Source organism: Mixophyes fleayi, chromosome 1 (assembly GCF_038048845.1).
Source record: "Mixophyes fleayi isolate aMixFle1 chromosome 1, aMixFle1.hap1, whole genome shotgun sequence".
NCBI classification, from domain to species: Eukaryota; Metazoa; Chordata; class Amphibia; order Anura; family Limnodynastidae; genus Mixophyes; species Mixophyes fleayi.
This window is the reverse complement of record NC_134402.1, coordinates 49,120,496-49,192,584: the sequence shown is the minus strand read 5'-3', so window position 1 is coordinate 49,192,584 and position 72,089 is coordinate 49,120,496.

Below are 72,089 nucleotides of genomic sequence, written 5' to 3'. Positions count from 1 at the left end.
TGATGTTACCCAAAGAGCCGCTTACCATTGTTTGGTCCCAAAACCAAACGCTGCTACGTTCTTTATGGTGTAAATGGAGTTTTACTGTATTTACTTATAATAATTTTTCATTTATTCAAAAATTGTATAAACACAGCTGTTCCTACAATGAGACCAAGAGAGGACATCATATCAGGTGGCAAATTCTAAGACCAGCAGAGTCAAAGCTCTTCCATCCAAGCTATCCTCCCTCCCCAGTACTTATGTGCAGGTGTGGAATGCAGAGGAGGATGGGGCGGAGGTAGAGCAAAAACGGTCTCAGGCGTCATAAGACCATGGATCGTCTCTCTGTATAGGAAACAGGAGGTGTTTAGCTGGATAGTATGCAATAGAGGTGAGTTAAGTGGGCTATGAAATCTCGCCAAGTTTCTGCATTTCAATCTTTAAGGTCTGTTAAATCTGCATTTTGCGTTTTCAGAAAGCAGGGGGGGAGGGGGGGGTAAAAACAGGGTCAATCATTATCATCATCATTTAATTATTTTTGCTCTGTGTTTGGATAAGTCTGTCAATTATGCGCGGCACAAGAAGCCAGGCATTCCGTGCGGAACACTTAGGACCAAACTGCACTGGAAAAAAATACAAAATTGCAGTCTAGTGTGGAATAAGCCAAATTTTCTGCAGAACAATTTTGCTTATCTTTAGCATTAAACTTTTTAGCTTTGGCTCTCCCTGCATTTTTTCATTGTATCTGTTAAAAAAAAAGAAGAATCATTCCAACATCTCTGCCAAGCGATTCAAGGCTAGAGTACAGCAAAAGACACATATACTCCTGTCTTTTAATAAGAAAACAAGAACACCCCAAGGCTTTATTATTTATATCTAACAGAAAGGTTTAAATAGTGGCCTGGAGATAAATCCACTCAAATTTTATGGCTTGCTTTGTGTAAACATAAAGAAGGAAACAAGAAAAATAAACATTTATATAGACTATAGGCCTCTAATATATTTTCCTCCAGTTACTACATAATTCTTTTTAATGTTACATGGTTTTAAAGTTGTTTGTAGAGTTTTTATCAGGTTATATGAGTTGTTTTAGCCACATTGATACGCTTATTGTTTGTTCATTCAAGAACAACGTCACCAAATTACTTTATGCTTTTATTCTGCAAGCAGCCGTAAAGCATTTAAGCATATACAGTATATTGTTGTTTATGTGACTTTTAAGGTATTGATGTTTTGGTTCTAGGTTTGGCTTTCCGATTTAATAATATATCACATCATGTTATTCTTATCCTTTATTTATAATGCACTAATATATTATGTTTTGCTGTTGAGAGGATCAAGATACAATTAAATTACATAACGTGACATGACACACAAGGTAAAGATGGCCCACGAACAAATGAGCTTACAATCTAATAGGTGTGGGGAACAATGGATACATACGGTAGCAATGTATTGTACACAATGTATTGCAGCTGTTTGTCGGGAAATTGTGTGTGGCTATCATCATCATCACCATTTATTTATATAGTGCCACTGATTCCGCAGCGCTGTACAGAGAACTCACTCACATCAGTCCCTGCCCTATTGGGGCTTACAGTCTAAATTCCCTCACAGACACAGACACAGACACAGACACAGACACAGACACAGACTAGGGTCAATTTTGTTAGCAGCTAATTAACCTACCAGTATGTTTTTGGAGTGTGGGAGGAAACCGGAGCACCTGGAGGAAACACACACAAACATGGGGAGAACATACAAACTCCTCACAGATAAGACCATGGCCGGGAATTGAACTCATGACCCCACTGCTGTGAGGCAGAAGTGATAACCACTTAGCCACCGTGCTGCCCATGTTCTTTAATGTTCATATTCAGTTGACTTTGAGCACTACTGTACTTCCAGCAGGTAGTCCAGGAGCAGCATTGTTTGGTACTACATATGTGTTGGAATACTGGACCTTTATTATTGCTTCCAATGCAGTGAGTGAACAGGCTTTATTTCTTCTCCTGAGACAGATGACAGCAAAGTATATAGAGTAGAGTACAGGCTTACAGGGCAATCTAAAACTGGTATGTTCATGTCTTCATTCTCTTTTTCTATAGCTCTTAACTTGAACTAGAAACTCCTTTTATATTTCTACAGTTTCAATATCATTGAACCTAACACAGAATGCTAATTCATCCATCTTAATGGTATAACATACAGTAAACCTGACACATAGTTTCTTATTAAAATAAATGGCAAAATCAGCATATATATGGAACCAGCACATTCCTTAAAATAATTTAATAATTTTCTTTTTCACATAGGTTTTCAATAGATATTACCAAGTGTGTGTCTACAAATCTACTCAGTAACTAGTAGCTGTACATCAAATTAGACGATTTGTCCAATTACACATTTGTGGTCACAGTGTTGGACTGAACAGTAGGGGCTGGTGAAATACTGTCTGCTGATGAGTATGACCAGCCACCAGAGGGCATGTAGCCAGTGCCTAGAAAGGGCAGAAGGAAAGAAGATTACCAATTACCTCACCTGGGTGATTCTTATGTTCTTCTTATCACCCTTCGGTGATCAGGGCAGTCATTTTTCTGGCCTGGTAGGCATTGAGGGGTGGAGCTGAAATTGGGAAGAGGCAAACATAGGACTTTTTGAGGGGTGTTACCACGCCGCCAGAGTGGGCATGACCATTATGCAAGGGGAGTGGCTATCATTTTAGTCATAGCGTGGCCGCTCTCCAACCCCTTCCCATGTATTTCAAACACACAAGCAATGCTGCACTACCCTTAGGTCATGTAGCTACCCCTTCATGAGCAGAGCAGTGTGAAGTGGGATATACCTCCCAACTGTCCTTACAGTAGAGGCAAAGTCCTGACTGATTGGGGCAGTCACCCAAAATCGAGACTGTTGGCATACTATCCCTCTTTCTCCTACCTGTTCTTTCAGCTTTCACTACCTGCGGCTGCTGCCAATGACTTGTCTGGATTTCCTGTTTGGAAAAAGGATAAGTACATGAAATATAAGTCTAGCAATGAGTGAACCACTTAGGGCTCCCTGGAACAAACCAACCCAACTTTAATAAATAGCCCCACATGTAATAAATAGGATTCTCTAACTTTGACCAGCTCCAGCAATAAAGTAATTTCATTCATATTTAATGTTCCAAACAATCCAGACATTACCAGACATTAAATAATTAGTATTTCCATTTCATAAATATGCCTACTTCTCCACAAAGTCTGCCCCACATTCAAGCATTTGTCCCCAAACCACACCAGCATTAATTAGTTTATTCATCCACCTAAACTAATAAGCACTACTATGAGCCCCCCCCCCCCCCAACAAATCAACTGTCCTCACCATCACCACACCAGCAATTACAATTGTTTTAAAAAAAATATATAGGAGAAAATTATCTATAAAACAAAGTTTATATACATTACAAAAAATATGTTTTATTCTTGTGTCTGATGTGGGCTGCCACAACATTTGCCCAATAATTAGACTGCGGTCTCCACTCCAGAGGTGTCTGGTAACAACAGCCCCCTGGGCCCCGTGGGAAACTGGTTTCCATATGTTGGTGCCTAAATAATATGTTTCTTAATACATTTTAACTGAGGATGACCAGGGTATCTTGATTCAGTTGTGTTCTTATACTGTACTTTGAACTGCATGTATCTTAAGATATGTGCAACTCAAACATACAAAAGAGTAAAACGCAATTTTTACTTTCAGGCAGCAAAATTGCATTCTACTCTAAATGAGTCCCAAAAATGTAATGAGTGAGAAATCTGCTATGACTTGCCTAAAGAATGGCAAGAATGTCTATTTTGGATGCAAGGTAGTCCCACTGGCTATGAATAAAGCCCATCAATTTGTTCCCCTTCACCACAGTCTGTAGATTTGTCACTTGTTTGGCTGAACTGCTAATAGATGAACAGCCCCATACCAGGAAAGCAGTTGTTTATGAAAGTCTCAGGTTCCAAAATTGTGGCCAGGAAGTGGTATTGAAAGTATCAAGCATAGTCCTTAAACTGAATGTTGCGTACAGATTTATATGGAAGCTTGCACTTCCTCATTGGTAAGAGCAAAAACAAACTGATGCCATAATTAGATGTGAAGAAAATCTGGCAGGGGAGATCTTCTGCACTTGTAGACGTAGTATAACCTGTATTTAACAGTGGCTGATATGTGGCAAATGGAAGCCAGTAGCTAGACAGGACTATGCCAAATCCCATAAAACTTGTGGGGTGCAGAGAGCCCTGCAATAAAATGTAGACATTTCCCATCAAATTCTGCACATTGTAGGCTGAGTACAGACAGACAAACGTGTTCACACTCAAACTCACAGATAGACATTTTCCATTTCCCTTTTAGTCATAAATAACCTTTAATTAGTTAGTTTTACTAAATATAAGCAGGAGAAGCCTGAGTGATATGTTGGGGTGGAGAGGAGTAAAGATTAGCAAATATTTTAACACAATAAAATAATATGTTTCCAGGCTTTACGTCTTTTCTTACGATCAGGGATTTGGTATATAAAGTAAGAGAATTTTGTTTTCTTGGGGGCAGTTAGTGACCTAATAAAATCCGGTATACCTACATAAATTAATTTAATTCTTGTTTAGACTGTCATGGAGGAAAGAGAACTAATCTAGAAGTCACTTTTCAGCAACCACTTTCTTATATGTTCTGTCAATGGAAATATTTACTTTTCTGAGTGTTTCAAAATGATGGTTCACGTACCAGCAAGTTTTATGTCAGTTAGTGCCCTATTAATAGTGTTTTCTTAGTAAATCTATGTCTATTCATTATCCATCACCCTTGCTTACTCTATTATTGTTTAAGACCAAAAATATAGGTCAAAATGGTGCAGCGTATCTACTGGCTAAAATGCTGTCTAAAATGTACTCAAAAGTTAAAGCTCTAATAGAGCCCAATTATAAATAAATACTAATAAGGTATTAGCGACATCCAACTCTTGATCTGAAATGCAGCTGTCTAGGGTTGTGTAACCCTACTGATAAAGGCAAACAAGATATAGAAATAAAGACAGTACTGGATCTGATCAAGAAAAAAGACACACAATGCTGAAAAGTAAGATACAAATATAACAATTTATTTAATGCACACACTATAGATATTTCAGTGTAGATTCTTCAAACAGTTATGGCTCATGACAATAAAAATGGAAAACTAGGTCTTATAAAATAAAATAAAATCAGAATAAAATACCATGTGCCTTAATCAGATAGTTGTTAATATATCAACCAAATCAGCTATTATCAATAATATTAAGAGCTCATAAGAAAGTGACTGCACAGAATAGATGGTAACAGAATCCAAAAGAAAACAGCACCGTTGTGCCAAAAGTCCATATGCCGGGTTCTGGAGCATAAGATGATAATCATATAATTGGAACAAACTTACAGTTCTTGATGTAAAGGAAACAGCTATGGTCACATATTGATCTGACACTGAGGGATTAACCCGTTGAACTGTTGATGGATTTAGTAACCTCCGTTGTGACTGAAGCTCCTCCTGCGGAAACTTGACCAGCAGCTCCGTGCTGGGACACCGTAGTATATGGGGGGATCCAATCCAGAGATATACCGTAGTCTGTCCACTAGCGTAGGTCACTATGTGAACATTTGCCACTGATGTTCCTCATCATCATCATCATCATCAACATTTATTTATATAGTGCCAGCAAATTCCGTAGCGCTTTACAATTGGGAACAAACATTAAAAATACAATACTGGGTAATACATACAGACAGAGAGGTAAGAGAACCCTGCTCGAAAGCTTACAATCTATAGGACAATGGGAGTTAGAAACACAAGGGCATGTGCTACATCATATTGCGCAATGGACCAGCCAGACTGCAAAGGTAAAAGTACTGAGTGGGCTGTGTGTGCGGCAATGTTGGTCAGAAGGTTGTTGTCTTGTGTTAGCTGTGTAGAGGATGGTAATAGGGTAATCTAGGGAAATTAAGATGGTGGTTGAGGAATATCATAACCTTGTCTGAAGAGGTGGGTTTTCAGTGAACGCTTGAAGGTTTGAAGACTAGAGGAAAGTCTTACTGTGCGTGGGAGGGAATTCCACAAAGTAGGTGCAGCCAGGAAAAAATCCTGTAACCGAGAATGGGAGGATGTGATGAGAGTGGAGGAGAGACGTAGATCTTACGCAGAATGGAGGTGTCGAGTAGGGAGATATTTTGAGACAAGTGAAGAAATGTATGTCGGTGCAATTTTGTTGATGGCCTTGTATGTTAGTAGAAGAATTTTATATTGGATTTGTTGAAATACAGGCAGCCAATGTAGAGATTGACAGAGTGGCTCAGCAGAGGAATAACGGTTTGTAAGGAAAATCAGTCTAGCCGCTGCGTGCAAAATAGATTGTAGGGGTTCAAGTCTGACTTTGGGAAGACCAGTAAGGAGGGAATTGCAATAGTCGATGCGGGAGATGATGAGTGCATGAATTAATGTTTTTGCGGTGTCTTGTGTCAGATATGTGCGCAATCTGTTATAGCTCTATTACCAGTCTCCAAAATCTGTTCCAAAAGTCCACCACTTGTTAGGGCTTCATCAAATGAATCCAAGCAGTGAGATAATGTGCATGCTGGTACTTGTAGTCCTAACGCGTTTCTTTGCCGTTACAGCAATTTCTTCAGAGGAAATCTATATCATAAATCATATATCAAATAGCCATATAGTTCTTGATAATGTGAAAAACCCCCAGGGAGAGTCCTTTTATACTAAAGGCTGATTACAAGCAAGTACAGCTGTGTGCATGACATTGCATATGAGAAAATAGGAAAACTTTCAATGAACAAACTTGCTATCAACATTTAAAAGACTTTTAAAAAACTTAGTTTAATTTAAGATATAAGTTTAAGTTATATACACAATGCTGAAAAGTTTTTTTAAACGGTATATCTCTGGATTGGATCCCCCTCATATACTACGGTGTCCCAGCACGGAGCTGCTGGTCAAGTTTCCGCAGGAGGAGCTTCAGTCACAACGGAGGTTACTAAATCCATCAACAGTTTAACGGGTTAATCCCTCAGTGTCAGATCAATATGTGACCATAGCTGTTTCCTTTACATCAAGAACTATAAGTTTGTTCCAATTATATGATTATCATCTTATGCTCCAGAACCCGGTATATGGACTTTTGGCACAACGGTGCTGTTTTCTTTTGGATTCTGTTACCATCTATTCTGTGCAGTCACTTTCTTATGAGCTCTTAATATTATTGATAATAGCTGATTTGGTAGATATATTAACAACTATCTGATTAAGGCACATGGTATTTTGTGCTGACTTTATTTTATTTTATAAGACCTAGTTTTGCATTTTTATTTTCACGAGACATAACTGTTAGAAGAATTTACACTAAAATATTTATATTGTGTGCATGAAATAAATTGTTATATTTGTATTTTACTTTTCAGCATTGTGAGTGTTTTTTCTTGATTAGATCCAACGCAGTCCTTATTTCTATTATTGTTTAGTCCTAGTATTTCTGCTGAATGGTGTATTCTTCTACAACCCCCCCCCCCCCCTGTGGTTTTCTACATTGTGAGTGAACCTCCCCTTACATTAGTTTAATTAGTCTACTAACTATAGGGCTCCTCATGTCTTCTTCCTTGGTTGTCTCTTCCCGACTCCACGGGCAGCATTATGCAGGTGACCTGATAACCTCACAGCTTGGCTAGGTTTAGCTTTCAGAATGCAGGGGGCAGTACAGGGTCTGAGCCCTCTCCTCTAGGGTAGGGGGTGGGATCCCAGACAGTGGGGCCCACTGAGGATTTCCCAGAACCCCAGTGGGCCAGTCTGATCCTGTGTGGTCCGTTGACCAACCTAGTTTGCTAAAAAGTAGCTTCACTCAATATCTCATTGAAATGTCATGGCGTACGACTTATACAAATAGTATATTTGATATTACATTTTAAATGCATTACATTTCTTAATACACTGCCATAATAATCATTGATCATTATCTATGATTTCCCCCTCGTTTACTGTAACTCACCTATTTCACTATTACTAAAACCATTATTATTATTATGACTAAAAGTAATCTTTTCATTAGTTTCTCACAATCTATTTGAAGGCTCATGCCTTGATAACATCATTTGAAACCTTATAACACACTTTTCCCAATCAAATGAAAACATACATAACAAAATACAATCTTTAGTAAATATTCACTGAGTAATTTGAACATCAATAGATCCTAACAAGAAACCTAAACTAAACCAATTACTTTTAATTTATATATTTTGCGTTAAAGATTTGTACAACATACTTGTCCTATGACACATACAACATACACTTTTTATTGACTAATAAACAATCTAGAACCATTCTATTTTGCAATAAAAAAAAATTAATAGCACTAACGTCTGTCAATTTACCTAAAGCTGAATTAGGGCAGCCATTTAAAACTATATTAAACATTAACATTTATATCCAATTAAATTATGTTTACTTCAGATATTTAACTGTCACTGTTACTATTTAACAACTATATTATCTAAAATATTGGACAAATCATTTGCTCGCTATACGTCATAAGCAGGAAATAATATCCAAATACTCCTTTTGATTTTCCTACCATACTTCTTTCCCTGTAATATCTAGTCATTCTTTGAGATAAAGTAGGAGAATATCACCTTTTCTACATAATAAATGTAGGGAGTATTTTACATATAGTCCTAATCAAGTAGCATGCATACAGCATAGATAATAATAGTAATGTTACCTGTTGAAGATTCTAAGGGATTTTCAAATAATTTGATATATCAGAGGTAGGTTTCTTACATGAGACACTGTTAAGAATACACTTAGCAATATTATACCGGCATCTTATAGTGATACTACATTTACTACTTCTTATATCTATTAACCCTTTACTTGCAAAGACAGGTGAGTGTCAAACCTATGCAAAGAACTGGAAATGACAACTATGGAGCCTAGAATATGTTGAAAGCATAAATATTTATTGAGCAGATGTGATCGAGAAGGTGCAGAAAATGGTACAAACCGAGTATTGCAGACACAGAACAATGGATCTCTGGATGGGGCTGAAAACAGGTAAAAACAAGGGATACAGCTGATGCCGGTGAATTGGCTGAGTGTAAAGAAACCAGGTACAGAGATGTCGGCAAGCAGCTTGTAGTAGTCCTAGAGAACAAGAGGTATAACAGGAGAAACAAATGAGCACTGAGTATTAGGAACAGCAACATAAATGACCAGAAAATGTAACTGGGAGAGGTAGGTATAAATAATGAGACAACAGGTGCAAATGATTAGCTAGTGCAGCAGGTTAACCCCTGCTAGTGAAAGAGACAAGGATTAGTAGCAACACTTCTGGTGAAACAGGGGTACTGCAAGGCACATACAATAATATAAAGTCCAATATAGTTCCAGAGGCATGAGCTGCCGATACAAAGCAGCATGCTGATGCAATGTTGCAGTAGAAACAGACAGATCCTGACATTACTCCCCCCCCCCCCCCCCACCTTAGGGCGGATTCCAGGCGCCCGAATCACCAAAAGGGGTTAAAAAAGTCGGAATCATAGCCCAGTATTGGGGGCGTGACAGAGAAGTAGTTCAAGGCCGGAAAGGAGAAAAAAATCATGCCAGAGGAGAGTTGAGGCACAACAGACCTTCCTCTCTTCTTTTGACTTTTTTTTTTGCAACATTTCCTCTAAATGAGAGCCTGGAACATCTGGATGGATCACTGTGATCTTTCCTGGTGAACTGGGGAGATAGATGATATTGACAGATGCACAGATGACCAGCAAGTTGTCTCTGAGAGAGATGACGCAAACTTGCCGATTATATCAATATTAAGTGGCATTTTTCAAAAGTGAATTATATTTGTTTAAATACAATATTGCAGGTCATGGTCACAAAGCTCATGTCCCTTTGTGTGAGAATCCTGCTGGGAATGTTTTCCTCCTGTCTGTCCCACATATCTTTAGGTGTCAAAAAACCTCTCCTATGTCAGAATGCAACTCACACCAGGAGGTCTTTGAAGCTGCTCAGCTTCCCCTAAAGGTGACGCTGGTGATGCTGGTATCTTATAGACACAGAGGTTGGCAGAGCCACCATGTAAACACACACCAGAAGCTCTGGCTTCACATTTTGCACCTTAGTAACCCAAATTATCAATGGATTCATTTCATATTCAATATTTACACTGTAGTTGTGATTAGGCCTTATTTCCCACAATTATGTTATTTGTTAATCCTTATAATTGTAAGTCCCCTATACTCCCTACACCAGTTCTTACTGTTAATGTTGCCTTTCACTTTTTCTGTTTCAGGGAATTACTAAATCGCTATCATAGTAAGCCCCATGGTAAATATTTATCTATACAGACACATATCCAACAATTTGCCAAATTAGAAAACTGAATAGCCTTCATATACCAAATATTGTCATACCTATAGAGCAAAAATAATAGGAAAGAGCATAAAAACAAAAGTATAATCATTATAATCCCCAACATTAACTTTCCTCTTCTTTCATATTTTTTGGAGACACAAGTTTATATCTTTCGACACAAATAAATCCTGACTTGTGACCATATCATCTTGAACAAGTAAAATAGAGTCATCAGTAAAGGATTATTATTATTATTATTATTAATAATTATTTTTTTATAAGGCGCCACAGATTCTGTAGTGCTGTATACAGAAGCAGGTAACAAATAGATGAGGTAATACACGTAAGTAGCACAGATGTGTGTGAGTCAAGCTATGGGTACTACCAGGACGTATGAGGGAGTCAGACAGTAGACAGCCATGGGACAATAGGTTGAGAGGACCCTGTCCGTGAGAGCTTACATTCTTTAGGGAGGGGTGGTGAGAGACAGTGGGATGAGGATGGCTAATGTCTTGTTCAGTCTAAGGGCTAGATTTACTAAGCTGCAGGTTTGAAAAAGTGGGGATGTAGCCTATAGCAACCAATCTGATTCTAGCTTTCATTTATTTAGTACTTTCTACAAAATGACAGCTAGAATCTGATTGGTTGCTATAGGCAACATCCCCACTTTTTCAAACCCGCAGCTTAGTAAATCTAGCCCTAAGTGTTAGTATAGAAGACAATTCTACAAAAAGATGAATACCTGGAGGTGAATAGTCTGTGATGCATTTCTTGTTGAATAGTTCACAAGTATACATAATTCACCTTCTCATGGAAAATGTCAAGCCCATACTGTAAACGAAACAGCCATATCAATTCTTGTCGTACATTTCAAGTGCATAATTTTATCAGGATTATTTCATTTGTGACCTATTCTTTGAATATAACAGTCTAACCAATCATTAAGAATGACTAAGGATCCTTCCTGAATTTCTAAACCATAACATGATTTACTAAGGAAAACACCACTCAATATTTTTTTATATTTCTCTAGTGAGATCTAGAAGTGTTCATGTCATATTCCTAGCACAAAATCCTGCAAAAGTTTTAACTGCTCTTGTAACTATGCTCTTTAGTACTTCTAATGTGTACCGTACAACTCATTGTACCATAATCAGTTTCTATTGAACCCACAAATTTAAAAACAAACAAAACATTTTAAGTTCATCTTATACCTGTTCCCTATCTAGGGATGCCATTTGTTTTGTGTCATGACTTTCCCTGTGACTAATATCACACATGTGTACCACTAGAATTAATTAAACATAGGGGGCCTAATTCATTAAGGAATGTAAAGCAAAATTAATGAGTAACTTTTAACCTTGGCAAAACCATGTTGCATTGGAGGGGAGAGCTAAATTTAAAATGTGGGGACAGATTTATATTTGGGATAAGGCATGTCCTAGATCAACTTTAAATTTCATTGTAAAAATAAAATTAACTATTTAACATATGTGCAAAATAATAAACTAAGATGCACCCCTTGCATTGTAACATGGTTTTGTCCAGGAGAAAATGTACTCATATTTTTGCTTTACTTTCCTTAATGAATCAGGCCCAGGATCTTTGTCACGGTAAGGAACAGAATATAACAATACAACCATAACACCCATCCGTCCTAACATATCAATCAATCAATTGTCATGGCATTTTCACAATTAACCCGTAACATGCAGCGTACACTTTTTTCCTTCTTTCAGCTGCCTGTCTATCCTAATAATTTGCCAATAATAGAAGCAAAAGATGATGCACCTCCCTCTGACCCTTTGGCTGGTACCTCCGTGGGTCATTGGTGGACATGACCCTGGGTTATGCTCTGTCCTTTCCCACTCTGATTCATTGCAATCCAGTATTACCAGAAGTAAAACAAATACTTTCTTTAGTATTTTCTACTTCTGAATGAAATACATGTCTACTATTAATTATTTACTCTAAAGCTTGTTCTGCAACTGGAGCTACAATTCATTTCATCAAATTATCTAAGCCAGATCTTTAGCACAAATTATTCAAAGAAATTGTGTCTTCTTTGGTCAATGCTCAATCCCAGATTAGATATCATTTGAGAAAAAGAAGGTGTCCATGTAATATTCATTCAAACAATATTATTTTGTAATCAAATATGCATTCTTCTGTTTCATGAGGATTTGTCTATTGAGGGTCCATGTTGTTTTGAATAAGTTTACTGGTCATTTAATATATACAGTATCATCATCATCAGCTATTTATATAGCGCCACCAATTCTGCAGCGCTGTATAGAGAACTCACTCATCTCAGTCCTTCCCCAATGGAGCTTACAGTCTAAATTCCCTAATACACAGACAGACAGAGAGAGAGAGAGAGAGAGAGAGAGAGACTAGGGTCAATTTGATAGCAGCCAATTAACCTACTAGTATGTTATTGGTGTGTGGGGAGGAAACCGGAGCACCCGGAGGAAACCCACGCAAACACGGGGAGAACATACAATCTCCACATAGATAAGGCCAAAGTCGGGAATCAAACTCATGACCCCAGTGCTGTAAAGTAGAAGTGCTAACCACTAATCCATCGTACTGCCCAGTATGTATGTTTTGGCTTGCTTATTTATCGCTCTCACACACACGAATATGTGTGTGAATGAGCGAAGTGTATGTATAAAATGTATGAACATTCTATAACTTTATAGATGACATGTTTGTTTCAGAACTCTCTTAGGTGTGAGGATTCTAGGAATGAACAGATGTTTCATGCATCACTAATTAAAAACTCATTTCAACAGGACATTCTTCTGCTCGTACATTACTGTCATATTTTATTGTCAGTGTAAGTGTATTACTTTACAAGTATTTGTGGAAAAACATCTGTACTTAGCGATTAATTTATTATTGCCATTCTGGGAGTGCACAATAGTCAACATAAGCGTATATGAAAAGGAGCCTAAGAATACCTTTGTTTACTACATAATATGATAAGATGTATGTGATAGCTGGTTTTACATTATCTTTATGTATATTAATAAACATTATTTTACTGAAAAGCATTACACTGATATAATGCAAAGAGAGACAAAAGGGATATATCCTGTTTTTAGTTCAGCGTGTCTTCTTGAGTGGATAATAAGGACACTTGAAGCTCATAAAACTGAATATAACAGGGATACATTATTCATTATGATGAAAGATATTTTATGTTGTGCCGAGGTTGACATGCATGACCTAAAGAAAACAGAAAAACAAAGAAATACAGTCCTTGTCTATCACAGGCATAGAGTGTTACGTATCAGTTTCTTTTTATTTGTCTATAATTAGTATCATGGACAAATTAAGGTGGGGATTTGAGGTATGTTTGGAATACCCGAAGGTGCTTGGGAAATTGGAAATTAAAGGGAAGAGAATACAGCAGCTGCAGTACCACTTGTTACCAACAGAGGACAATCTTTCTTCCAGGATTTATTACACCCTTGCAGACACTTGTGATAAGTTCCAAACTATTTTAGGGCAAGATAAATATAGAATGGAAAGAGTAAAGTAAGAATAAGAGACTTTGGGGGCATTATTGATATGCTTTGGCATCCAATTAATGATCGGAAGTATATTCAATTTTTCTCCTAGAACATAGGTTAAGAAGAAGCTCTAAGAAATGTTAGTTTTCTAATGTACATATAAATATTTAATAACATTTATTTATATAGTTCTACTATACTATATAATATAACATAGCACTTTACAGAGAATTTTTAATTATCCACATCAGTCCTTGTCGCAGTGGAGCTTACAATCTATATTCCCTACCACACACTTGGGTTCATTTGGTCAGAAGCCATGGCAAGTCTTGTTATATAGTGTGAGTAAAAGCCCACGTAAACACAGGAGGAACATACAAAGTCCACACAGACAGGACCCTGGTCGGAATCTAATCCACGGGCCAAGAGTTCTAACGAAAACAAAGCTAATCTCTGTGCCCTGGTGCTATCCGCGTATATAGTATACACATTGGGACTTTTTGGCAAATAAAATGTGAGATATAAGATTATATTGTTTAGTCTTCGGTTCCCTAAAATGTAATAGGTAAGATTAGGCATTGGTTAACCGATAGTTTTGCTCATATGCTCAGCGGCAAGCAATCAGTGAATGTGTGGCAACAAAATGATGGGCTATACGGCTCAACTTATTCTCAGGATGAACAGATGCCAATTGGGAATGTCAAAAACATGGTTGCACATGACCTTGTCCTAATAGTGCTCATTTGTCGAATGCACTAATGAAAACCCTTAAGATCCGGCAGGAGCTTTCCATATTGGTTGCACACGTGTGTCTAAACTGGATGTAAACTTGTTTTCTTGGGGTTTAAGGTGATTGGTCAACTGTGTCTGTACAGCGTTAGATATAACTATTCTTAAATTAATCTTCTGTTATTGACTGCATTTTGGGAAAACACTGTTGCATTTTGGTTAGCATTGCTCCCTCATAGTGCTGAGGTCATGGGTACGGTTCTGACCAGGTCCTTATCTGGGTAGTGTTTGTATATTCTCCCCGTGTTTGAGTGGGTTTACTGTGGGTGCTCCAGTTTCCTCCCACACTCCAAAGATATTGGCATATGTTAATAGGCTTTTAACAAGACTAACCCTAGTTTGTATGTGTGTGTGTTAGGGAATATAGATTGTATGCTCCCCTGGAGCAGGGAATGATTAAGTATTCTATGTAAAGCACATTGTGATATGTAGGCACTGCATAAATAACTGTTACTATTAAATAAATAAATATTTTTGGATAGAATCTCCTGTTTTTGTAGCGATGATCTTATTGTGATGTATAGAGAGTCGTTTAACCCATAGAAGTGCACAATAACATCATAAACCTTACACTAACTTTATGATATGCTATGAAATGATAACATGATGTTAGCAGCATATGAATAAAACAGCCAAAAATCTACAAAACCTGCACATATAACCTTGCTATGTATGCCTGTATGTCTGGACTTCATCTCTTATAAGAGCCGCGTTTCCAACTACTCTTTGTTTGCCTGCAAAAGTGCATGCAAACAATTGTCGTGTGACATTAAAACCAAGACATTCACATTAGGTCAACACATTAGTCAACATAATCTAAATCCCCCTGCTTTACTCCCTGTTGTTTTATGATCCAATAAATTTAGAAACTAAGAGAGCAACACTGGTAAACAGATCTTATATAAAAATTATATGGACTTTTTAAAGCCGTGGAATACTAAACACGGGATTGCACATTGAAGTGCCCTGTTTGGGCAGGTAAATATTACAGTTTATGGTAAATACTGCGCAGATTAAACACCAGAAACTGGCAGGTGTCTTTTTGAACAACAATGGTCCAAATTACAAGTCCAGATACACTATATTAAATTTATTATGAAATCCTTAAAGTAAATGTCCACCTTTGCAGACTTTTTTATTTGAACCCAAAAAATTGTTAATAGACCCTAAGGGACATTTCTTAGAATTAAACCACCAGGCCGTCTTCTTTTGTTTGATAGAGATTGTATTGAACAGTAATTGCTCTGTAAAAATCCTAGGTCTTCCAAGGGCAGGTCACATGCAGTCCTCTGCCTGTGGCATGGCCCCAGTGCCGTGTCATTTGCACAAAGTAAATGGATTTGAAATCTGCAGCACAAATAGCTATCTTGCTGTGTATTTCGAACCCACTGATGTCTATTTTTTTAAACAGCAGGTTCAGTCGAGTTTCTGGTCAGAAAGTCAGAAAAGGGCTTTTCATCGTTCATCACGCGAATGTTGAGAAGAACATTTCCTAAAGAGAGAAAGTCTAAGGTGGACAAAGTAAACAAAGGACAGAGATGGATCCCTCTCAAAGCCATGAATGGCTAAAGATGTTTAAAGATGGCTACCTGTCCTAAATTAGCTAACCATTTTCTATAGCATATTAGTAAGAGATCTACACAGATGTTCCTACCAAGAAATTAAATGCATGTCCACCTGCTCCTGTCCCCCCTTTTAAACCATCTCGAGTTGGAGCATATGACTATTAAAATTAGAGATGGGCGGGTCCGGTTCCCCGAGAACCGAACCCACCCGAACTTTGGGTATCCGAGTACCGAACTGACCGAGCTAAGTAGCTCGGTACTCTCCCGCCCCTTCCGACTCCAAATCGAGGCCGAACGTCATTGTGACGTCGTCGGATCTCAGGGCTCGGTTCTCGCGATATTTCAAGATTATAAAAACACGCCTCCACAGCAATCCATCGCCATTTGACAGAGGGAGAGAGCAGGGTGTAGTCACAGGCTGATTAGAGCAGGGACAGAGAATCCAATATTCTTATTCCAATTGTTGTAACAAAAATCGCTAGAGAAGAGAGGAGGATAGAGGTTTTTTTCTTTTCAATATTTGGCACTCCCCAGTTCTTTTGGGGTGTCCCCCCTAATTGTGCATAAATATTTCTGGCTGTCAAAATTACTATCTGTCAGCAGTATCTACCAACTAATTTTTAGCACTCCCCAGTGCTTTTGGGGTGAGAATGGATTCAAAGCAGTCCACATATGAGCAGAATGAGCAACCAGGTTCTGTCACCAGTCCCGATGTTAGTGTTCCCAGTACGTCATCTGGGCAAGGCGATGTCAAACTACAGAGTGTTTCGAAATCAGTCCAAAAACAAAAAAAAAAAAATGTTTTACTGTGTTGAAGCGAAAAAGAAGTGTTACTGAGCAAAAGTTAAGTGCCGATAAAAAAAAATTGCCAACATGCCATTCTACACACGCAGTGGCAAAGAGAGAATGAGGCCTTCACCTTTGGCTATTAGTGGCAGATCCCAAAAAGTTACCGAGCCTACAATTGGTGCACAACTACTGTTACGCGTCAAAGCCGAGCTGCAAGATAACAGTAACGCATTAGAGGATAATGTTTGCTCTGATTCACAAATGACACCAATCCCTGTGGAGAGTCCATCCAACAGTGGGATATCTAATCGTGAGCATTCTGCTGATGTGTGCCTTAATAGCCCGAGTGTAGCCAGTGATACACAAATTGAGGATACCACTTTGGAATTAGAAGAGGATGAGGGGGAGATTTGTGTAGGGCGCTAATGAGGATGTTGAGGAGGATGAGGTTGTTTGTGTAAGTCCTGCACCAGTGGCAGCAGTTCTGGCATGTGACAAGATAAAGGCCATTGTCATGCCTGGGCATAAAACAAAAAAATCCATTTCTTATGTGTGGAATTATTTCTACCCAAATCCAGACAACAATTGTATAGCCATTTGTAGTGTATGTCAAGCCACAGTCAGTCGAGGGAGGCACCTTAACCATCTTGGAACCTCGTCTATGTTACGCCATTTAACGAGAGTTCATGGCAAAGTGTTGGGAAAAACTGAAAGTTCTTCCCAAAAAATTACAAGCACTCCATCATCAGCTAAGACCCTCCGGTCACCGACATCCCGGCGGCTACAAAATACACCCACCACACCATCCTCAACAATATCCTCAGTAGCGCTCGGAGTTAGCCTGGCATCCCACTTAGGGCTGGATGACTCCTGCACTATTATTGATTCCTCTGTAGAAAGCGTTAGTCCCACTGCTGCTGCTGTTGCTACTGCTGGGGGTGAATCGTCATCCCAGAGGCAGGTCAAGAAAATGAGCAGTCCTACATTTCAGCAATTAACTGTGAAACAATCATTTGCGAGGGGAAGCAAATATGACAGCAGTCACCCAGTCACCAAGCGAATCACAGACGCCATGGCTGCAATGTTAGTGTTAGATCTGCGCCCAATCTCCACAATAAACGCAGCTGGTTTTTCACAGTTAATTGAGGTTTTGTGTCCGCGTTACAGAATTCCATCTCGACACCATTTCTCCCCTAAAGCAATTCCACAACTATACCAAAAAGTGTGTAAAAATGTAGAGATTGCGCTGAAAAATGCCATTCTGCCCACTGTCCACTTAACCACAGATATGTGGACAAGTGGAAGTGGCCAAACCAAAGACTATATGACTGTGACAGCCCACTGGGTTGGTCATTCACCTTCACCAGCAGGAACAGCAGCAGCATGTACACCACTACGTAACATTTGTCACAGGCAGGCCACTCTTTGTATCACCGGCTTCACTAACAGGCATACAACTGACAATTTGTTACGCAAACTGAGAGATGTGATTGATACATGGCTTATACCACTTGGACTCTCCCCAGGGTATGTCATTTCTGATATCGCCAACAATATAGTGCGAGCATTACAGCTGGGTGATTTCCAACACATTCCCTGTTTTGCTCACACCATCAACTTGGTGGTGCAGAGCTTCCTACGAAATAACCGTGAGGTGCAGGAGATGCTTTCGGTGGCCTTTAAAATTTCAGGCCATTTCAGGCATTCAGCCACAGCATGTAGGAGATTACAGCAGCTCCAAGAGCAGTTTAACTTGCCCTGCCACCAACTTAAGCAAGAGGTGATAACTAGGTGGAATTCCACCCTGTACATGCTTCAGAGGATGGAGGAACAGCGCAAAGCCATCCAAGCATATTGCACAAGCCATGACATTGGGAAAGGAGGGGGGATGTATTTCACTCTTGCACAGTGGGGAATCCTTTCAGTGCTGTGCAAGGTGCTGGAACCATTTGAAGTTGTGACGTGGGAGGTGAGTGCAGACTCTGCTAGTTTGAGCCAAGTCATTCCTTTAATTAGACTATTGGAAAAGCAGCTTGAGAAAATGAAGGAGAAGCTGAAAGCAAGCAATTCAGCAAAGTATGTTGGCCTTGTCGATCGAGTACTTAATTCGCTTCACAATGATCCTCGAGTTATTAAGAGCTTGAACTCGGATCAGTACGTTTTGGCCACTGTGCTTGATCCAAGGTTTAAAACCTACATTGAGTCTTTACTTGTAAATGAGCGAGATGTGAACTTTTGCAAGGAGCTATTGCTCTGCAAGTTGGCCGCTGAACTGGGCCTCAGCTTGACAAAATGTCCTCCTACACTTTCTCAAGCTGCTGCTGCCTGTAAAAGATTAAATTTCCCAAAAAGAAGCAGGGAAGACGCAGGGGGCAGACCAGAACAATTTAACATCTGGGCTGGTTTGAAGGATTTTTCAAAAAAATGTGTCCCTTTGCCCATAACTCCATCCAATACGAGTATAAACATGCAAAGGATGGTGGAGGATTACTTTCAAGGGGTAGTTGATATGGAAATGTCAGACAGTCCCTTTCCTTACAGGCCATTTGGAAACCCATGTACAAACTTGCTTTGCAATACTTAAGCTACCCACCCTCCAGTGTGTACTCTGAACGAGTGTTCAGCACAGCAGGGAACTTAGTCAGTGATCGCCGTAGAAGGTTACTTCCAAAAAATGTGGAGAAAATGATGTTTATAAAAATGAACTTCATCTTCCACGAGGAAGGCCTTCACCATCCAAGACATCCAAGCACTGACTGTTCTCTAATGGCGGATTCAAGCGGCGATAAATTGATAGTCTGTGATGATGACGTACACACTGATGAGGGTGAGGATGAAGCTGAAGATGATGACGATAACATCTTTTTAAAACTTTCTATGTAAGGGTAGGGTGCAATCTACCCCCAAAGAGGAAAGGGACTTGTGGCATTTCCATATCACATACTGTCTTGAAAGGCTGCTGTTTGGGCAATTTCTCCTTAAGGGTAGGGTGTCATAGACAGAGTGACCCTAAACTGGCTTTGTCCATTTCTCTTAATATTGTACAGTCTATAACGGCTGATTTTTTTTGTATTTTCGACAAGTGGAGGGGGGCCTAGAGAGACCGAAACCAAACTGGCTTTGTCCATTTCAATTAATATTGTACAGTCTATAACGGCTGAATTTTTTAGTATTTTCTACAAGTGGAGGGGGGCCTATAGAGCCAGAAACCAAACTGGCTTTGTCCATTTCAATTAATATTGTACAGTCTATAACGGCTGAATTTTTGGTTTTTTAAACAAGTGGAGAGGGGCCTATAGAGACAGAAAGCAAACTGCCTTTATCCATTTCTTTACATATTTAACTATAAGTGTAGGGTGTAATATACATCCAAAGACGATGGCTGCATTGCCAATATGCATAGATGGAGAGGAAGACAATCTGTTTTGTGTGTAGAATAAATGAAGGCTTACCTACCAGGAATTAAACTGTTTTTTGGATGATTTATTACCTCTACAATTAGATTTCTTATCTATGAAAAAGTTGGAGCACTAAATTGGGTTATTTTAGGCCCAAAAACATTGATTTTCCAACAAAATAGCAAAACAAAACCAACCAAAACCAAAACACGCAATGGCGGTTTTGCAAAACCAAAACACGATGGTAACCTAGATCCAAAACCAAAACACGGGGGTCAGTGACCATCTCTAATTAAAATCAATTAATAAAAAAAAATATGGAAATCCAGATCTTCCTGTCAGTACTTTCAGGCACACCAGTCTTTCTGGCTAATGCTAGCATTGCCAAATTGGCAGACCAGGCCTGCCCTGCTTTATTTACTGGTCCACAGTCATGAGTCTGCTTTGTATACGAGCAGCCTGACTTGAGTTTTCTTTCAATTCTGGTCACCAGAATTTGTATATTAGCCATCAGAGTGGACTGTTTTGTATACTTGTCACCAGAAAGTGCTTTGTCTGTGAGTGATTTCCTGTATATTATGCAGTAAATGATTACTGGACATGGTTTGCGAGTTATATGCTGGGCCTCCAAGAGCAATCTCAGGCCCTGATGTGGCCCCTTCCTGGACACCCCATGGCTGCACACTCCAGCTAAGGGGGTGTGATCACACTCCCTCCCTCTCTCAGAATGCATACACAGCTTTGGCAAATGCGGTTGCTATGCATGCTGCCTATGAGGATTGTGACCGTGTGACCAATAGACCTATTGGTAAGTACAGTCACTTTCCCCAGCCTATAATCCAACACAGTTAGGGTCAGAATCCCATCCAACCCCACCCCAGCCATGTTCACCACCACCAAGCCCAAAGGAAGTCCCAGGTACTTTTTACCCACCTCTCCCCTGGGCACGATATGCTGGCCATTTGCTGATTATTCTGTGCGCTAAATAGACATCCAGAGGCAAACACAGGATTACTAAATAGGAATTTCCTGTAAGTCCAGTATGCCTTACACAGACACTTTGTTATACTCAGGATGATGTATAATGGTGGAGTACCAGGAGAAGGGCATAAATTATGGAGGTGATGGAGAGGGAAATACAAGAAAAGGTTGGTAGTGTGATGATAATAAGGAAGATTGGGAGTCTTCCCTATCTGTTGCAATTCATGGAGGTGATGGTAGTGTTCTCCATAGGGCAGCCTCACATGCTAGACTACCCTGCCTTTTCAGCCTTGCCATTTGCTAGACTCAGTCATCTGAGCTAATAACTTTCGATGCAGATTTTTATCTTCTATCTGACATGTGAAGCTCACGTGACTGAGCTCAGTGAATGACAATGCTCTTTGGGATGTTGAGAAGCCTGCTAAGAAAGTGGGAGTACCAGGGAGCATGGTGACACATCTTGATTGGAAGAAGTGGCAGTGACACTAATGTCACTTGTTAATCAATATCCTATCACTTTTCTCTAATAGTTTTCCCTCCAATGGAGAGGCATTACCAATGGGGAGTTTCTGGATAACGGAGGCACCCCACCCCAAATGCTTGCCTGACATTTATATAAGAAAATACAGAAAGGTAAATATTTTTTACTTTTCATAACCATGCCCACCCTTAAATTATACATAACGAGATATATGCATCTCTTTATCATGTGCACAAAAAACATTCTTTGCTAGTTTTTAGATTTTTGCTCAGCAATAAATATACTGTTCAGATATTCCAAAAAATTGGGTCGTTGGCAGTCAGCCCTTTCCGCTGCTTGGATGACCATGTGTTTTGTAGCTGGTAAGAAGTTATTATTTTTTCCCCGGTTAAGCTATAGAAATTGTTACCCCAAGCAGGAAAACACCTTTCGCTTTGATAGTCAATGACTGCGTTCCCATAAAACATAAAGTACATAAAGGCTCTACCCTTCTAAGTAAAATTTCGTATTGGTTATCTGCTAAATGAAGCTTTCTTTAATAACAGCAAAAAGGCAATATACATAAAAACCACATAATAGACAAGTCAAAGCCATAAGACAAATCAAACCTGAAAATGCATTCTTACTTCTCTTTTATGCTTTCTCAATATCACTCAATTATTATACTAAAGTATCTGTGTCATTAGTCCAACGGGGCCTCGCAATTCCATTAAGCAATACCTGCTTTTGTAATGAGCTTTTTCTAGTAAGGCATTACATATTAATATTATACTGTGTAAGCATCAGTGTGCAATTCAATAGAGGCAAACCGCTCCATTTTAAAGTCTCTGACATTCTTATTGTTTCTACCATACTCCATATATTTCAGAAAGAGAATGTATGTATAATAGAATGAAGCCCGGGATGTGTAATGATATTAAAATGAATAGTACTTTAAGCTGCCTCTACCCCCAGACTCCAGAAATATCTAATGAATTGTCAGATAGAAACTAGAGACTCATGTACCCAATAGATGCACACTCACATTTACCCTGCTGTAAAAATTGTACAAATCATGGGCAGTTGTAGAATTGCATAGTGGAGAATTCCAAGTGTACAAGTTATATTAGAATTCATACATTAATCTTGAACTCTCCAGGAGGGCAAACATAGGATTTTCATACACGGGATTCCACCATTTAATAAAAAAAATGCTTATTGCATTTTTATATTTGCATGGAATATTGTACAAAGGACCAACGCTACCACTAGGTGAGTTAGGCAGCTGCCGAGAGCGCCAAAGTTTCTCCACAGAGACTGACATACAATACTGTGGGGAAACGAAGTATTAATATCACCTCAACCAGTCTGCACCTCGTTTCTCACAAACTGCAGACTATAAAAACATATAATTTTTCTAGCCCTCTAGTTCCCTATATTTGTCAGTCATATTTCAGCTTGTATATATTCTATTTTGAAAGTAGTTAAAATGTCTGCCGGCATGGTTTGTTATCTTGCACACTAGTGCATTGTATCAGCCTAGGAAAAAGGATTATTGTCCACCTGTCCTGTATGAATGTACATCACACCAGGGGGTCTCTTGTCTTTGTATAGCTGTAGGTCTGTGTGTGCTAGCATAGGGAAAGGCCCACAGACAGAGCTCTATGTTTAATTACAGAGGACTGCATTGTGTATTTAAATTAGAGATGGGCGGGCTCGGTTCCCAGAGATCCGAACCCACCCGAACTTCGCCTATCCGAGTACCGAGCCGAGCCCATTCGGTATCGAAATCGAGGCAAAACATCATCGTGACGTATTCGTATTTCAGAGCTTGGTTCTCGCGAGATTTGAAAAGCATAAATACCAGCCTCCACAGCAATCCATCGCCATTTGACAGAGGGAGAGAGCAGGATTAGGTCACAGGCTGTATTAGAGCAGGGACAGAGCAATAATTGTATACCTTATTCTTTGTATTATTATTTCAATTCTAATCTATTCAATTCTATTATTAATTCCAATTCTATTAGCAATTGTTAGAGCAGGAAGAGAGGAGGCTTTTTTTTTTCTTTTCATTTTTTGTGCACTACAAGTGCTTTGGGGTGTCCCATATTCCCCAGTGTTTTACACTAATTTTTCTGGCTGTCAAAAGTCATATTTGTCAGCAGTATCTAATACATAATTTTGCACTACAAGTGCTTTGGGGTGTCCCATATTCCCCAGTGTGAAACACTAATTTTTCTGGCTGTCAAAAGTGATATTTATCAGCAGTATCTAATACAATAGTTTGCATTACAAGTGCTTTGGGGTGTCCCATATTCCCCAGTGTGAAACAATAATTTTTCTGGCTGTCAAAAGTGATTTTTATCAGCAGTATCTATACAATTTCTTGCACTACAAGTGCTTTGGGGTGTCCCATATTCCCCAGTGTGAAACAATAATTTTTCTGTCTGAAATGTCAGACAGTCTCTTTCCTTACTGGGAGGAAAAGCAGGCCATTTGGAAACCCATGTACAAACTTGCTTTGCAATACCTAAGCTGCCCACCCTCCAGTGTGTACTCTGAATGAGTATTCAGCACAGCCGAGAACTTAGTCAGGGATCGCCGTAGAAGGTTACTTCCAAAAAATGTGGAGAAAATGATGTTTTTAAAAATGAACTACATCTTCCTTCACCATCAAAGACATCCAAGAACTGACAGTTCTCTAATGGCGGATTCAAGCAGCGATGAATTGATAGTCTGTGATGATGACGTACACACTGATGAGGGTGAGGATGAAGCTCCAGATGATGACGATAACATCTTTTTAAAACTTTTTATTTAAGTGTAGAGTGCAATCTACCCCCAAAGAGGAAAGGGACTTGGGGCATTTCTATATCATGTACTGTCTTGAAAGGCTGCTGTTTTGGCAATTTCTCAATAAGGGTAGGGTGTCATACACAGACTGACCCCAAACTGGCTTTGTCCATTTCAATTAATATTGTACAGTCTATAACGGCTGAATTTTTTACTCTTTTCTACAAGTGGAGGGGGGCCTAGAGAGACAGAAACCAAACTGCCTTTTTCCATTTCAATTTATATTCTACAGTCTATAATGGCTGAATTTTTTAGTATTTTCTACAAGTGGAGGGGGGCCTGTAGAGACAGAAACCAAACTGCCTTTTTCCATTTCAATTTATATTCTACAGTCTATAATGGCTGAATTTTTTAGTATTTTCTACAAGTGGAGGGGGGCCTAGAGAGACTGAAACCAAACTGCCTTTGTCCATTTCTTTAGATATTTAACTATAAGTGTAGGGTGTAATATATACCCAAAGACGTTGGCTGCATTGCCAATATGCATAGATGGAGAGGAAGACACTCTGGTTTGTGTGTAGAATTAATGACGGCCTACCAGGAATTAAACTGTTTTTTTTCATAATTTATTAGCCTTACAATTACATTAGTAATCCAAGAAACAGGTGGAGCACTAAATTTGGTTATTTTATGCCCAAACACATTGATTTTTAAACAAAATTGCAAATCAAAACCAAACAAAACCAAAACCAAAACACGCAAGGGCGGTTTGGCAAAACCAAAACCAAAACACAACGTTAATCCAGATCCAAAATCAAAACCAAAACCAAAACACGGGGGTCAGTGAGCATCTCTAATGTAATGTAAATGTGTCTGGATTGTGATCTCTCCTGTTTAAACAAAGTCTGCTGTATAGTCACAGAACAATACCTGTCTCTAATTAACTCAGGAGTGACTCATCGGTTATCCCTTTGTCTGTATGTTCACCTGTGAAAAGGTAAACACAGAAAAGGACCAATCAGGCAGGTCCTTAAACTCCTAAGGAGTTAATGTTTGCCTTTAAAAACCAACTGCAGAGAGCAGCAAACTGGCATTCACTATCAAGTGATAGCTGAAGTCAGGCTGGCGTTGAGATATAGATCTCTGCCCTTGTCAGGAAAGGGACAATCGGTCCCTGGAGTACTGCTGTTGCCCTGATCTACCTCTCCAGGTCTTGGGGAGCTGTGTGTCCACCGAAAGCGGAGTGACAGTGACTCAAGGCCGCTACCTGTGCTGGTAGCCTTAAAGGAGAGAGGGGGAGAAGCTTGGATTGATAGACAGCAGTCCCTGAGAGTGACAAGGATACTGGTGAGGTGTTTTCATTATACCCTGTATGTTGTCTGTGCCAGACTGTAGTGTTATTTGCTGCAAGTTATTATTTAAATATGTTTATTGCTGTTTTGTGCTACCATTTTGTTAAATAAACTCATTTGTTTTATTTTGGATCTTTTCCTGGGTAATCTTGAACCTTGGGTAGGTCAGCTGTGCGGCGCAGAAGGTTATGTTAAACCCGTAAGCCTCACAATTACCCTCTGCCTGCCTGCTCTACAAGGTAAGACATGGCAAGTAAGGCAAAGATTGATTTACAGTGAGGGTGTGAATGACAGTGTGGATGGTGAGGGAGGGAGAGTACTGGGGAGGGAAAATTAATTATAGTGGAGGGAGAGGGAGGGGGGAAATGAATTACGTAGAAAGAGGAGTGTGGTGTGAGAAATAATAAACAGAGGGCTGAGGATGGTAAAGTGTAGGGGCAGGGTTGTATGGGAGGAATAAAATACAGAAGTGGATGAAATACTGAAATAGGTGAGTATGGTGCCCATCTCCTCAATAGTCTAGCCCCAAATCTCCTCACATTCATGTATATAAAAAATATATTCTACGTTTAATTAAAGTGATTGTAGACTTATTTTATACTGGTGGACATCAGGGCCAGTGCAGGGTTTTTAAGCACCCTAGGCAAAGTTTCAGCTATTTCCCCCCCCCCCCCATTATTATCCTCCTACGAGGCTCTGACACACTCAGTTCTCTTTTGAAAATGAATGAATAGGAATTCTACACTTATTATTAGTGTAACAGCCTTACCTGGTATCATTCAAATCACCTGCAAGTCACGTCCCTTCTTCAGCAACAATCCCCCACAACCCTTACAGCACACAGACATTATTATGATTGGTGAAGGCCCCATCCCACAGCCAATCAGTGATCACTTTGGTTCAAGGTGGGATGCAGTGCCGTAACTAGACATTTTAGTGCCCTGGGCGAGACAGGGTACCGGCGCCCCCCATCTAAGTGGGAGTGGCATTTCACAAATGGGTGTGACCAACCTAATGTGTGGGTGTGGCTAGCACTTTACTGAAAGAAAAAATAAATAAATAAATTATATATATATATATATATATATATATATACATATATACATACACACACACACAGTGGTGGGATTCCAATAAATTAACAACCGGCTCTCTGCCCTAATGACCATTTAAAGTATGCAAAAAATATATAGCAATAGGTATTCTAATATTTTATGCACTTAATACTCAAATAAAAACAGCAAAACTGTCTGTGTCTGTGTGTTAAGGAATTTAGAGTGTAAGCCCCAATGGGGCAGGGAGTGATGTAAAAAGAGTTCTCTGTACAGCAGTGCAGAAGAAATTCATAAGTTTAGTTGTTTTATGTAGAGGACAAAGTATATATTTATTTTACATAAACTGTACTGGGCATGAATTTAAGGGGGGTTCACATATTCTTAATTTGATTTACTAAATTGTCTGTCTTATTCATTTATTCATATAATGCCTCAATGTAACTCAAATACTGCAGTATGTGTAGGTTGAAGTTACTTTAATATATTGTGACAAAAATTGTCATGTGTTATCCTTGTCTCTGGAGGCAGATGTAGTTGAAATCCTTTAAATATTATGAATTTACTCTACCATGTTAGAAGGGAGGTGCTTCACTTTGTGGGCCAGCAGAGTGTGACTGAGAGGCTTGCAGACTTGCTCTGCAGAAATGCACTGTGGTGATTGGTGAATTATTACAGAGGGGCAGGGATATTGATGTCATGGCAGCTTATCTGATACAATTTTAGCTTTTTTTTCACAAGAATATAAGGTACCTTAAGGAGAGTGTTCTTAAAATGTATGATGTAGGTTTAGCTGTCTGTTATGTAATGGGGAGGAAATATACTCTATTAAACTGTACTTTTTAGCAGAAATGCAGTGGAATATCACTGAACCAAAAGATATTTAACCGTCATTGTTTTATATTTGAAAATTTTTACTTTATCTTGAAGTTTGTGTTCATTACACAGGTACAAAAATGAGAATGAGAGAAAGAGAATGAAAGAAAGAGAATGAGAATGAGAGAAAGATCATTTGGAATGCAAACTTGCGTTCCAAATGCCAACCTTCCTGTCAGCCATTTTCCTTACCTCCCACTGCAGCTATTTTCCTCATCTCCCACCTCTGCAGCCATTTTACTTACCTCCCACCCTGCATCCACCCCACCCCAGACATTTTCCTTACCTCCCACTGCAGCTATTTCTCCCCCCAGTCACATCATAAAGCCCCCAGCCACATATATCAGTCCCCCTCCTCTGCCCTCCTTCAAACATATTAACCTCTCTCCCTCCCTATGGATTTGTATCTCAGTTCCCCCCCTCCCTTCCTGTAGATTTGTATGGCAGCCCTCTCACTTACCTGTAGTTGTGCTGGCCAGTGTCGCTCCTCAGATCAGCAGACAGGAAGTGAAGACAACCTGCCTCCTATGTGCTGCACAGTATTGTGGAAGCCCATACAGCAACAGGCAGCCTAGCGATTGGCTAGCACGGAAATAAGCCTGATATCTTATCTCGGCTGTAATTGCTACTGTATGTTTCCAGGACACCCAGTGTTTGTAAATAAATAGCAGTTCTAGTAGTAAACTATTTATTGCAATAAGTGAATTACCCAGAATTCCAGGACAAAGTATAGGATTCTGGGATTAGATTCTAGCTATCCCAGTAAGTCTTCTGGTTACTATTTTACAGTCAGACTTCTTAACCTCTGAGTTACCTCAATCTCATGATGAATTACCAGTTTAATAAGATCCAACATAAATAATAAACAACTACTTAGACATTGATTTTAAAGCTCCAAGTCATACAAATGAAATATACATTGTTTATGAAATCCAATTATTAGTGTAATACTGGCCAACTCACTTAACATACTTTCCTCTTCCTCTCAAATAACCCCCCTTCAACTCCAACCATGAACAGGTCAATGAAAGTTGACATCATCCAATATAACTTCACTGGCTAGAATCTTGGCAGAGGGTGTAATTCATTTACATGAGAATAGATTACTGATCAGTTATTATCAAAAGAGCAAACCCTACTGTGGCTACTGGAGGATGGGATACGGGAGCAGTCATCCAAGAAAATCTGTGTAATGTATTTTATATTTGACATTTTTCTACATATACGGTGAAATGAAAACACAAAGAGAAATGGCTAAATAGATTTTTTTTCCCCTATCTCAAGAATTCCCATCCTCCCGTGGATGACCACTAAAGTGCTAGAGGTTAATTAGAAATATATATCTTCCATATGTGTCATCTGAGTATTTCTTTCTGAAAGTTTCTGCAGATTGTTGACTTTCCTATTGCAGCTATTTATCTTTTGAAGTATTTGAGATTGGAAAGTAATTTCTCATTACGCACTGATTCTAAATGTTTATGGAGTTGTGAGTGTTCTATAACATACAAGGTTCTATTTCTATTTCTTTTTGGTGTCTCAGGGGTTGAGGAATCTATTTTGCATAATTTGTATGAAGGAGTCAAATTAACATGACATCTCCCTCCTAACACTGAACTATAGGGCACAAATGGAATTAAAATGATGTCCTTTTGTACAGCACATTTCAATTTAATATTAATGTGCTGTAGGGATTCTTTAATGATAAATGACTAACTGAAAGATATGATCTCCAGACCTATGTCTTTAGCACAGTGATATAAATTAATCATTTTCCAAATAAAAGTGACTACGGCAGACAAGTTGAATTATTGAGATATAGTGACGTTTATCTCACAGTTCTAGTAGATTCCCGAGTATAAAATATTATGTTGTCACTTAAAGTCTCTTTATTAAAGAATTCATTAAAAACAAATTCCATTTTGTATTGCATTATTTTTTTGCAATGTCATATTATGTAACGTAACTATGACGGTAATGTTTTGTGTGAATGCTGCATTACGGCATATAACACTTTCATAGTTTAAGCATTCTAGTCCATTGGGGGAAACAGTGTTTCCCAGTGATTGTGGGCCTGAATCATTAAAGAAAGTAACGCAAAAAATGAGTAAGTTTTCTCCTGGACAAAACCATGTTGCAATGCAAGGGGGGTAAATTAGTTTTTAATTTTGCACATAAGGTAAATGCTGTCTGTTTTTTGCATGTAGTACACACATACTTGATACAATATTTATACACTGAAATTTATCGTTGATCTAGGACATGCTCTACCCCAAATATAAATCTGCCATTACATTTTAAATTTACCTCCCCACTCAATGCAACATGGTTTTACCAAGTTGCAAAGTTACTCATCTGTTTTTATTTACTTTCCTTAATGAATCAGGCCCTCTGTCACTGTGGAAACATCTGATGGCTTCAGAGTAATGATTTATTCATTTGAAAATATTGTGTTCAAAAGGTTTGTTGTGATCCCATATTTATAGTTGCATATTGTTTCTAGTTTCCATCGAGAGTCCCAAGTTTTAAATATGTTATTTTTAATTAAATGTGCTATTGTGTTTAACTCAAAATTCTTTTTGCAATGATACATACATGTAATCATCCAACATGTTTTTCCCACTATCCATACTTGTATTAGTCAATAACCTGAATTTTTCAAGATACTTATATTACTATGAAAACAAACTCCAGAAGAAAAATTATCATATATCAAATATTGAGTTAAAGTTAAAGGACCTAAGTCATTAAGGAGAGCAAAGCACAAAAATGGATTAACTTCGCACAATGCAAGGGGTGCAAATGAGTTTAATATTTTGCATATGAGAATACTGGCTGTTTTTTCATGCAGCACACAAATACTTGATAGCTTTATTTTTACACTGAAATTTAAAGTTCATCTAGGACATTCCCTAACTATAAATCTGTCCCCACATTTTAGATTAACCTCCCTCTCCAATGCAAAATGGTTTTGCCCAGGTGCAAAGTTACTCTGTTTTTATGCTTAATGACTCAGGGCCAAATTGTCCAACTAACCAACTTTCTACTGTAGATCTGTATAAAATTATAGTATGAGTGTATATATAGTATTTCCCACTCCAGAATCCAAGACTTTTCCCATGCAGCCCCCCTTCACTGGAACAACCTCCCTCGTTCCATCCGTCTCTCTCCTACTCTGTGCTCCTTCAAACGTGCACTCAAAACTCACCTCTTCCTCAAAGCCTTCCAACCATCTACTTAACCCCCATCTCCTCCCTTTAGCTCGTCCTCCCTTCTCTTCTCTTGCCACAACTGGCTCCTCTTGTGCCTGGTCTGTTTACCCTCCCTTAGGATGTAAGCTCATATGAGCTGGGCCCCCTCCCCTCCTGTCTCCATACCTGTTCTTCCGCTCCGTATTTACTGCATATGACTAGCCGGAGTTTCTGAAGTATTGGTACTTTTTGTTCATTGTTCTGTATGGTTTCACCCTGTTTAGTCTACTGTTAGTACTGTGTGCGGCGCTGCGGATACCTTGTGGCGACTAACAAATAAATTATAATAATAATAATATGAATGGAATATATATTTTCCCTTCATCAGACACAGATATTTTAGCTAAGGAATACACAGCTTTTTTTAATGGTGTACTTGACTGCAGTCTAAACTCCAGCTCTTCAGGGGTGTCCTCAATTTTGAGGCGGGCCCGAATAGAACAACTTGCTGCCAAATAGATTGTCAAGATGCTCACAGCTGCACAGCTTACTTCAGGAGATGAGTGCGCAGATCATATATGACCTCTCTGCGCATTTATTGTGTAAGTGAGATAATGGTCCCACCAACAACAAGATTAGCAGTGTGAGGTTCCTATCAACAGTACGGGGCAGATGTAGTTTCAGATACACGTCAATATGAAACAAGGTGGAACTTCTTTTTTGGAGGCCATTTGGTGCTCTAGGAACTTGCATAGATTCAATTTTTTTCTCTATTTAGCGAGACCTGAACCATGAGCATTTATTGTTACTATAAACAATGTCTATGCACAGTATATATTGCATAGCACTGCTGTAGTCATATCAGTAGCAAGTGAATCAAGTCAGAAAGGTTACCTAATCAGTTGTTTTTGGCTTCCTACATGGTTATTGATTGCATCAGAATGCACAAAGTTATATTTTCAAACAAAGTTTCTTTCTGTATCTGTCAGATCTTTATGACTTATTGATCTGGTTTGATCTATACAAATTAATTTGGCTTTTATAGATTTATCTCTGTGTTAAAATGCAAATGCAAAAATGGATAGAAAAGTTTTATAGAGAACTATGGTTAACAACACAAAACAGAAAAATTATATAAAAAGAATAGGAAAAAAACATTAAATATTATAATTCAATGTTCTGGAGATTGTCGAAGTCATATAATTGGATGAACAAAAGTATACCTAGGTAGATGTATTCAGATTATTATATTTCATCTGTGATCTATAGTAGTGCAGTCCATGTTTTCCATGAGTATGATGCATATTTTATATGGTGATATATGATGGGCTAGTGTACTATCTAGACAAGTAAATATGTAGATGGCTGGAACTTCATATAATATATATTATAGCTGCCACACAATGATTTAAGTACTATAAGGTGGAGAAGTCAATCCACAATCAACCAATCAGAAGAGGATTACTAGAGCTGCTTACGGTCATCATCATTGCATATTGGTGCAGCAGTGTTCAGCACCTGCAAGAGATACTCCTTTTGACAGGTGTCTATGTTCAGGTCTACTTGAGTCACAAATACCTGAACATGCTCTTACCGTACATGGCCTATACTTTTCTACACCTTACTGTCAGGGTTCCCAGTATGAATACTACGGAGGGTTGTGGTAGAGAAAATAAAATGTCTTTATTATAGAACACGGATCACACAGGTAATAAATAGGTTAACAGTTAGCATAGTCCATAGAAGCAGCAAGTACAGACAGCAGGAATGCTAGGTTTAGCTAGGAAACTGCAGATGCTAGATGCACAGTGATTGAAATGAAGATACAGGTATAAGGATAACCAGGTTCGCTTGGAAGCTAGACCAGGAAGCAATGATATTCAGGTGAAGTGAAGGAACAAGGAGTATGGATTACCAGATTTAGCCACAGGAGCAGGAAAGACTGGTATCCAGGTAAAACAGATGAAGTGCAGGAAGAAGGAGGCTTGATTACCAGATTTATCCAGGAGGCATGAGACACTGGATAATCCATGGGAGAATAAGGCAAAAGGAGGGTCAGACAAGCCAGGGATCAGAATTGGGAGATCCACAATATACCAGGGAGTAAGCACGAACAAGGTCAAATGAAGCCACAATCTGGGTTACAAGAGGAGGTGCAAAACGTAGCAACAAAGCAGGAGTCAAATATCAGGAAAAAAGCCAGGATCCAGACAGGAGGTTCACAGAGAGCACAGCAGCAGTAAAGACAATTGATGAACTGGCTCAGATTGCTGGGAAAGGCAGTCTCTTAAAGGTTAGACACAGGTGCTTAGGATCCAGGAGTAATAATAAAGGCTTAATCCCAGGCAGGATCAGATGAAGGCAGTGCAGTATCTAGCGAGGAGATACTGAACTGCAGTCTGAGTCAGATCATGAGACTTACTTCCCCTGTTCCAACTCTCCAAGAACCATAAGTGTAAGATATGCCAAAATATGCATGCGGACATATGCATACGTTTAGTTTGTATGCATGCACATTAGGAATATGCTCCCTCATCTTATGTAGACTCCGATCCCACATGATCAGTTTTGTTTCCAGAAGTTTCATCCTTATGGTTTGTTAGATATACTCTCTAGTAACTAAAGCTTACCTTACATTCAAATTTCTACTCTCTGTTTCCTCCGACAGGCCCCCATTAACTTGGCATCTGCTTTTAAATTCCCACCAGGGTGTCAGTAGATGTCAGTAGATCACAGAGCAGTGGGGCTCAACAATAACAGAGCTTTTAATGGTGATTAGGAGCAGACAGAGTAAGAATCTGAAACTCGGGTAAGCAGTACAGTCTACTAGAGAGAAGATCTAACACACTATAGCATTTAGGCCCTATTAGGTCTACTTTAAAAGGTGAACATATGCTTTACTAAATGAACATGGAGAGTAGCAGCTCTGTGTGTAAGATCATCTATGGCTATATATATTTCTCTGATGAAACCTCTCATTAATACGGTGCCAAAATGCGTAAGGAGGTTCAAAGATCTGAGATCAAAGTGTCAACATTGTCGACCTGTCTACACAATGCAAGTGTCAGTATTTAGCCTGCCGACATTATCATGTAGGCTGGTTAAGTGCCGACATTTACACTATCGGATTAATGACCGCCACCAAAATATATGACCCAGATCTTTCTTGCCATTTCAATAGCAGTGGATTAACTGTGTGATAAAGACTAAGATTGGTCTGAATCTATTAAGAGCAGACTAATACACTATTGCCACGCAAAGAGGAATATTGATTTAATATAGGACATGGGTTACTTTGTTGATATTGTAACACTGCAAATGATTAAACAACACGCTGAGGATACTTTGCATTTCATGCTGCAAATGTGATCATTTTAAGCCGATCGGTTCCCCAGGATCAGTCATTTTTTCCAAGAAGAAGGGACTGTTAGGTTCTGGATTCATATATTTATTAGCTACGGACTCCAGATATATGCTGGAATCCTGGTCCCAATATAGTATGCTAATTGTTATAATGAAGCAATGAATTCGGGAATTTGAAAGTGATCTAATTGCAACCACCTTTCATGATTTGATTTTTTATTTTTTATTTGAGTGTCTCATAATACAATCTTTGCTATTTTATTGCCGTCATGGCTATTGCTTAAAACTTATATCCTTAGTGCTCCTTTTTATTGTTGTATCTACTATATAAATGCCTAGTGGCGTGTGTGGGCAGAGTTATACACTGACCTATAATTTCTTGAAGGAGAAATGACAGTTGGGAGTGGCTGGTGGTTGCCGAGGGGTGACAGTGGGGAGTTTTTAACACCTTAAGTAGCTTGATGAAGGATGTGGCGATGAAGATGAAGGATGAGGTGATGGAGAAAAATGATGTGGTGGTGACATGTGGAAAAAACCACGTTAAAAAAGGGCGCTTGCGTCGGGAAGTAACGCTCTTCCCCTGAGGAGGCCTGGGCTAGGCCCAAATGCATGACAAGAACCTTTTTAACACCTTAAGTAGCTTGATTTGACTAGAATGCATGAGTATCATGCACGGGTTAACTTGTTGTTTATATAAGCCCATAGTTTACTGAACAATTATATAAACAAGAACATTCTGCTTTTAAATAAGACTCATTTTCCTTTTAAAGGTCCGTATGTCACATTAGTCTTCAAAAATAAAGCAATGTACTTATACTAATGACTTAACTCTTGAATATTGATTCTTTTACTTTACTCTGTTATGTAACACACTTTTCTTACATTAGAATAGATACTAGTTTATTATAAAATATTGTAGACAGACCTTAAATACCGTTTGTTTACACCACATAGCCCTAACTGACTATTACTACTTCAAGAATCAATCAAGATGCTTACATGTAGAGTAAGTGCAATCCTTTGATCTTGAATAGACAGTATTGATTGTTACTTATGTATACTCAGGTTTAAAATGCTATTCTGGTGTTATCAACAAAGCTTTTAAGTTTGAAACCATATATAGCAGCATGATTGTCGTTAAAAGCCATATTTTGTAATATAGAAGGAAATGGTTCAATTGAAAACAGAGGTGATGAAAGAATAAAAAGCAATGAAAAAAGGGGTCACTTCGAGCTTCAAAGTGGCATTATTGAGTTTAGTGTTAAGTACAAGTGATTACGCATCATGGATCACTTACAGTGGAAATATTCAGTGCTACCTGAAAGACTGGCATATAGTTTTTAATAGGTAGGAGAGCTTGAAAAGCAATAACCTTGGTTCATTATATGGAAAAAATCATGCGTGTGGGTTGTGGGTTTGTCAATGTTTTGAGCATTTAGTTTTAAGATATTTTGAGATTTAGTGAAAAAGCTTTTTAAAGAAGACTTCTAAAGAAGTGTTGTGAACATTCGAGATGAAACAGTTTGTCCTGAAGAAACCACCAAAGTTTTACCATTGAAAATAATAATACTCTTAAGTGTTGACAGGGGACAAGAGGAAATTGCTCTCCATTCTGCTACAGGTTTTACAGATGATGGATGAATGGATGGGGCTTTTTGCTTTGATACAATTAGTGTAATCATCAAATCAGTCACTGTAAATTTAAGTATTATTATTATTATCCTTCATTTGTTAGGCAGCACAAGATTTCCGCAGCACCGTACACAGTACAAACAGTAGACTGTACAGGGTGAAACAGTACAGAACAATAAACAAAAATACCAATACTTCAGAAACTCCAGGCAGGCTGCTGCAATAAGCATGGAGCAGAAGAACAGGTGAGGAGACAGGAGGGAAGAGGGCCCTGCTCATTCGAGCTTACATCCTAAGGGAGGGTTGACAGACCAGGCACAAGAGGAGCCGGTTGAGGCAATGGGAGAGAGGGGAGAATGAGCGGAGGAGATAGGGGTTAAGTGGATGGTTGGTAGGCTTTGAGAAAGAGGTGAGTTTTGAGTGCACGTTTGAAGGAGCACAGAGTGGGAGAGAGGCGGATGGAGCGAGGGAGGTCATTCCAGTGAAGGGGGGCTGCACGGGAAAAGTCCTGGATTCTGGAATGGGAAGAGGTGATCAGAGTGGAGGAGAGGCGACGGTCATTGGCGGAGCGCAGGGAGCGGGCGGGAGTGTGAATGGAGAGGAGGTTGGAGATATAAGGGGCAGTAGAGTGGGAGAGCGCCTTGTAAGTGGTGGTGAGGAGTTTGAAAAGAATTCTGTAGGGGAAGGGAAGCCAGTGAAGGGCAAGGCAGAGAGGGGAGGCAGAGGAGGAGCGGCGTGAGAGGTAGATGAGTCTTGCGGCCGCGTTGAGAATAGAGCGGAGGGGGGAGAGACGAGAGTGGGGGAGGCCGGTGAGGAGGAGTTTGCAGTAATCCAGGCGGGAGATGATGAGTGCGTGTATGATGGTTTTGGTGGCCTCCTGAGAGAGAAAGGGACGGATGCGGGCGATGTTGCGAAGTTGGAAGCGACAGGCTTGGGCAAGGGGATGAATGTGGGGGGCAAAAGAGAGAGAGGAGTCAAGGGTGACACCCAAGCAGCGGAGTTGGGTGACGGAGGAGATGGTAGTGTTGTTAACGACAATGGAGAGGTCATGGTGGGATGGGTGGTTGGGAGGAGGAAAGACAATGAGTTCAGTTTTGGAAATGTTGATTTTGAGAAAGCGCTCCGACATCCAGGAGGAGATGGCGGAGAGGCAGTCAGATACCTGAGCGAGGAGGGTGGGGGAAAGATCAGGTGAAGAGATGTAGAGTTGGATGTCGTCAGCATAGAGGTGATACTGAAGACCAAAGGAGGAGATGAGAGCACCAAGTGAGGAAGTATAGAGCAAGAAGAGTAAAGGGCCGAGAACAGAGCCCAGTATGTTAAGCCAGTATGTTAAGCCCAGTATATTAAGTATGTACCTATTTACTTAATGTCACTGGCCAATAGCAGTAGTCGTAGAAAATATTTGCATGTAAGTTTTAGAAGAAACAGAGAAGAAACAGTCCTAACCATGACTGTAGGAAGAATTAGCTATTGGCACATGAGTTTCTATTCTACATTCATCCAACCAGAATTAGGAAACCTCTTTAAGGTAAGCATACTTCTACTAAATCTTGCGCACTGAGCTAAGTGTGGCCAGTCCTCCATTGATAAAAACAGCACATTTGTTGTGATTTATTCTTAGTAAAATATACTATGTATGTAGCACCTTATAATAGGCTGATTGCGGATTGACCTCTGATAGCAATAAAAATATTAGTATCATGGCCATCTTATTCAGCATTACTTAATTGTCATTTCAATACAGACAGCATCAGGAACGATGTGCCTGACAACATATACAACATGTAGCACACAAATACTTGATAGCTTATTTGTACACTGACATTTTAAGTTGATATTTGTGTGTTACATGAAAAAAACAGTCAGTATTTAACTTATGTGCAAAACAGAACAATCATTTGCACCCCTTGCATTGTAACATGGGTTTGTCCAGGAGACTGAAATAAGATACCTCTTCATTTAAGATCCTTAATGAATCAGGCCCAGAGTGATCAACACGTCTGCTGAACCTGAAAGCACAGGAGGGGTAATTAGACTTGCTGGTAGACTTCAATATGTGTAAGACTCATGATGCAAGTGATCACAGATTAATGTGAACCTTGCAAGTTAGATTGCATTAAAAGCAAGATTAGAGAAAATGTTATATCCTAATGGTAAACATTCAATATAAAACCTCAGATGTTGTGGTGCCACTAGCAGCAATGTTTAAAGGTGTTAAACCCCTCCAGGCTGATTTATGTGCAGGCTGCTTGAATTACCTAGATTGATAAGAGGGGCAGGAGGCTGGATTACCTACTGCCAGGCTATCTATGTAAATCTGTATAAATAGCGGACTGTTTGATGATGTAATGTATCATTATACCATCTGTACCTTCTGAAGATCACTAGTACCACAGTCTAGCATGTAACTGTCCTTATTAGGACATTTTATGCTAATAAACATCACTGCTTCAAGAGCCTGCTTTGACCCCTGGGCAATCTACTCCATTATTCAGCTGTTCTGAGGTTGGGACCCAGCATTCCTGTACCAGTGCTCTGCCCGCTACCTTGCAGCTCTGGCCAGTGTGATAGGCCAGGGGGAACCATTCACAGCAATCCTGATCTAAAGGAAGAAGTCAGGGGTACTTTCAGGGATTAGCCCCTCTAGCTACTCCCTGATTAGATATCTTATCATATATTCCAACAGTCATACAATATATCACCTCTATTTTGTCAGGAAACCGCTCCTGAACCCCTTCATCTGTCACAAACCGGCCTCTGCGCACTTGTGACTTGGAAGCTTACTGTAAGGGAACACACATGATTCCAACGCAAGTCTCACACTCACCTCTCTCTAAGGCTACAGATTTTGCTGGTCGCTTTTCCCAACACAGATGCACTCTTCACACCTCTCAGCAACTGCCACCAGCTACGTATAAGGCCCGTAGCAAGCCTATGACTTAATCACCCAATTGTGCACCTCTGTGCCCTGGTAGCTAAACAGTTAACACTTCACACACTGGTTTCTAAAGAGTTAATCCAGCCAAGCAATCTGTCTCTTCTAAACAGGCAATGAATTCGTTTAGAGCAATAAGGACAGAACAATTAAATTTTAGATTTAATATACAAAAAGTACAATACTTACAGAAAATAAAAAAACAGTTAGATACAGATTGGACATACAAGTAAAAAATTGCAAACCAAAATAAATGATGATGATGATGATGATGTATGCCTGGGGCAGGCAGAAAAGATGGACAGTCCTTTAATTAGATTGATCCCCAAGAAGTTGACAGTTTGTCCATTCAAAACACAGGTTTTTAAGCAACATGAAATGGGATGGTCTTCACAGGGGCAGCGTTTAATGCTAATCGGGGGTTGTGGCCTGTGACACTTTTTCAATCACCATTTGCATGTTGCCTGATTTACTAACCAATTCTACTATGTGACCTATTTTTTTCTGTAGAGCGTTACTTCGATCCAATTTTATCATTAATAAATCCCCTATGACTCTGTCCATCTTTCAATCCAATGTCTGGTGCTAACTGCCCCTAGAGTCCTAGCAGTTGCCAGATGACCTTTTGACAATGTGACATACCTTTTCCAAAGATATGTGATTTTAGCTGTTCTTGTATACCTGTCATTACACAACCCTGGTGTGATTTCTGCTCCATCGTGTGTAGTCACTCCCAGATTCCCCAAAATATGAACTATGAAGGCATTTCCTTTCAAGTTCATATTTCTATATACCTACATAAGGAGCCTACAGGTTTTACAGGAGTCTCCAAGATTCTCACTTAGGCATATGGCTCTCTAATTTACACCTAGTGGTTAGTTTGTGTTTACAATATCTATTGAAAGGAAGTCAATTAGCTAGTGGAATACATGATAAAAAACAATGGATGTCTGTGATCTGCATATCTTAAACTAGTGTCCTCACAAAGGGTTTGCCTAGCTTAATCACCTCCTACTGGGCTAATCGTTTCCTTTTTTAAAAACATTTGGTCACACATTTATCTGAGTTTATAATCAGGTTCATTTATGTATCAATGCAATGTTTTATTTGGGCCCTGACATTCAATACTCTAATTCATCACATCAGATTTATGCTCTCATCCTGACACGCTATCTTGCAGCTCTGGTAAGTGTGATAGGCCAGGGGGAACCATCCATAGCAATCCTGATCTAAAGGAAGAAGTCAGGGGTATCAGCCCAGGTGGCCAGCAAAGGGGTACGCTAGCAGCATAAGCTACCCAGAAGTAAGCGGTTCTAGGAGCCGGTGAAGGAGCCTATAGGTGGCAGCATAAGCCCCGCCTACTGCGTTTAGCGGTACACAATTGGGGATGAAAAAGGGCACGATGGCAAAGCAAACCCAGCCGGTCTCCAGCAAACAACGGACAAGGTGGCATAGGAGGTCCATCCTGTCAGTTACCTTTCCACTGCTACTGTTACACCCTTGGCTTGTTCTGTGTGTCTGAGCACCCCACAGAGCATCTAGAGCTCAGAGCACATGATCCAATGTCTGGTGCTAACTGCCCCTAGAGTCCTAGCAGTTGCCAGTGAAAATCTTTAATTTCTAATTTCCCTAGGATTCCGACTCTTGATGCATCTGGATTATCAGGGTTATTGGAAGAAAAGCCGGTTATACAGCACTTGATACTTATCAGGATGCAAAATGTGTTTCTAATTGCAGCAGTTTTTATCATCACCACTTGTGTGTTGCAGCATTCCTATAGAACCATTATATTATAACTCATTAAATCAGTTGATAGTTTATTTGTGGCTTAAATAATTTAGTTATTATAGTGATATTTTGTGAATGCATCATACATTCACATGTAAGGACTTGTTTAATAACATACTGCTACACCTGTACTATAGACTGTAGCAATCAATAAGATATTAGCTTAGCTTAATCTGATTATACCGGACTGCTTAAAGCTGATTTGGTTGATAGAGCTTACTGCATATCATTGCACCATGTTACCATGCACCATGTCTAAGCCCCATAGTGTTGTATTAAATGTTTTATTTCTTATTTCGTATTTTCCTGTCTTGAAATAAGATCTCCCCCAGCAACGATAACCCAGAAAAGGGCAGATTTTTTTGTGTTTTGTGAACTGAAAATAACGTTCTTGATCAATGTTTTGTCATACAAGCTTCTGAGGCCCTAGAGCTTTTAGATAGAAAACATTGGAAAGCAATGCATGCCGTTGTCTGCTGCAGGGCAGCTAAGATGCTGGAGTTATTCATTGTAGAGAAAGAACGACACTGCATTTGTATTATACCATAAAATGTGTGGGATACATATATTATTTCCTGCCTTTTAGGAATATATCAGTACTCCCCATGTAGTTGAGATGATTACGCTGCTGAATGAAATACTGTGGAACACTCATAGATTTGTCTCCGTTGATTTGTTGATGCAGTTTAGCTTTGAGCTACAACTTCATATAGTTTCTTTTACTGTTTAATATACTTAATATGACAATTGTTTATTAAATTGTGAAAATGAAAGTACTCTAGAAATAGCAATTTTTAGCAAGGTTGGGCCTAATTATTCTGCTGCCTTAGATGACAACTAAAATACCATCCACTTTATCTTTCACAGAAACATTAGTATATTACAGAGGTGGAACTGAGGCTGTATATGGTGCTATGTCATACTGACACTTCTCCTACTGCCTTCATTGTAGCTCCTCCCTCTAGCTCCTGGGAGGAAGTGTGGTGCAAGCCCAGGGCTGGGCCATCCTGGGCGGGGAAACTCCCCAGGCCTCTGGGCCTGTTCTGGGAGAAAACTCCCAGGCCCAAACAGCTGTGCTTTCAAAACCTCAAGTTATTTCTCAGCCAGGTAATGTGGTGAATGTTACCAGTACAAGTGCAGTGATTGTGGAAAAAGGAAAAGATGAAGAAAAAGAGAATGTGACACAGAAAGTAAATGTAATTACTTAACAAGACAAAGGATTGGACAGTCAAACTAGCAGCAAACAAATGCAACAGCAAATGCAACAGCTTCAAACAAAGGAAATGAAGCAGCCTCAAGAAGAAATACAACAAATACAGGATAAATCAAAGATAAGTACACAACAAAAACTGCAAAAAGCACAGGAGGGCAAACAAAGTGCAGCCAACTCACCTGGTGTGCAAACAGCCCCTCCCCCCCAGAGACAGAGGAGAACATCTCTGGAAAGACAAACTATGCAAGAAAACCTGCAACAGCAAGTACTTGTAACCAGCCTGGTGCGCCCAGGTCGCACTCGATCCCAGTTAGGTGGAGGTGATCGTGGGAACACTAATAAAGTGACAAAGCTTGTGTCAGTTGCCACCCCCCCCCACTAAGCTGCTATCTGCAGAGAAGCCCTTGGTGCCAGTAAAGCAAAGTGTGGGTAAAGCTGCAGCTACAACAAACCCAGGATCCAGGCTGCAAACTGGAGATTCTAACAATACAGGAGCAGCAGTGATGGCAGTTACAACCTGCAAAACTCAGCAGACTTGTATACCTGTCACCGAGAGACATGTGGCAGGAAAGAGCAGTGATATAGGAAAAATGGATATTACTAAGGGAAGACATTCTCCAAGGCCAGAAACATCAAAGGGGCTGAGTGGTTTTAAACAGTCAGGAGAAATTTCAAGGCAGACTCCGTCTTAAAGGGGCAGAGCGTGCACCTGAGCTGCACCTAGCAGATCAAATCCCTGCACTTGTAAAAAGAATGGAGGTTTTAAAGAAAACAAAGCTAACAATACAAAGCAGATTGAATATGTTTATAAACTAAAAGCTGCAAATCCAAGCAAAGAAGCTTTATATGATGGTAAACTCAATTCATTAAGTAAAGAACTTGCGATTGTTGTAAAAGACATTGATTCTGTTTTAGAGCAGCTGAGACCTGTTGGAGAAGTATATAAAAATCAGGAGCGTTTTGATGCAAATAAAGAGATGTCAAATTACAGACAGAAAATGGAGCCAGAGTCCAGATCTTAGTGTGGATCTGAGTTTGAAGATCTCCCAGATGATGCGCAGCTGCTACAGAAAAGACCAGTGTTGCAGGAAGCCAGTTTTTCCTTTATGGAAGGAGACTTGTACAAGAAGGGACAGACGGCAGTGGTAAAGCAGCAGAGAGAAAGTGCAGGTCAAGCACAAACAAATCCGGTCCCGAGGGACATTGTTAAACAACCATTGAGTGGAGATGTCAGCACACCTCAGGAAAGTGGATCCCAGCAGAGAGATGCAACCAGTGGGACTCAGGAAAGAGGAGAAATACCTGAGCATTGTATACAAGAGACTCCTAGCATACATAGTGATAGTGATGAAAATATTGTGGACAATAATGTTGTTGCTACTGATGAGATAGAATATACAGATGGTAGTTTACAAGAGGTGGTAGTAAATGAGGGTGAGGAAGGTTTACAATAATATGGGATGTTGAACCCTCCACAAAAATAGAACTATCAGTGGAGCAATCAGGGGATCAGAATACTGAGATAGATGAGATGGAAGTCTCAGTAGAGAATACAACACTAGATTTCCCCCCTTTATCTGAAGTGGGACAGTCTCAGGTATCAGCAGATATACCCACAACAGGGAGTAGTCAATCTGTACTGGATCATACACAGAATGGTACACAAGAAAATAATACAAATAGTGGATCTGGTCAGGTTCCTCCTAGGAATGCATGGAGCCGCGGGGCACCATCATTTAGTTCTAATACGAATTATACAGGTCAGGCTTTTAGGAGGAGGAATGTGGTCAGATTCAGGAACAAAGGTACCAGAGATGAGTTGCCAGACAGAAGATATGTCATATGAGAGTTATTGTGTCACCAGATGGGGTTTGTACCAGCAAACATGTTGCAGTAATAAACCTACCTGATAGACAGGAGTATTATGTGAGTTTTAAACTTATGTCTGATCTGGATAGATTCTGGGCAAATTTCAGCAAGTTTAGGGATGCAGAAGGTTGGAATAAGTTTAGTTTTATTCCAATCTCAAAGCCAGACACAGTCAGTGTAACAATAATTTTTTGGAATGAAGCAGTGCCTCCCCAGGACATTGTGATCTGGCTCAGGAGGCATTGGGATCTAGTGTCAGACCTGACAAAGAATAAAGATACTGATGTTGTGTGGACTGGTGGTTGGAGGGTTTTGATAAAACTGCGGCAGTATAACCATGTAACCCAACATCTGCCAAATTCTTTCTTTAGTGGACGTGAGACGGGTATGTTTTTATGCGGGTCAGCCCAGGACATGTTTTAAATGTGGGAAGTCTGGTCATGTGGCCAATGTTTGCACAATCGATAAGTGTAATCTGTGCGGTGAGGTTGGCCATGTAAGTGCTACCTGTGTGAATGTTAGATGCAATTTATTTGGAAGAATTGGCCATCCCCATAAGGATTGTCCAGATACCTGGCATAACATTTGTAAGGATTCTCCAGATGAGGGTTTGGTGGTAGAAGAAGAGGCTTTGGAAGAGGAGGCATTATTGTCAGGGTCAATACTAACACAGCAGGAAGTTCAGTGGGAGAACGCTGATACAGGGCAAGAACATCACCAGCCAGAAATTGGCCAACAGAAATGGTGGTTGAGCAACAACCAGTTGAACCATCTTCTTCTACAACAGTGTCTGTTTGTGAACAGAGTAAGGGTATAAGGAATCGGAAGAGGAAAAAAGATAAATCCTCTCGTAACCCTGAAGGTGAATGGAGTCTTGTTCAAAAACCAGGGAAAAAGAAAAAGGTTCAGGGAAGAGCAGGCGTAGAAGTAACAGTTACTTCCAATAGATATGAGCTGTTATCTAACTCGGATACTGATGCCTGTTGGTTGGATGCATTAGAATTGGAGCAGGAGATGCAAAGAGTAGCACAGGAATGTGATGTAGAGTCAGAAAGTCTAAAAGAAAGTCTGTTACTGTGAAGGGGTAAGTAGAGTCCGATATGGAAACGGGAGGTCGGCAAGGTGGCTCTGACTCTGACTTATAATGATGAGACTCATTTTTTTTGCAACTATTTTTGTCTTTTGCTATAATGGCAGATTTTTCTTTACGAGTGATCTCCTGTAATGTGAATAGCATTAAGGTCAGGCAAACTAGGCATGAAGTCTATGACAATCTGAAATATTTGGATGCAGATGTGTTTTTTTTTACAGGAGACACGGTTATCTACGATAGGGCAGAGAAGGGAAGCTCAGAGAGACTGGCAAATAGGACCATCTTTCTGGTCACTGGTTCCCCCAACAGCTATGAACTCTTAAGTTATAGGTTTTTTTTTTTCTGTTGTGCGTTTATCTTGTTTTTTTGTTTAAATATTGCTATTGACATTTTTAAGGCGGCATCCAATAAGTAAATAGGTGGACATTTGTTGTAATATGAGTTGATTATGGTTGTTCCATTGTATTCAGTTGGTTTTCATCAATAAAAATTGCCTTCATTGTAAAACAATAAAAGTCTATTCACATATATTCCCATTGCAATTCTCATACCACCATTTCTAAATTTCCACCTCGACCACTAGTATATACCATAAAATATAAATATTGACATAGGTGGAAGCCACAAGCTTACAGATACCCCACAAGCGTCCTGATTTTCTCAGTCTACATTTCCAGTAATCAGATAGGGTGTGGCTTACCAGAATGGTGATAGGTCTCATAGGAAAGGGGTGTGGTTTGGACAGTTTAGGGTGTGACCTAATTTGTCCTGATTTTCTACTCACCAAATGCTGGCTAAGACAGCTGTCTCAGTTTGCCTTATTATAAGCTCAACCAGTGATCACATTAATGTCTTTATGGGCATCTTTGATGTCTTACAAAAGCTAGGGACTCTTCAAAATCAGTCCCATGCCTATTTCTATGCATGAGACTATTTAGATCTAAAAGAAAACAAAGAACATCCATAGTAAAGCACTCCAGAGTTGGGTGGAGTCAGTGCTAGATCAGCGGGAATTGGCTCTCAGGTAACTACCTCACAGGTACTTCTGCCAGACATGTGAGGTAATACCCGAATTTGTGAGTCATCAGGTGGAGCTGGTTTATCTCTCTGTCATGGCGGTTGTCGCAGTCACGCAAACTTCCCAATGAGATTTCTTGTAGTGCTGGTAATATTCCTTCTGCCATAGTGATCATCAGCATTGTTCACTAGAGCTCAGCGATAAAGGAACAGAAGTGTGTAATACACGTGTAGGGCAGCCAGGCACAACTCCGCCCACTTCCTGATAAGCTCCAAGGAGGTATGCAGTGAGGAGCTAGTAAGTGTTACCTGCATGATATCACTAACCAACCTGCTGGGTGGGTGTTGGCGCTTGTCACAATCTGTGATTTGTAGACTATGAGGCTAATGCAGAGATGGTCACAAAGTAGGAGTAAATTACTCTTAAAATAGAGCATAGAATCATCAGCGTATGCGCCTGCTTTATGACAAGTAATCATCGCGAGTGTTTGCACTTACAACAGGTGCATAACATTTGCCTCCTAGCATGTGTATATGCATGTTTCTGCAGGGCTGCATAAGCTGCATTTGCATAAACACACCATTTCAGATCTCGTACAATGTTAGACCGCCCCTCCCCTCCCCCGTCCTGCCTCTCCAGACACAGACAAGCGCAGTTGTCAGACACTTGCTGATTTGCTTCGGCATACTTGCATTGACTTGTTTACTGAGCATCCGTAGAGAGTTTTCAAACAAGATACACTACGCAAACTGGCGTAATTTCCACTCTGCAACTACCAGATAGTTCCAGAGAACAATTATTACTGAGGAAAAATAGCAAAGAAAGGAACTGTTGGGAAGCTAATATTTGTGAGCACATTTTACTGACAGCCAGACAGGTATCTCTGATTTAGGAAGATTCAGTTGTGCTAAATGATTCCCTGATGTGTCCGTGCTGTCACTAGTCTGTGAGAGTGATGCAAATGTTCATATGAAGCAAAATCATAGTAGAAACCAAGTGTCTCATACAGCGTGCAGGGGCGCACGCAGATTTGTCAGAACCCCAAAAAACAAAACACGAGAGAGAGCTGCTGCGCATGCGCAGCATATACAGCACCGCCGCGGACAGCACCGCCGTGGATGCTTCTTTGACAGCGCCGCGGCTGCTGTATAGGATAGTGCCGCTATGGCGGCCACTGAGTTAGCGCAGGGGGGGTTTCTGGAGACTCAGAAACCCCCCCTGCGTGCGCCACTGGCGTGGCACTTCTCCTTTCTAGCCTTCTCTCCTTCTAGGGGTCAAGTATTTCAAACTGCAATTTTTTGCAATTGCGGGAGATAACCGGAGATTTGGAGTGCAAGATTGCCATATGTATTAACCAGCAATTTTGACTTTCCTAAATCCAATCTCTGGCGATTAATGTTGATTTTAAAACCCCTATCTCTCCCATGTTAAAGTCAAACTCACCAGAGATTAAAAACAAATTCACCTGAGTTTGTATTCAAAATCGCCAGATCCAAATCTCTGCTTTCTAGACGTGAGATTGGCAAACACATCACTGTTACACTGAAGGGCAATGTTAATATAACAGGAGGCACAACGGAAGTTTAAATAAACCATTATTTTTGTTGTAGAGGGGGCAAATTTGAATTTTATTACAGGGGACAATTAATTTGAATAATAAATGAGTTGCCCAAATGTAATTAACTATTATTAGATGTAATAGAATAAATGTAAGTGGGTTTTATTTTTATAGCAGTGACCTGCTATTTGATCAGCAGTAGGGCAATATGTATATTTTTATGATATGTCAACATTTCAAATTTCCTGATGGGGACACCAGTAAAAGTACAGACTAGTGGCACTACAAGTGTCAGCATGCACATGAGCACTTGTACTACTACAATTACTTTTAATGGTGTCAAAACAGAGTAACTCTACTCCACAGAAAAGAATGTAGCATTACCACTGAGCTCAACCCTGGCTGTTACTCTGGCATAGGTGCCAACCTTTTTCTCCAAAATATTTGTGTTATGGCTGTATGCAATTACAAAATTTCATGTCAGAAAAAGATTACAAGTGCAGAGTAAATATACAGCATACAGACAAAATACACTATTGCTTGAATATGAAACAGACAATATGTGATGACATTAACTATGGCAGCAGAAGATAGTTCAGTGACTTGACAAGACTATTTTTTTTCATCCTTCATCCCTTCTGTCTCAGCCATCCCTCATGTCACAACCTGCACCCTGCAGCTCCTGTCTGCAGATACTTTGTTGGACCTTTTTATATATTTGTATCCTGCCTGTAGTACCACTATCCACCAAAGGGGCCACTGTGGTACTTAGACTGCTCTTACCTGCCTCGTTATTGCTGGAAGTTTAAACACCTGCCTCTGGCCTATATAAGCCTGCCTGTTCCAAGCAACCTTTGCCAGATCATCTGTTGCAATTACCTGTGTTGCTGTGCCTGTTCCCTGGCTTTTGTTTGCTGCCTGTTCTCTGAGTTCCCAGCGAATCTATCAGCAGATCATCTCAGCCACTGTGTCTACTCCAGTATCCTGTGGTAACGCTCTGCAGATTTTTGCTACCTGTTCTCTGAGTTTCCAGCACATCTATCCGCAGATCATCTCACTCACTGTGTCTACTCCACTATCCTGTGGTAACGCTCTGCATATTATTGCTACCTGTTTTCTGAATCTTCAGTGCCTTGCTCTGCAGACCGTCGCACCTTGTGTGCCATCTCCACTACTTCGTGGTAAAGTCCTGCGGACCATCGCATTCTGCATCTGTTATCCACTATGTTCTTTAGCTATTTCTGCCATACCCTACCGTACTGCAACCTGAAACCTGTGTAACCGGTGTTAATAACAACCACTTCATTTCACTACGCTCTCTCTCTGGTTTTTATTTGGAATCCTGACACTGTCTCAGCCATCCCTCCTGTCTCGTCCATCCCTCATGCCTCTTGTCTCGTCCATCCCTCATGCCTCCTGTCTCGTCCATCCCTCATGCCTCTTGTCTCAGCCATCCCTCATGCCTCCTGTCTCGTCCATCCCTCATGCCTCCTGTCTCGTCCATCCCTCATGCCTCCCGTCTCAGCCATCCCTCATGCCTCCCGTCTCAGCCATCCCTCATGCCTCCTGTCTCGTCCATCCCTCATGCCTCCTGTCTCGTCCATCCCTCATGCCTCCTGTCTCGTCCATCCCTCATGCCTCCTGTCTCGTCCATCCCTCATGCCTCCTGTCTCAGCCATCCCTCATGCCTCCCGTCTCAGCCATCCCTCATGCCTCCTGTCTCAGCCATCCCTCATGCCTCCCGTCTCGTCCATCCCTCATGCCTCCTGTCTCGTCCATCCCTCATGCCTCCTGTCTCGTCCATCCCTCATGCCTCCTGTCTCGTCCATCCCTCATGCCTCCTGTCTCGTCCATCCCTCATGCCTCCTGTCTCGTCCATCCCTCATGCCTCCTGTCTCGTCCATCCCTCATGCCTCCTGTCTCGTCCATCCCTCGTGCCTCCTGTCTCGTCCATCCCTCGTGCCTCCTGTCTCGTCCATCCCTCGTGCCTCCTGTCTCGTCCATCCCTCGTGCCTCCTGTCTCGTCCATCCCTCGTGCCTCCTGTCTCGTCCATCCCTCGTGCCTCCTGTCTCGTCCATCCCTCGTGCCTCCTGTCTCGTCCATCCCTCGTGCCTCCTGTCTCGTCCATCCCTCGTGCCTCCTGTCTCGTCCATCCCTCGTGCCTCCTGTCTCGTCCATCCCTCGTGCCTCCTGTCTCGTCCATCCCTCGTGCCTCCTGTCTCGTCCATCCCTCGTGCCTCCTGTCTCGTCCATCCCTCGTGCCTCCTGTCTCGTCCATCCCTCGTGCCTCCTGTCTCGTCCATCCCTCGTGCCTCCTGTCTCGTCCATTCCTCGTGCCTCCTGTCTCGTCCATTCCTCGTGCCTCCTGTCTCGTCCATTCCTCGTGCCTCCTGTCTCGTCCATTCCTCGTGCCTCCTGTCTCAGCTGTCCCTCATGCCTCTCCCCTCATCTGTTTCTACTGAAAGGACAGGCTGCGTGCTTCAATTACCTGCTCAACAATGGCTCCTGCGTCTTTCGTGCAGCTCCTCTGGGCGGCTGGACGTCGGCAGTTCCTCCTCCATGGGCGGTTCAGTAATGATCCTGCATGATCTCACATGACTGAACGTCAACAACTTAACGGCGCAGGAACAGAGAGCCGCAGCCGTGTCCCGGTTCTCTGTGTTTAGAAAAAGACAACGTTAGCGAGTTATCTTAGACCAGGTCACCAGATGTTCACATTATAACAGACCAGGCTGGGGGCCAGTCTGACACTATTACTTATTATTTCTGCCGTTCCCCTAAACCGCCCTGCAAATACCCCCGGGGGTACACGTACCATCGGTTGGGAACCACTGCCCTACAGCCTATGGTTCTAACAATATGTGTGACTATATTGGGCCCTATGATGGTATGGTAATGTACAGTACATAATGACACTTAATGCCACATGGTGACATGTGAGGTTTATTGGGGGAATATGAGGGAACAGTTCTGTTTGATGAACACAGTACCTTTCATCAGATGATACACAGTAAACAATTACATTTTTGGCACACTGAAGGATATTCCTTTTATCACAATGCTTATGCTAATATATATTTAAGTATATATTATTTTATTTTACCACCATACCATGCACTGCACAAACAGCTCTAAATACATACTTTTTCTTGTAATAATCAGCTAATTCCAAATTTCAGCTATGTGGCACAGTAATTTATTATTATTATTTTATTATTTGATTATTTATGGTGTTTATATTTTTGTAGAGCCCACTAAGTATATCATTTTTCAAGTAGGCCTATACTAATTGTAAATTTCAGTAGTGTGCAAAGGGCTCGACTTGTTCATTGGAATCACACTGTAAAAAATGTTCAATTTGACAGGTCTGCCTTACCTTCTAATATTAATAACACTCTTCATCATCATCACCATCATCATCATCATCATTGCTTATTTGTAAGGCACCACTCATTAGGCAGTGTCGAACACTCAACAAACAAGTACATGAGTACAAGATTAAGCATGATAACAAAGACGAGTGGTACGAATATAAGTATGAGTTGTATAGGTGTACAAGTAACACAGAACAAGTACATATTCCGTTCAGTTGAACATAGAAGAACAAAACTGACTTAATGAAATTGCAGCATAAAACATAACAGATACATAGCAGATAAAATAAAAACATAAAACATAACAGATAAATGAAGAAGCCAAAGGTGGCAGACATGAGACGAAATTAAAGTATAGTGAGACATAAGGTAGTGAGGGCCATGATCATGAGAGCTTCCGATCTTTTAGCACTGCTGTGCATAATTGGGAACATCTTCGAGTTTGTACTACTGCTACCATATTAATTATCTTAAACATACACCTAAAAATCTTGTTTTGGAATTTTGCACTGTGCTGATGTACAATTGCTTCCACATTTATTATGCATGCCGACTAGTCTGAAGTTCCCTTTATCCAGAGACATTACTGTATTTGCACCCATGTTGCCATCCCGATAAGCAAAGCTCTCTGCACAGTGGTGGAAAAGAAGGCTCTTCTTTGTGATCTACCATTATTTACCATTCGGAAGTTATCGACATTTTGTCTAACAATCACTAGGTTATAAATGGAGATGGAAAGTTGGAATATATACGTACTACTTTATGGATTCTAAAATATGATATATATACAATTTAATTAAAAAATTGTTATCCACAAGAATCATATGCTGTTTCTTTAAGTGCATGCACGATTGCCTTGTAACTATAAAATTGTTCATCTAGGTGAAGGCCCAGCCTTAAATATCATTGCACATTTAATTATTACACAAGACCTCAGAAAATTGCGTTATGAAAAGATTTTAATTGAGCTTTAAAGATTTAGTGATATGCTTTCTTTGTAAGTCTCTGGCACTTAAACTCTTGATTTTTTTTTTTTAGTGAATAATGATCCCAGTAACTTCATAATTGAACAAGGTGTCCCGACCTCATTGATCACACCATAATGCACTGAATGTGCCAATATGCATTTAAAGGGAGGAGAATTTCTGTGGTTTAGCCTTAAAACTAGCATGTAAAGTCTCATCGGAACTGGTTCATGTACTTTTTTAATCTTAATGAGCCAGGGAAGACGTCTTTGGCTTTACAAATTACAATATATGTAGGTATATTTTGTCTTTCATATATGTTAAATGCTTTGTGCAGTTTTGGTCTGGCCTGTAACTAGTAAAAGTTATCGTAATTTTTACGTTGAGTAAACCGTTTAGTATAACTGAGAACGTATAACGTTCTGTTATACTAAACAGATATATATATATATATATATATATATATATATATATATATATATATATATATAATTTACAACTAGTAGATACATATGAAAACTCATTCAATGGATCATGGTTTGCATGTGAGTTGTAGAGTATTCCATATACTACAGCCAATTGGTATGGCTTTGGAAGACCCATTGTGAAAAGGGAGAGGACATAACCATGTTGCCCTACTCGGTTATAGTACCACATTGTACTAATACTAACAGTCATCATCATATACATGCACTCTCATAGGTGATTTTAGAGGTGTCTGGAATTCTTTGCTTCCATTATGAGCTATTTGCAGTCAGCAGATGATGATATAGAGCCAAATCATTCATCCAATGCTTATGTATGTTTATATATTACACTATTTTACACGCATCTAGTATATTGTAGACATTTTAGGGCAAGATGACTTTTAATTATAAGTACGTGGCTTCTGGAAGTGGTGTCTAACTCTAGCTATAGCCCACTAAATTCATCCAGAGAGGATTGTGGACCAATAGTGAATCAATATTTACCTTGGGTTTCATATATCAAAACAGATGCTAACTTCAAGGTGGTACATATTAATGTGTACCTGTCATCTGCACACATTCCGTGGCTTAAAATATGCCAATGAAGTCTATCAATTCACTAGGAACTATAGGCATCAGTGGTGTTGCCCAAGTCTCGGTGATATCACTAGTTCCATATACTGCATATCATGAATATTGTGTTAGGATTCTACTCCTGTTATTTGTTTCTGTTGCTTTCTCCCTGTGCGTGAGAGCTCCTTACATTCAATTAGTTTGAACTGTAATGCAGGTGTGCAAACTGCATGTGTTAGGATTCTGTGGTTAGATGTCAGGTTCTGCTATGTTTCCCTATGTATGAGAGCTCTCTGCTTTCAATTAGGCTGAGCTACATTGCAGGTGTGTTACTAGCGTTATCATGATTGGTTGCTGGCGCTATTTAAGGCCTGTCCTGACACTCCATCTTTGCCAGGGACACAACTCCAGTCCTCAGGACCCCTAACAGTGCATGCTTTCCAGGTGACAAGGGAAATAATTATACCACCTGTGGATCTGTTAGAATGTGTCAGTCAGTAATGAATACACATGTGCTTAAGCAAGGAGATATGGAAAACATGCACTGTTAGGGGTCCTGAGGACTGGAGTTGAGAAACACTGTTCTAGCGGTAGCGTCCTGGTTCCTGTGCTGTATTAGCCTGTGTCTGCTTTCTGATTCTGATCCCCAGCTATGTCTGACTACAATTCTGATTCTGATCCCTGGCTATGTTTAACTAAAATTCTGGTTCTGATTCCTGGTTTTGTCAGACCGTGTGTCACCTGCCTGGCTGCCATATACATTCCTAGCGGAAGTGGTGGTGTCATGAGAAAGCCCGGACGGCAGTACCATTACCATTTATACAACCATTCTGTTTGCTGATGTCTGGTGGTACAACTCTCTAGTGTACAGCTACTCCATATCCATATCCATTCCGGTCTCCATCCTGACCATCAGTTGTGCAGCTCTGACTTGTACTGCTTCAAGTGCTATTGTGTCGGCTGTTCCCAGGGACTCTGAGTCCATCTCAGAATACTTTGGATTCTCTGCACTTTATTATATACTGCTGATAAGTATATTGTGACATACTGCTGTACCATGTCTGCTGATTTGGGTTAATCTTCTGTTCTGATATTGGGACGTTTTGTAACCTGCATTTCTGACTGTTGATAGAAGAGGCATCTACATATGATTCTGAACATGATACATCTGCATATGATTCTGAATCTGATACCCTGCATCTGATACTCTGCATATACTGTTTGTAGCTGATCAATTGTGTTATAAAATAAATATTTTAAGTCACACACCTTGTAATTTCTGCTGCTAACCTAATATATTGATTCTTCTCACTAAATGTTTGCCTAGAAATTCACAAATAAAATCAAGTCATGAGATGGCAAATGTATGATTAAGGAAAGGGGGCTTAGATATCCTAAATCCCAATGATGGGTCAGTTATCCCAATTAAGATCAGTTTATCTTGATTTATGTTTTAGGGATTTCCGCCTTTAGAGAATTCTCTTGACCAGGCAGATTTGCTTACTTGCATTGCCCATGGATTTGACAATTAATAAGTTCTGGATGTGCTTTTATATAAGTGACCTACAAGGCTGACTTCTGAAGGTGCTGTGTAATTCTATGTATGACCTAGTTGTCCTTCAGACCACTCTCATCTTATGTTTCAAAAACAAATTAGAGTCTTTAATCAATAAAGAAATCACAAGAGAGAGTTCACAGTACTTTCTACCTATTGTCTGACAGCAACTGCACCCAAAGCTCGGAGGGCTGTGGATCATAGTGTCCAATAATGTCAACATATCCCTTTTGTATAACAATGATCACAGCCGGCTTTTGTGTTAATATTGTGATATTACTATTCTGTCAAATGTAGAATCCTAATTACATAATTTCTGATACTCTACTGCTATGAAATTAATTGTGTAAAATGTTTGTGTAAAATAATGTCACATATAGCCTCTGCACCCTTGGGTGCCCCAATACACCTGAAGGGGAGAGGGGTTTTAAATCTTACTATTAGGTAGAGATGGTCACTTACCCCCGTGTTTTGGTTTTGTATTCGGTTTTGGATCTGGATTACCGTCGTGTTTTGGTTTTGGTTTTGCAAAACCGCCCTTGCGTGTTTTGGTTTTGGTTTTGGTTTCGTTTGGTTTTGTTTAGCAATTTGTTAAAAAAATTAAATTTATTGGTACTAAAATACCATCATTTAGGTATTATTTTGTAGCTACATTATTATTAACCTCAGTAACACTAATTTCCAGTCATTTTTTATTCAATTTTGACCACCTCCTATGTCACAATATGATTTTCATACACTTGAAAAGAAAAATTGCTGCCGTTCTTGCCAGTGATAACAAAAAGGCCATTGTCATGCCTGGGCATAAAACCAAAAATCCACCTCTTAAGTGTGGAATTATTTTTACACAAATCCTGGCAAGAGTTGTCTATCCATTTGTAGCATTTTTTAAGCCACACTCAGTTGAGGTAGGGACCTTAACCATCTGGGATCCTCATCCATGTTTCGTCATTTTTCAGCGAGTACTTGGCAAACTGTTGGGAAAATCAGAAACTTTGGTTAAAAAAAATTACAACAAGCAGTCCAGCATAATCTACCTCCCTTCTCTCATCTACATCCCAGCACCTGCAATCTTCCCCCAACACCTTCATAATCAATATCCCCTGAACCAACAATTGGCAGTTAAACAATCCTCTGCAAGAGGAAGCAATAATGAAACCTGTCACCCAGTCGCAAAGCGGATCACAGACGCCCTGGGTACTATGCTAGTGTTAGATCTGCGTCCAATGTCCACTATTAATACAGTTGGTTTAAGACATTTAATTGAGGTGTTCTGTCCCTGTTAGCAAATGTCATCACTATACCATTTTACTAGAAAAGCTAATTCTCTCCTGTACCGGAAAGTTCCTAAAAATTTAATTATTGGGCGACAAAATGGCATTCTACCCACTGTACACTTAACCACAGATATGTGTACAAGCGGAACTGGGCAAACTAAAGATTATATGACTGTGAAAGCCCACTGGGTTGGTCATTCGCCTTCCCCAGCATGGACAGCAGCAGCATGTACCCAGGTATGTCACATTTTGGAGAAGTAGGCTACTCTGTGTATCAGCGGCTTCAGTAAGAGGCATACAGCTGACAAACTGTTCCAAAAACTAAGGGATGTCATTGAAAGATGGCCAATCCTGCTTGGACTCTCCTGAGGATATGTCATTTCTGATTACGACCCCAATATTGGTCAAGCATTACAGCGGGGTTGAATTCCATCACATTTTCTGTTTTGCACACACTATCGACTTGGTGTTACAGAACTTTTTAAAAATTACATGCAGAAGATGCTGTTTGTGTCCAGAAACATTTATGGTCAATATCTGGTTTCTGCAACAGCATGTAGGAGAATGCAGCAGCTGCAAGAAGACTAGCATTTAAGGGGAATATACTTTAGTCTAGAAAAGTAGTTACCTGTGAAGAAAGTGCAGACACGGTTAGCTTGAGTCAAGTGATTGCCTTAATAATACATTTTAAAAAGGTGCTACAGAAAATGATAGTGTGCAATAAAACAAAGTAAATGTGCTAACTATATTTTAATTGTAGATTAAATATTTAATTTTCTTTGCAAGGATCCCAGACTTATCAACATCTTGTTTCGAAGTCTTCTCCTTCAGTTTCTCTGGCAACTGCTTGTTGTAAAAGAAATTGCTCCCCCACATCCTCTTTTAAAGACAAAGTGTCATCCTCACTTGGTGTATCACCGGCTACACTCGGGCTGTTCAGGCACACATCAGCAGAACTGCTGAAAGGGCCCTTCTTTATGGGTACACTAACAGAATGCTCACAATTAGACATCCCACTGTTGGATGGACTCTCCACAGGGATTGCTGTCATTTATGATTCAGAGCAAACATTATCCTCTAATGCCTTACTGTTATCTTGCAGCTTGGCTTTGACGCATAACAGTAGTTGTGCACCACTTGTAGGCTCAGTAACATTTTTGGATCTGCCACTAATAGCCAAAGGTGAAGGCCTCATTCTCTCTTTGCCACTGCGTGTGTAGAATGGCATGTTGGCAATTTTTTTTTTATCGGCACTTAACTTTTGCTCAATAACACTTCTTTTTCGCTTCAACACAGTAAATTTTTTTGGGGTTTTTGTTTTTTGGACTGATTTCGAAACACTGTGTAGTTTGACATCGCCTTGCCCAGATGACATCAGGAGTGGTGACAGAACCTGGTTGCTCATTCTGATCATATGTGGACTGCTTTGAATGCATTCTGAGCGCAAAGCACTTGTAGTGGTAAAAATTATTTGATAAGATACTGCTGACAAATATGACTTTTGACAGCCAGAAATATTTATGCACAATTATGAGGGACACCCCAAAAGCACTGGGGAGTGCTAAAAATTATTTGGTAGATACTGCTGACAGATAGTAATTTTGACAGCCAGAAATATTTATGCACAATTATGGGGGACACCCCAAAAGCACTGGGGAGTGCTAAAAATTATTTGGTAGATACTGCTGACAGATAGTAATTTTGACAGCCAGAAATATTTATGCACAATTAAGGGGGACACCCCAAAAGCACTGGGGAGTGCTAAAAATTAGTTGGTAGATACTGCTGACAGATAGTAATTTTGACAGCCAGAAATATTTATGCACAATTAAGGGGGACACCCCAAAAGCACTGGGGAGTGCTAAATATTAGTTGGTAGATACTGCTGACAGATAGTAATTTTGACAGTCAGAAATATTTATGCACAATTAGGGGGGACACCCCAAAAGCACTGGGGAGTGCCAAATATTGAAAAGAAAAAAAAACTCTATCCTCCTCTCTTCTCTAGCGATTTTTGTTACAACAATTGGAAAAAGAATATTGAATTCTCTGTCCCTGCTCTAATCAGCCGGTGACTACACCCTGCTCTCTCCCTCTGTCAAATGGCGATGGATTGCTGTGGAGGCGTGTATTTATAATCTTGAAGTATCGCGAGAACCGAGCCCCGAGATCCGACGACGTCACAATGATGTTCGGCCTCAATTTGGATTCGGAGTGGGCGGGAGAGTACCGAGCTGCTCAGCTCGGTACTCGGATACCCAAAGTTCGGGTGGGTTCAGTTCTCGGGGAACCGGACCCGCCCATCTCTACTATTAGGTCATCTCTTCTTATCACAATGCCTCCACCTGAGTCACTCTCTCTTCAGCTTGTGGTTCCTTACCGGGTCCACCGAGGGTTGACTCAGGAAATCTGTACCTGACTCTCTAAACCACTTGTAGCAACACATACACCTCGCCTATTTCTTTTGGAAAATAACTGGTAACCTATTGTCCTGACACCTAGCAAGTGGTGTGTGGGGTATAATAAATGATTTAATATCTGTACAAACATGAGGTGATAAGTGTAAGATAATAGTATTATACAACTCTTGTAGAATAATATTAGCTGAAGTATATAATACAACATAACAATCAAAGGTCTATGACAATGGAGTAGGATGAGATGATGCTTGAATATTATTGATAGTATCATGTACAATACAATATTAGAACAATGACAATACACATGTAATACTAATAAAATGCTGGAATGTAAAGACAGTTTCAATGCAGTGTTAAGACACTGTAGTTAACCCTCTAGGCATGGCAGTACACTCTGCTCATGAAAAAGAATGAGGCCATGTATTAGTAGAATTGGTACCTTATAGCAATAAAGATAGCTGAAACTTTGTAATTACCTATGACCCTGAATCAAGGAAATTAGACAATTAGACACAGGTCTCAATAATGAGATTGAGGGCATAACACAAAGGAGCACATTAGAGGCAAGAAACTTGCTCCATTCTCGTAGAATGTGAGGCAGTAATAACAATGTCACAGCCTGAAAAAGGTTAAGTTGAGTAACAAGAGGCAACGGTAGGTACCTTGTAAAAAGTTAAAAATAATGAAAATAGGGTAAGTAGTCCCTACATATCTTTGGTATGAGGGAAATCCCTTAAGTGGCAGGCAGTTTGCTCAATGCAACTGCAGATTCAGCATCAGGCAAAATGTTGCTGTTCCTCAACAGGTGTGGATGTATAGTGAAAAGGAGTGAAGTAGTTATTTAAATAATAAGCACTACTAAGTGAAAACATTGGATGAGGGTTGGAGTATTGCCAGCAGTGTAGGTCAATGGAGTACTCGGTCTCAAGCTGACTGTCACAGGGAAAATAGCTCCAGGTGTGTGTTTAGCAGATTACATATGCAGACGACACTGACTGACTCTGGGAAATTGGAGGATTCACTGAACACAAATCAAAGACCTAGACTGTCTAAAGCTGGGTACACACTACAGAAATTTCAACCAACTTTTTATGCCGAGCAATTTTACATGCGATCGATGTTCCAATCGCTCGGTCCATGGACTGCATACACACTAGCCTTGTTTAGGACAATAAAGGGAAGAGCAGACGTCCCTTTAGCGACTTTTTACAGCCGTGTTGTCGTGAGCAGTGACTAATTTCATAATCACTGTTGTGGATCGGTCGGAAGTTTAAACACACTACACAGCGTAAATGAGATTGGAACGAAAATATTAAACAGTACGACCAACCAAATGAGGCGATAATCTTCCATTAGGGCAGACTTTCGACCATTGTGTCACTGCACACACTGACCCAACTTTTGAAAGAGCGTTTGTTTGTCGACTGTTTGAGCCGATTATTGGACGAAAACAGTGTAGTGTGTACCCAGCTTTACAGTGACTCTCTTGAACATATGGCAGCAGCCTGTGGCCAGGAACAATGACAAAGAGGCAAGACAAGCAGCAGACAATTGGAAAAGTCATGGACTCTCCTGGATCTCTGGGATATGTCTGCACTTTCACTGCTCCTCTGGGCTGATATCTTGTGCTCTCTTTTTTTCTAGGCTGGTATCTGGCTTTCTATATTCCTCTGGACTTTACAACAGACTTTCCTCTGGGATTGGAACTCCCGTGTGAAAGTCTTGCAGCTAGCTCTAACAACCTTGTAGCTCTGCCTGATAAGTTTGGCAGGCTTGGCAAACAGACTTGCAGACCTGTTTGCAGGTGTTGCAGCTCTGTTTTTCAAGACGGTAGCCTGCAGGTAAGGCTGGTGACTTGGGAGTATTGGCCTTCTCATCTTTTACAGCCTCTACAGTAAATTCTCTCTACTCTTGTATGGCTCTAATACTTCCACATACACAGTACTCACACTGACTGTCTGTTCTGTCTTCCCCATCAGCTCCATTATTTAAGTGCTGTGCAGGCTCTCTACTCTGCTGACCGGCTCCAGGAATCTTAAAAATGTTTCTCTACCCAACCATTGAAGTACCTACTTCCTCCTGTGCCACTCTCCCATGTTATTCCTTCTCTTCCTCCTGTTATGGTACCAATAGCCCAGATTTTCTGCAGGCTCTGATGCCATTTTATGTGTCCTTACTGGGATGCTGGGAATTGTAGTTTCTAGTACCTGAGGTTATATTACACTGCTCCCTACATATTAAACACAAAATGTGTGGAGACTGTTCCATAAGGACAGACAGACAGACAGAGAGAGAGGTCAGACTTTATTCTTATATCCAACACATTCAGTAATGTGCTATTTTCTATTATTTTGTTACATTAATACTTGACAGTTTAAAGACTCAATAACTATTTTTAGAGTCCATGATCTTCTGTTTGAAAACAAAAGGCATCACTTTATATAAATAATATATGTTGTGAGTTCTTCCTTACTGGTGCGTTTTAATAATTTTCCAATTTCCCTTTTAATGCTAAACCGAAAACTGTGTTACAAACTTGGATATGAGCATTTAGCATCAGGAAATCAATAAGTGTTTTAAAATTTGCTTCTGTGCACTTCCTAACTACACTTTAGGGTATATATTTGCATAAGCAATCAAATATACCTTAATTGCTGAAATGCTTACTAACATATTAAACCGACGTGTTACAAGACAGAGTGCTGTCAAATTAGATTTTAATTCTAATTTAAAGTTGGCTGCATGTGGCTGAGAATCCTTTTTGCAGGCAGCCATAGATCATGTAACATAAGTTTATACTTACACTTAGCATCAGTGTAATAATTAGATGCCCATCTATCATAATGCAGATTAGGGGGCCCACACAACATTGTCATTCCTCCCAACCATTCCGATTTTTGGCGGGACAGTCCCAATATTAGGGCTCCTGCTGTGCCACCAGGGGCATGCTTGCCCCGCTGTGGGAGCGTTGGGAGGGTTCTCCAGTTCATAGCTGCTCCGCAGCTTCGGTTACTGCTTCAAAAATATCACTAGTTCCTAGAGATTTGCTCAGTATTGGTTCAGCTCAAACAATGGCTGACTCAATATTTTTAGTTAACAAATAATGGTGCAATCCTTAACTAAAGTGAAATCCAAGTGTGTAAAGGAAGTAAAGGGAATGCAAAATCATTATCAACAAAAGGAGTTGTATGAATCCTAAGAACAGATAAAGTATAATTTCTTCCAAATAAGATTGGCTTATCCTGAGCCACCTTAATAACAAGTGTTCTATCTTTAAACTTATAGAGGAATAAAAGTGCTCAGAAGTACAAATACTGTCACCCACTGAGGGTCTAGACTTGTTCACCAGTGCAAAATGTTGATATTCCTCCATGTAAACACTAAGAGGTAGACCTCCAAAGAAGGAAAGTGGAGGTGTTGCCCATAGCAACCAAACTATATATGTAGTATCTGATTTGTTGCTATGGGCAACACCTCTACTTTTCCTTCTTAGGTTTGATAAAACTACCCCTAACACTTAACTTGGAAGATCTTTTTCAAATACCCCTGGAAACATTAAGTGGAAAAACAATTAATGAGTTTCTTAAATAAGCAGAGCTTGTCTGTCACTAATGTAAAGTGCATTTTTACCTTCTCTCCTTTGACTTTGTGTTCTTTGCCTACCATGCTTGATTCTGAATGCCATAAGATAAATGCCCAGTTTAGCCTTAATACTGGTAATATTGCAACCTTGGTCTTTAATACATCAAGCATATCACCTGTACAAGAATGTATCATTCATCTCAAATAACCAGGCTTTTCAGGAGAACCAGCAATAAACTGTGCCTTTCTTATTTGATATATTGTTTATGGTTTTTGGATATGTGCAATGCAACGTTTCTTGATGAGTCAGCTTGTCTAGTTAGTTGATATATCTGAAACTCCTGTGAAATAATTTTTTTCTTCTTTATTAGTAGTTTGAGAATTTTGTATTTTGTGCACAAAAAACATGTTTTTGTCAACAACATTTGTATTTTACACGAGTGAGAGCAGCTATATTATTATGTTACAGCCTCACAGATAACCAATAAAAGTATCAATTAATATCTTTTTAGTCATTGAAGACTAACTATTTGGTTCTGGGAAGCATGTCAATTTTTGACACAGACCAATGACAATGAAATGCTCGGTATATTTATAAAAGTATTTTGAGGTGTAAAAATATGACACAGGAAAATGTATTTAGTAATTGTCTTACAATGAGATATATTCACATATTCGCATGACCATAAATCCCACCCCGCAAGCTCGTTGCCTGGGTGTAATCCTTGATTCACAATTGTCGTTTATTCCCCACATCAACTCTATATCTAAATCATGTTACATACACCTAAAGAACATTTCCAGAATACGCACATATCTGACACAAGACACCGCAAAAACATTAATTCATGCACTCATCATCTCCAGCATCGACTATTGCAATTCCCTCCTTACTGGTCTTCCCAAAGTCAGACTTGAACCCCTACAATCTATTTTGCACGCAGCGGCTAGACTTATTTTCCTTACAAACCGTTATTCCTCTGCTGAGCCACTCTGTCAGTCTCTACATTGGCTGCCTGTATTTCAACGAATCCAATATAAAATTCTTCTACTAACATTCAAGGCCATCAACAAAATTGCACCGACATACATTTCCTCACTTGTCTCAAAATATCTCCCTACTCGACACCTCTGTTCTGCACAAGATCTAAGTCTCTCCTCCACTCTCATCACATCCTCCCATTCTCGGTTACAGGATTTTTTCCGGGCTGCACATACTTTGTGGAATTCCCTCCCATGCACAGTAAGATTTTCCTCTAGTCTTCAAACCTTCAAGTGTTCACTGAAAACCCACCTCTTCAGACAAGGTTATGATATTCCTCAGACACCATCTTAATTTCCCTAGACTACCCTATTACTATCCTCTACACAGCTAACGCAAGACAACAACCTTCTGACCAACATTGCAACACACATAGCCCACTCAGTACTTTTACCTTTGCAGTCTGGCTGGTCCATTGTGCAATATGATGTAGCACATGCCCTTGTGTTTCTAACTCCCATTGTCCTATAGATTGTAAGCTTTCAAGCAGTGTTCTCTTACCTCTCTGTCTGTATGTATTACCCAGTATTGTCTTATTAATGTTTGTTCCCAATTGTAAAGGGCTACGGAATTTGCTGGCGCTATATAAATAAATGTTGATGATGATGATGATTCACAGGCACAGGGCATACAAAATTTAACAAATCTATGTCATTGGGTGACAATTACCTTCAGTGTCTTGAAGCACAAATTGTATAGCAGCCTCCTACCACCTCCAGATTCTTTCAAAGTGGTTCTCAAACCAGTTTTAAAATTTGCAATAAATTCTTGAACATTCTTGAAATCCTTGAACATTAGCTATCAGGGCTCCAATTCTTCTTGAGTCCTGATCTATCAAAATATCCTCTGTTGTATGTCAAGATACTAACTCTTCTATAACTTTAATCTGTCACAAACCACACTCAATGCACTTGTGACTTGGAAGCTACTGTAAGGGGCCACACAGAATTCCAGCACTCAATTTTGCACTCACCTATCTCATAGGCTACTGATGTAACTGTCTCCCTCCCCAGCACAGAAAGTTGCTTCCATACAAACCTACAGCTGCCACCATCTATTGTATAAGGTTAATAGAAAACTGTAATTTAATTACTTAATTGTGCACACTCTGTGTTCTGATAGCTAACACTTCCACATTTGCATTTAATATGTTCAAAAGCTGATGATGCCTTTATTTCCAATTATAATCTTTATTAAATGTGAAGGAAATTTACAACTCTCTTTTTAATCCTCAATGCGTATAAGTAACAGATTTTTTTTCTGGTGAGTATCAACAAACCCAATTTTAGCATAAATTAGTTCAGTATAAATTTACCAATATATAGATACCAAATAAAGCTATGTAAAGCTGATCAATTGAGCCAATGCTCATTTCATGTCATTCCCTGTGAGATAACTTAATTCAAAGTATGGGTTGTTGTTCATATCCCTATTTATGAATATATATTTTGGTCACTATTATTATGAATTATTGGTGGTAAATTTCGAAGGAATTAGATTTCTCCTACATAATTTTACAGGAAACTTCTATGTGTTCTCAGATCAAATGTCCCATTTTGTTCTGCTGGAGCCCTGATGTCTTGTTAGGTGTCAAAAGTTACTCCAGTGACAGGACATAACCCACACTAGAGGTTCTTTGAAGCTTCACTCTTCCCCCCCTAGAGATGACAAATTTAGAGTGTCATATAATAACACAGGCACATTCATCTCTGATATCACATTTCATTAATGTATATCTATTTGATTAACTCAGGATTTTGGTCATAACCCCAACATTATATAAAATAAAAAAAAAATCAAGCTAAATTGAAGCAAAGCAAAAATGTTAAGCATTTTGAACATGTTTGAGCAGAGCTGTTACTGGACATTTTAGTGCCCTGGATAAGAGCGAACACCCACTTCAAGTTTAGAATTGCAGGACCGTTCTCCAACACTGTGCTGCACTCTCCTACCTGTTCTTGCAGCTTTGGTTACCTAGTACTGCTGTTGGTGTCTTAAGCTCATTTGCTTCTTGGCCAGATCCTGAAATATTGGGCCCCTGTTTGGAAAAGAGATGCAGCGATTGAACCATTTAGGCCACCCTCCCCCATAACCAGACGGACTTTAAATCAGTAGTGTTTTAGGTTCGTATATAGACCTCCTTCCACCCCAGAATTTAAATAAAAGTTTTCACACTTAATATGAAGACCTACCTCGCCCCCACTATCCCAACATTAAATTAATAACATTCTCATTTAATAAACAGACATATTTACCCCTACTAGCCCCAACAATAAAGTAGCAGCACTCCCATTTAATAAACTTATTTCACCCCCACTAGCCCCAACATTAAATTAATAGCATTTCCATTTAATAAACAGACCTATTTCTCTCCCACCAGCCCCAACATTAAATTAATAGCATTCTCATTTTATATAAAATACCCTTTTCCCCCACATTTAATAGATATTTTAATTGGTAATAAAGAAATCACCACCTTTTGAATATATTATTGATTTATTTTTGATAACTATATTCAATTAGTGATTGTTTTATTGTACTTGTGTAGCATATATTATTGTACTACAAAAATATCCCCCTTCTCTCCATCTCCCTGTCCCCTGAATCCTCCTCCTCTATTCTCTCAAGACCCCCTGTTCTCTCCAAACGTCTCTCTCCAAATGTTCTCTCAAGCCACCTCTACCCCCTCCCCTTTCTCTCTTCAGCCCCCTCTCCCTTCATATTCTCTCCGACCCCTAAAGTAATTTAACTGCTTCTTCTTTTTGACTGCTTCTTCTAGCTTTCTCTTTTTCCCGCTTCTTCTTGCTGTGTTTTTTTCCTGCTTCTTCTAGCTGTTTCTTCGTCCTGCTTCTTTTAGCTATGTTTTCCTCCTGCTTCTTCTTGCTGTGTCTTCTTCTTGCTTCTTCTTGTTGTGTCTTCTTCTTGCTTCTTCTTGCTGTGTCATCTTCCTGCTTCTTCTAGCCGTTTCTTTTTCCTGGTTCTTCAAGCTATTTCTTCCTCCTGCTTCTTCTTGCTGTATCTTCTTCCTGCTTCTTCTTGCTGTATCTTCTTTCTGCTTCTTCTTGTTGTGTCTTCTTTTTGCTTCTTCTAGCTGTGTCTTCTTCCTGCTTCTTCTTGCCTGTTTGCTGGTTTCTCTCCACTAACAGCATCCTGACATCATTTTATCACATCAGCGATGCTGCAGGGAGCCAGCTTTCTACCTCATTGTGTCTGCGCTGTGTCACAGGTGAAGTGCAGCTTTGTTTTGCTGCCTTGTGACATGCACCACATTAATATGTAGCTGAGGTGTGGACAATGGGCATCTAGTGGACAGTAATTGTGTGAATGTCAGTGGGTACACTGTATAATATTTGAATATTTTTACATGTAATTAACAAATCCAAACTTAAACTTTTGACCTCAAACACAGTAATATTTAATAATGCTATAAACTGCAGCCATCTAAGAAACTTGAACATGTTTACACTGGCTCAAACATGCTGAATCCCATACATTTTATAGTTTATGTTGGCATCTCTTACCTGCAAGCTGCAAACTTGACCTTTGACATTAAACTTCAAATTTGCTCGAACTTCGAGCAGCTTGGCAGTTCTAAAATACACCAAACATAGACATTTTTCGAAATTGGATCAACCAAAATGTTGAGTTTGGCAAACCAGGCTGGGCCAATCAAATCCAAACTGGCTGGAATAGTTTGAATATCTCTACATTGAACACTTTAATGTAATTATCGTAGTTATGCTCTTGTATGCCTATGATGTAAGTGACGTGTTCCATGTGGCAGTTTAGATGAAAATGTTCCGTGATGGTTGGTAAATATAATGTAAAAGAAAATTTAGCTAAACAGAACACTCCACACCAAACACATTTTTTTTATGTACTTTATTGGCTGTATCTATCAAAATAGAAAAAAAAGATACTCACGATTTTGTATTGCATTGCTGAACTGGAATTAATAAAAAATTAAAAACAATAAAAATAAACTCAGTAGGAACTCTCGGAGTAATTAAAAACATGATCAAATATTGAGAGTGTGTCTGTAAACATTGTCTATGGAATTTATATTTGTCTACAGCCGCCGTTGTCATGTTCTATTTCTATGACAAATCTGGACAACATGAAATGTTTTCTATCTTCTACAAAACTTTATTAATTGGCAAAACTCTGCATTTAACAGGTGCACCAGATCACAAACAGCTGCTACGTGAATCAAAAAGCCGTATTTGTAAGTTTTTATTGCAATATGTAATTACAAAGTGTGTTTTGTAACAGTTTTAGCCATTATATGTGAGGCCATAACAATTAGATGCCATAAATACAGTTGTGGCTTTGTCTAATCACACCTAAGTTTGCTTACTTCAATTAAATGGATATTAAGGCATTAACTTATAACAGACTATAAAGGTTGAATTGTTAAATTGATAGGACTAGACTTAAGGTACGTCCAAATGGGTAATGGATGATAGAGTCATAATTTGTCAGCAAACTTCTACCTACTTATACTCAATAATTAGTTTTATATAAGTGTATAGCTAGACACTAAATGGTCTATATATCATAATACAAACATAGAAGTTAAAACTAGGGCACCTCATCTTTAATGGCAATGTCCATAATTCTGATATGTGCTTTCATTTTGCTAGTTGTATTTCAACCAAGTTAATCCAATAGGCTATACCGTAACTGATTCCATTATTATAATTAATCATATGGGATGAAATTATAGTATATGTTCTATATTAAGTACTGTCACCAACAAATGGGTGTAACTTAGACATTTTAGATATTTATTTCAATGGTTCATGGCTAACTTTTTTCAGATTGTTTTGCTTAATACAATTGGGAACAATTAGACATTACTGGGTATTAACAGACAGGCAAAGAGGTAAGAGGACCCTGCTCAAAAACATAGAATATATTGAAAAATTGGCTTCATACATGAGTGTGTGTGCAGCATGGTGGCTTAGTGGTTAGCACTTCTGCCTCACAGCACTGGGGTCATGAGTTTGATTCCCAACCATGGTCTTATCTGTGTGGAGTTTGTATGTTCTCCATGTGTTTGCGTGGGTTTCCTCTGAGTGCTCCGGTTTCTCCTGCCCTGGCTACTATTAAATTGACCTTAGTGTCTCTCTCGGTCGGTGTGTGTATGTTATGGAATTTAGACTATAAGCTCCAATGGGGCAGGGACTGATGTGAGTGCGTACAGCACTGCGGAATTAGTGACGCTATATAAAATAGCTGCTAATGATGATAGTTCAGATTGCAACACTACTCCACAGAGTTATATGTTTTTGCATCCATATAAAACAGCTTACAATCTAATTTCCCTACAACAGGCACATAGTCGTACACACACAGTCCCCTGAGACTGTAGAAGTATACTGGACCACTCAGAATAAAACTAAGCAGGTAAAGAATAGGCATACAAACACTAGGAATAAAGCACTTTGTATGCAGTCTAACAAATTACTCCAGTGCAGTCAGGTGGCAATTCTAATCACTTTGCCCCTTTGATGAAGCTGATTTCAGTAAATGGTGATTAAAGGGTTTCATCACAACCCCACCAAAAACCTCACTCGCTGTATTTATCAGCAAACACGAGATACGAAAGTGGTGGTCCATGATGTTTCAGGAGAAGTGATTGGACTAAAGCTGACGCTGTTGACGCTACTAGTGTTATATCTATATCATGGTCAGAGATGGTTGCACACTGCTCAGTGTGATATATGCAGAATGAATGGCGGCATATCTGCTGACAGCAAGGGTCACAGGATTCAGAGCATAAGCTACCTTTCTACAGCAAGTGCAGTTGTAAATTATAATTATATTATAATTAAACTAAATGGGTAAATGTTGGTGTTTGGGATTAGATGGGATTTTAGAAATCTGCAAGAAGTTTTTGAAGTCTTGGCAGCCAGAGTGTTACATAGTTACATAGTTGATGAGGTTGAAAAAAGACACCAGTCCATCAAGTTCAACCTATTTTGGATCTCCTGCGATCCTGCACTTATATTTGTAATTAATCCAGAGTAGGCAACCGCCCATCTGTTTCAATTTTGAAAATCCCCCCCAGACTCAATATTGCAATCCAATTTTTACCCTATATCCACTACTATCCTTTATTTTAAATTAACGGTCGTATCCCTGGATACACCTTTCCGCTAAAAATTTGTCTAACCCTTTCTTAAACATATCTATTGAATCTGCCATCACAACCTTCCCTGGCAATGAATTCCATATCTTGACTGCCCTTACTGTAAAGAACCCCTTCCTTTGCTGGTTGTGAAATTTCCTCTCCTCTAACCTTAGGGGATGACCACGTGTCCTGTGTATGGTCCTTGGGGTAAAAAGTTCCCATGAAAGCTCTCTGTATTGGCCCCTAATGTATTTATACATAGTAATCATATCTCCCCTTAGACGCCTCTTTTCTAAAGTAAACCTGCCTAAACTGGCTAACCTTTCCTCATAACTTACTGACTCCATACCCTTTATCAATTTTGATAAAGTGCGCTTCTTCTAAACCACAACTGGTTTCTGGGTCCTCAAGATAGCACTAGCACGACCCAGTGCCGCCATACGGAGGTTCCTCCTGTAATTATTCTTGGAGAGTAGTCCGTTATGTGAAACTGTACAGACATAGAAGACACCCATACATTATTTTTGCCGATGTCAACAAGAATATATCCATTCCCGACAGGGGCAGGCTGTGCCGGTCCCATAGTGGGTTACCTTGGGCTAGGTCACTGGGCCACCTGCATTGTTTTACTTTAAAATAACCCCCCAGGCCAAAGATTGCCAGCCCTCCCCTGATTCGTGACCATGGCTGGGCCCTGCAATTTTGATTCTTCTCCAGGGTGCGCGACCATCGTTAGGACCCCCTTGTCCGACAGTAATGTACAAATAGAGATTATGGAACTCTTGGAAAGAACACCTAATAATGCAGGTATTGAATTAAGAAAAGAAATAACAAAAAAGAGCTTACTGTAAAATCCAACTTTAATGTTGTTAAAAAATAGATTTGTTTTTGTGTAATGCATTTACATTGCATAAGTGACAGAACCGCGCAAGTCTGCATAGACGCATGGGCCCATTTTCTGGGCGTGCGCAGAACGATTTCAGGGTTTTTGCAATACCTCCCACTCTACATTATCATTAATTTGTGTTCTTTAAGGGATGATTACTGCTTCAGCAAATTATTATGGATATTAGAATTCACCTTGGACATTCATGACATATATAAAAGTGTGTCTGGTCATAGAAGTAATCTGTGTCATATAATATTTTGTGATTTACAGTAAGGGGTACATTGTCTCCTATATAATTCTGCACAATTTTATCTTCACGTCTTAAAAAGTTAAAGATTGACTAGATAAGTTACTCTGCCCTACACCACGGAGCAAGGGCAGGCTGGAACGAATGGCAAAATTCATACTTCCCTGCCGCCTTGCCATTATAGCCATTGTCAGTATATAAATAAGAGAAGAGCCTGCTCTGGCAGTACAATAATAAACTTATTGCAAGGATGATTTTATTGCATCCTAAACGTACAAAACCCAGAATGCGCCTTGCATTGTGTCTGCTAGCCGCACAATGGTAATTCCATGGAGTCCCACTTAGCACATCAGGATATAGTAATGGCTGTCAAATAAAATTAATTAACTAGATTAGATATTCTACCGCACGGCAATAAAACACTAAAAAACGCTTTAAATGAATAGCTGATAAAGAAGTATATTTGTTTGAAAAGTAGTTTCTATATTTTATCACAGTCTGCAATAGCTCTGAGTAGGTGATATTCCTTTGTGTCTGCGTATACCATTTATCTCAGTAGTGTAAATATGCCACTGGCCAGTCTAATAAGAGTCAGATAAAAACTGCTTAGTGTGGCATTGAAGATTTAAAACATATCTCTTTTATTCCTTCTCTATACATATTCATAGGTAGAACGATGGAATTTGTTGCGACATTTAATCTGGAGCGAGATTGGAGTACTTTAATCAGCAGGCTCATAAAAGTCTGTTAAAGGTTTATTATTAAAAAAAAGAGAGTTAAATTCAGAAAATAGCAAAAGTGTGTTTATTAATACAACAAAGGAATTAGAATACATTTTCAGGAGAGACACAAATTCTGTGCAATGAATATTCGATTAAATCTAAATATCGTGCAGAACTCAGCCTGACATTTTAGTACTGACTTGAGGGAACTGTTAAAGATATTTTAGTGTTTGCACTAAAACTTGAATATTTGTAGATGATTTTTATTATGGTTACTGTTTGAGTTACAGTTGGGTAACTAGTCATGATACTATATCAGTGCCATCGGTGGAAGTGCAGAGAAGCTTTTTAAATGTATAAAATGTCACTGTTGTTTCATTTGTAGTTTGTGAGATTTTTTTTTTTGCATCTTAGGTGGGGTTTTTTTATTACATTTTAAGATGGGCTCAGATCGTAGGATGTGCATAGTTATTCTGCTGTCTAAGCAAATGAAATGGTGCTCCTCTCGTTCCGTAGAAAAATCACTATAAATATTTGTAATTGTGTACATTACACTATAAAACAAAAATATTGTCACTTTCATCATGGTTAACCACTAGGTTTAGCTGGGAAATGTAAAATCTTTAATTAATTGCCAATGTTTTCCTGCTCACAAGACTTGCTTCCCGAGTCAGGTAGCTAATTTTAAATCCGCCATAATCAACAATATTTATCATGACTGGCGACTCCCCCCCCCCCCCACACATACACACAAAAACAAAACGTCTAGTATCTTTTTGTTTTGTTTACTTCAAATTTCAAGTATAAGAAACGTAAATGAATAACATATGTCCCTTCTGTATCACACTGTGCCCCTTCCATCACACCGTGACCCTTCTGTATCACACTGTGCCCCTTCCATCACACCGTACCCCTTCTGTATCGAACTGCACCCCTGGCCCACTTCACCATTACATTGTCTCTCTGGCCCCCTTCTGTATCACACTGTGCCCCTTCCATCACACCGTGCCCCTTCTGTATCACACTGTGCCCTTTCTGTATCACACTGTGCCCCTTCCATCACACTGTACCCCTTCTGTATTGAACTGCGCCCCTGGCCCACTTCACCATTACATTGTCTCTCTGGCCCCCTTCTGTATCACACTGTGCCCCTTCTGTATCACACTGTGCCCCTGGCCTTTTTCTGGTTCACACTGTGCCCCTGACCCCCTTCACTA